Source organism: Mastigoproctus giganteus, chromosome 7, assembly GCF_048544385.1.
Source record: "Mastigoproctus giganteus isolate SK-2022 chromosome 7, ASM4854438v1, whole genome shotgun sequence".
Classification (NCBI taxonomy): Eukaryota; Metazoa; Arthropoda; class Arachnida; order Uropygi; family Thelyphonidae; genus Mastigoproctus; species Mastigoproctus giganteus.
Window position 1 is genome coordinate 207,010,974 of NC_143581.1, and position 72,089 is coordinate 207,083,062.

Genomic DNA, 72,089 nt, shown 5'->3' on the forward strand with positions numbered 1-72,089 from the left:
TATTATTATTATATATACAATCACCGGAGTTATATAAAGTTTTGTGTAGAAGAATGCAACGCAATGAAATTTTAATTAACAATAGTAGCAGTAATAGAGGCATGTGATGCAAGGAAGCAAGCGTATGAGCTTATGTATCATCAGCCAAAAAAAAAAAAAAAAAACAATTTCACACAACCATTCCCTCTAAACGTTTGTCCAGTTCCTCCTTAAATTTATTTAACCTATCAACTTCCACAACGACACAGGGAAGTTTGAACTAGCAATTAACCACCCGCTGGAAAAAAGCAAATTTCCGCACATCTATTCTACAACTGTCTTTCCTCAATTTGAATTTATGACCCCTCACTTTAGTAATCTGAGCAAGCAGAAGAATCCCATTAGAATTCAGCGTGCTCAACCCATTCAAGGCCTTATACATATCAATCAAATCACCTCGGAGGTGCTCAGTCTCCAGCCGCCGCATTTTGTAGAATTTAAGCCTCTCTTGGTAAGAGGACCCCCTTCGTTCACCTCACCAATCTTGTTGCCCTTCTCTATACACGTTCAAGCAAATCTATATCCTTCCTAAAATTAGGTCTCCATACCTGAACACATACTCAAGGCGCGGCCTGATCATTGCCTTATACAAAGGGATACTTCTTCCTTTTCCCTGCTAGCAAAATTCCAGTATATTATTGACAATACCCCCATGACCTGCTCTGGAAATCTGTCTACATTGCACAGAAAACTTCATATCTGACAACACAATCACTCGAAGGTTTTTTTAATTATCTAACACCGTAAGTGCAGTACCACACAGTTGGTACAATCCTCTGGGGTTACTTCTACCCATATGCAATACTTTTCATTTGTCAATGTTAAACTTCAGTTGGCACTTCTAAGCCCATCTAACCAGATTTTCTAGCTCCTGTTGCAGTAGTGTACTATCATTACTGTCATCAACAACCCTGCCAACCTTCGTATCGTCTGCAACTTAGACGTTAACTCTGATATACCTTCATCAATATCATTGATAAATACACAAAACAACAGTGGGTCCAATATCTAACCTTGTGGGACTCCACTAATAACATTCGAACACGAAGAACAGCGTCCATTGATTATCACTCTCTATCTTCTCCCACTCAACTAGTTTTATCCCTTGTAGCAACTTATCCTTAATACCATACTGCTCCAATTTGTAGAGTAATCTTTCCGGCGCAACAGTGTCAGAAGCTTTCCTGAAATCCAAGTATATGATAACAAAACTATTTTTTGCATCCAGTTCCTTTGTAACCACATAATAATATCCAATCTGATTTGTCATACAAGATTTTCCCTTAACAAACCCATGCCGTGTCTGAATTATTGCTGCAGTCTTGTCTAGATGATCCTACAATGCTTCTTTAACCAGTGATTCCATTATTTTACCCAGAATAGATGTCAAACTAACTGGACTGTAATTACTCATGTCACACTGTGATGGTAAGAAGTTCGAATAAATGATTTTTTTTTCCCCTGGCGAATGCTGGATTAGTTTACTTCCTCAGTTTATCATTTGTCAAAATACAAACCACTGTTAAAAATATTGCTCTTGTCTTAGAATTACACAAAATTTCATTTAATGTTATCATTAATCTACCAATAATTTTTGATGTACCTGGTTAGTACCGCCTTGCTATTTTCTGGACGTGAAGAGCTTACATTGTTACAGAGGCCCTTCACGCCTTTCTTCACGAATTTTGTTTAGTTGCTCTTTATTTATTTTTGGACCGAAATGTGTTCGGAAATTAAGAAATATATTACTGTATTTGAATTATTGGAGGCTACACCAGAGGTCAGTCGTCTGCGGTTTATTACATAGTGTAAGTCGGTGGGCGAGGTTGTATGCTTTGAGTTCTTGTGTGTTGTTATCTTCGCAATCTTTAAGCAGAAATGGCACCGGTAAAAGCAGTTTGTGTCTTACGCGGGGAAAGCGTGAACGGTGTTGTTCATTTTATACAGGAAGTAAGTATAACTTTACAGAAATATTGTGGTTAAAGGTAGCTTACTTCGAATAAGAAATAATTTGGAGTACACCGTTCATAATTACCGCCCCCCCCCCCCTTCACTACGGAAAACACCTTTTTAAAAATAAACGATGTTTATTGTAAGGTACAAATCGGATTCAGTTGCTATCTCATTTTCAATCATTTTTGAATGCGTGAAATTTTTTTCTTAATATGAGAAATATCAACTGATCATAAATATGTTCAATGTTTAAAGGGAGTTAATAGGTAGCTGCAATGAGGAAACCGAAGGAAGTTGTTGCCAGTCTTCCGCACGCACGTTCATCATCTTTTATTGAGTCGTACAAACAAGAAGTAAATACGTTTAAAACTATTTTTCAGACTTCCTTAAATTCGTTATTCTATTTAAAAAAAAATTGCATTATTAATCTTTTAAAATGGAGAAGTTATTTGCTGTATGATGTAAGTATCTAATGACCTTGGACTGTTGCCATCTCCCAGGGTAATTTTCAAACCGACTTTCCATTTTAATTGCATGCCATTAATTTCTGCATTATTGCAAATATAATGTGGAACTCAGGCGTAGCGAGGAAGTTTCATTTGATGGGATGTTAAATGTGTATTATTTTATCCCAGTTAATAGGGATGGTGTCCAGTGGAAATGGGATTGATTGAATCCCTCCTATAAAGATATTGCGTGCGTGTGTATATGTATATACAGTATATTAAACCTCGATACACGGACTTGCGATTTTCATTTGTTCTGAGCCGTCGAATTTGGAGTGCAAGTTAAATTCCAGTCTCGAATTTGGAAACTTCTGTTCAGCGTTAATAGTTATACATAATATCACCTTCAAGGGAAATTGAGTGTTATTGAAAAACTTCGGCATTTATGAAGTGGGTTTTCGATCATTTTTTTTTTAATAATGGCACCTTTAAGTAATTTATTTTATTTTGAGGCACCCCTACTCAATTTTCTGCCTGTTAGATTCGATTTTCTCTCTCTCTGTGATCATTGTATAATGTAAAACTATACAGCACTTTCCTTTTAATGTGACTATACATAATTAACTGTATATAAAATAGTTTGCATAAGTAATACTGTAACAAATGTGTAAAAAAATTTTTTGGCCTGCATCTCTCCACTGTAGTGGTATTAGAGGATAGTCACAGTTTACTAACCACTTCTCAGGAATGCAAAGTGTTTTAATTAGGAAATCGCATTACATATGTATGAAGATGGGTAATTTTTGAAATAATCTTTTGGAGAATATTTGCTACCCACAGTGCTTATGTATATGCACATATTGTGATAGAATCTGAGATAAGAAAATGTCTGCACAAAATATCTAACTAGTTGGCATCATTAAAATACCAGCACTGATCTACTCTGCTTGATGTCCCCAGAACAAGCATTAGTAGTTGTACTTGTTAGCTGCATGGGAGGTGTGGCCTCTCCTGCATGGCAAAATGTTTTGTGACATCCAAAAATAACCTGCAAGTTGTATAATAGGGAATTATGAATTATTGAATGAATTCTAATCATTGAGTTAATAATTAAACTTAATTTTCCTAATTTGAAGACCTCAGCCTGTGTATGTTGCTTCCTATAGACATGCTTAGTTATGTGATGCAAGTTGTTCTTATTTCCTTTTTTTATAAAACATGTAATATTTAAATGAAGAGGTCTTTCATTTAATTATTATCCATTTTATAAAAATGGATGGAAGTCCTAATATAGATATAAACTGTTATTTTGCAATCTGATTATATTTTGTTAGGTTATCTAAAATATATTTTAGGTAATCTAACATACATTAAACTTATGTACATTATAATATGAAATTTCTATTTGAGAACCTAATTTTTAAAACAACCTGACATGTTTGTATAATGTTACTTGATCATAATGTGGTTTCATAATTAAAGTATGGGCAGTAATATTAGAGGTTTAAATGATTAAGTACAAGTAACTTTTTCAGATGTATATTTTATACAGTAATTGGGAAAATACTTTATTTAATGTAGCACTTCATTAAGATTGTTGGATACAATTCCTGAATTACTTTTTAATGTTCTGCATTTGTGGGCAATTTTATGAACTAATTATTCTTTAGTACAGTGGTTCTTACATCTATGATGCAAGAAAGCAATCTTATAAAGCATCAAGAAAGAAAATATAAAAAAAAAAACCTCCCATATCACTGGTCCATTCCCTCCAATAATTAATATTCATCCTTTAATTTATTCAAACTGCCCACTTCCACAACAGTTGAAAGTTTTTGGTTAAGATTTAGTTGATGGTGCACCCTTCAAAATGGCGGCGAGGAGAAGAGGGGGGAAAGCAGTGATTGACGGATTGTGACTCCGCCCACTCACTCCGTTCCCGCTATTGTCCTCGGCAAACGGTACTAGGTGGCACAGCAACAAATACGGCGGCTGAAAACAGGATAAATCCAATAATTTCAAAATAATTTCAAGTTACAAAAATACGGTTTTTGTGGATCACAAAATATCACGTGACATTTGAATAAGTCGGATAGAACCGAAAAGAAAAAAAAAAGGAAAGGTAATTTTCGCGAAAGAAAAGGAACGGCAAATGAACAATTATTAAAAATAAAACAAACAAAAATGCACGTTTTTCTAAGCTATATTTTACAAGCATTAACAATGAGATTGGCTGAAAAGGAAAAAAAAATAAATAAAACAGTAATTTTTAAGGAAATTTAAATAGGGGATTATTTTTAGCACAAATAGGGTTTTTTTTTTTTTCTGGGGGCTCTGCCCAGACCCCCGTTTCTGTGGGGGCTTCTGCCCCCACACCCCCGATATACGTATTATTCAGCCTTTTCCAAAACCAAACAACTTTTCTTTTTTTTTTTGTTTGTTTAAAAAAAATTTGCACCACGTGCAACCCTTGCTTCTTCTTGCCTGTACATTACTAGACGGGATCCCGATCATGAAAAAACAAGTAATTAGTATTATTTGTAACAAAAATTAACACCACGTGCAACACTGAAAATTGCTGATGCCCGTCAACAGAAATGCTAAAAGGACAGAAATCACGCATCTTATCATTCGAATTATGTTTTCTAAACGATCCAACACTTTCGCACTAATATTTTGCAGGAATAAATCATCAGTTGAAGAGCAAGAAGGCAAAGCAAAAAATTAATCACAAGCAATCTAATAATCACTGATCTGAAATGTAAGAAAAAAAATTAACACCATGTGCAACACTGAAAAAAAAGTTAACACCATGGGCAACACTGAAAATTGCTGATGCCCAACAGAAATGCTAAAACGACAGAAAACCACTCACCTCATCAATCGAATTATATTTTCAAAACAACCCAACATTTTCGAACTAATATTTCTCAGGAAAAAAAATCGCCCAATACAACAGACACCCGTCTCAACCAAGGGAAACCAAGGAGTAAGTCATTAACAATTGAATACGCAAATAGGGGGATTTTTTTTTCTGGGGGAATCTGCCCCCCCCCCATTTCGGGGGTGTGGGGGGGCAGAGGCCCCCACACCCCCGATATACATATTATTCAGCCTTTTCCAAAACCAAACAACTTTTCTTTTTCTGTTTTATAATTACGCACCGATAAAATTAAATAATATGCTAATCAAGTAACACCACGTGACATTTCTAACAGTGAAATTCATAACACGGGTGACACGCACGGCGTGGCACGCGTGCCAGATGTTTCCGTATGTTCAGCAGAACATGTGACACTGGGTGGAGTCAGCACCCGTCAATCACTCCCATGTCGGCGAGTGTAGAGAGGGTGCACAGAGTACTAAATCTTAGCCGAAAGTTTATTCCAGCAATCAATTGCCTGCTGGCCAAAGGCAAACTTACACAGACCTATCCTGTAACCATCCTTCTCCAATTTGAATTTATGCCCCTTTGATGTGTATAGTCTGAGCAAGATGAAGAGTACCATCAGTATTGTTTGCTTGCTCAAATCCATACAAACCTTAAACACATCATGCAGGTGCCAAGTCTCCAGATGCTGCAATTTTCAAAAGTGAAGCTTGCCTTGGGAAGACCACCCTTTCATTCTCTGCACCCATTCTAGCACATCTAAATCCTTCCTGAAGTGAGGCCCCTGGACCTGTATGCAGTACTCAAGATTTGGCCTAATCATGGCTGTTGCTTTTGATCTGAATGCTAATCAAAAGCTGTAGCCACGGGACCTATTTGGCAGAAAGCCTCTTCATGTAATAAGTCATGAATAACATCCAACATGTCTGTAGTCTCAGCTATTTGTTTAGCAGAAATTCATCTATCAGATGGAATTTCTGCTCTCGGCGGCACTGCTGGCTTTCTAACAGACTGAACAGATGCAGATCTTTCCAATGAAGTTTGGACTTTGTCCGAAATTTAATTATATATATTTTATTTTTTATGTAATTTGATTATTTTTCAATTTGTTCATATCAATCTTTTTTTGGTCATGGCAGGTTTTTTCTCTCCCTGTACTTGGGCAAACAGCAGAGGGAGTATATAAGAGTACTGCTAAATTATGTGTAACGGACAGTGGGGTTGGCTGGGACAGCTTTAAGTGAAATATCAGATAGTATAATGGTGTGAATGGCATCACACCATGATACTGTCTCATTGATACGTTAATCTTGGATTACTGTTAACCATATGTAGCACCTTGCATTTATCAATGTTAAAACTTCAACAGCCATTTCTCAGCTTATCTGCCTAATTTTTTTATATCTTGTTACCACCCTGTCAACCTTGTCATCATCTGCAAACTTTGACATTAAGCCTGATATATCAGTATTATTAATAAATAAAGAAAACAGTGGGCTCAGCACTGAACCTTGGGGAACTCCACTAATAAACATTAGTCCAAGAAGAGCATTGTCTGTTAATAACCACTGTCTTCTCTTCAGCAATCCCTTTATCCATAGCGGTAATGTGCCCTTAGTGTGACACTGCTTCAATTTGTACAGTAGTCTTTTATGTGCTGGGGTATTAAATGTTTTTCTAGCACATCTGAAATCCAAGTATGTGATATCAGAATTATTTTTTGCATTACAATTAACACTATCCTGGAGTTGCATTACAATTAATACTATCCAGTCAGATTTGTCAGACAAGATTACCCCATAAATTCATGCTGTAACTGCAGTATAATTGCATTCCTGTCTAGATGGTTCTGCATTACTTTAACTAGACTTCATCATGGAACAGAAGTTAAGTTACCAGGTCTGTAATTACTCGTATCACCTTCTGATCTCCCTTTGCGAATTGGGATACATTTGCACATAGGACCTCTCCTGAATCCAAAGATGCTCTCATAATTTTTTTTTTTTTTTTTATGAAAACCCCAAACACGAAAGGTATCAAAACCTATAGTACTTAGTACCGTGCATGGGTTGAAGGAAAAGTATGGGGGGAGGGGGATGCCGGAAACTTTGCTCTAGAGACTAAACATGGGTTTCACCACTTCAAGCCTACAATAAGCAAAGTGGTGGTATTTCACCGGTTGATGAAAGTCTTTATGAAACAGTTTGCTTACCTCTTTTGCTGCCTCAATTAATATAATTGTATAGATCCCATCCACAACAGGTGCCATTTTTATGTTAAGCTTCAACAGTTTTTCTTCCATTTTCCTCTTGGTTATCACAGAATCATTCAGATCTCTTAGATTTTGATGACCTTCTGGAATTACACTTCCTAAATAAATTCTCATGTGTGAATGTAGGTGCAAAATACTTATTTGCCAGAAACCTGAGTGGGATCATCACAGTTAAACCATTGACATCAAATGGACCAAGGTGATTTGACCCCTTTCTTCTACTGTTAATATAAGTAAAGAAGTCTGTGCTGCTTTTCTTGGGTTTTCTTGCCAGAGATGTCTTGTAATCTGCCTTGGCTTGCCTAACCTCCTTTGTGACTTGATTGCAGACTAGTTTATATCTACCATAGGCTTCTCTACCACCTGCTAATTTATGTGCATCCCATGCACTTTTCTTCTCTGCCACATGTCTCAACAGTTCATCTGACATCCATTTATGTCTAAGCCTGGAATGGTATTTCTTAATTGGTATAAAAAGCCTAGTAGCATTCTATGATCACTGAATGCTTTTCATTTAGAATTTGCTGGTCTATACAGTGGGATGATATAGAATATAAAAACTGTCTGAGACCACTGTAGTCACACATTCTTATAAAGCAAAAGCCCTTCCCTTTACTCTTGACAATACTTGCGTATTTAAGTAAATCTGTCATCGGCAGACTGATCACTGCCACCCAGTGACCAGTGTGCTCTTTGAGGGGAAACCACTGGAGCTGCATTACAACTAACATTATCCAGTCAGATAAGATTGCCATGTAACAAATTCATGCTATAACTGCATTCCTGTCTAGATGGTTCTGCATTACTTCTTTAACTAGACTTCATTATTTTCCATGGCACAGAAGTTATCAGGTCCACCCAGTGGATCTTTTACCTGCAGTTTATTAATGCATGACGACTCATTACTGATAACCAGACCAAGATTGTTGCTTCTCTAACATGCTTCTGTAAAAAAAAAGTCATCCAATAAATTCACAAGTCTTGCTAGTATGCGAGTATCAGCTCAAGTTTCACTTGATATTTGGAAAGTTAAAATCCCCCATTATAAGAAATTCTGGCTTATTTGCCTACTCTCTCATTGTATAGTTTGTTATACTTATCACAGTCATTAATGCTCTCCTATTCTCATTTTTGTTTTCCTGTATACCAAACATTGCACTGGCCACCCATGTCAACTGGATGCAATATGCTTTTCTAAAAGAATAACCTCATTCCCCTCCCCTCCTCTCCTGTTATGTCTTCCTTTCTCTATTCAATTACAGAACAGTTTTCAGCTGTAAACAGTGCCCCCCCCTCTGCTGATGATCTCAGCATATTTTCTTAGTCCTGTAAACATGTCACTAAACTCCTGGAAGTGACTAATGGCTTCAGGTTCTTGCTTAAAAAAGACTGTTTTTGTCAGAAGTGTAATCTTTTCTCTGAATGTGAATTGAGGCTTGTACAAAATGTCATTCCAGTAGTACACAGAGATTAGATTTTTGGGGTTTGTATTTGATAGGAAGCTGTTCTTTCAATAACATCTATCAATTACATAAAGTGCACATAAGTATAATAAATGTTTTTAATTTCACATGTTGCTTTAGCAGTTCTAGTATTCTTTATTTTAAAAACTTATTCCATGCAAAGCAGTACAAGATTTATAGTTAAAACAGACACTTAAGTAATTTACTTTTTTCTCAGAGCAACTTTTAACTAACTTATTAGTTTCATCAGCTAACTTAGTTGAAAGAGGTTGTTTATACATTGGTACTGCTTTTCCATCATTTCTACTACCCAGGTAGTATGCATGCATTGTTTGATTATATATCATATTGTGAATACCTTCACAACAAGATGTCAAATTATTGCACTGCTTTGAATAAGTAATACTTCACCAGTGAAGATTGTTACTTATTTTCAGAGGATACCACCACCACCCAGATGGCACTGTTTCAACCTATTTCATACTCTTAGACTATAGTCAAGAAATATTTGTTAGATTAAACCATGCACACCATTAAGCATCTCTCATATTATGGACTATATGTTCAAAAATATAGTTTAAAAAAGCCAATGTCCTGAAAGAATAAGGTCTTTAGCACATTTGATAATTTTTTGACAAGTTATTTGATTAGATTTTTAATGGTGCATTGGCAACTTAGTCCATAATGCAACAAGTTGAGAACTGAGTATGCTAAAAGTTACGGACAACCTAAAAATAGGTTACTATGTCAATAAATACGTATATATACAGAAGATTAATAATTATCTAGAAAAACAACTAATGATGTATACGGTAAATAATAAAAATGATATATATATTTGTATAAGTTCATAGCAAGTAAAAATTGGAAAATTTCAATTTCTTTGTCAGATAGGCTCACTGTGTCAGTCAGAAAGCTAAAAGCATTAAAACAGTGTGCATTGATAAAATTGGGACTTTCAATAAAGACTTATGGTTGAAATAGTGTTGCAGTTCTCACACATAGGAGTATTATCAGTCCTGACAACAATGAATATGCAAGATGATTGTCCTATGCAGAGCAGAGCTAGTAAGACTTCACAGTTCATGCAGATTATATTGTGCAATGTTCAGTTATAGGTTTAATCTCATTTGTTTCAAGCTGCCTAACTTGCTGATAGTTTTATAGGAGACTGACAGGCAAGAGGTGGAATCATAGTTGATTTGGCTGCAGTGTCTGCTGAATCATTTCTCCTGACCTCAGTGTGACTGTGAATCCAGCAGAAATATAAAAATTGGATTCCAAAAGATAATTATAGCTGCTGCTAGATAGGACTTTATGAGGAATACCACTCATCATTAAGGCCTACAATGAAGTCAGAATTAGTATACATAATTCATTTTCAATGTTGGCATGTATGTGATCCAAGGCTAGCTCAATTGTTTGCAACTCTGCAGTGAATACACTTACATTCAGGGGGGTAATCTGGTCAGATGTCATAGAAGAAAGATGCAGATTTCACAGACAGTTCTGATAGTACCATATATGTAGACAGGCAACAAGTCAGAATACTCAGCTTGGTTGCTGAGTAGAGTTACAGGTAGACAGAAGGAATGCTGTCTTTTCTCTAGTTTTAAGAAGTTGCAGGCTGGAACATGAACATGCGAGGGTGGAGGGGATTGCCGTGGTGATAGGGCAATCCCCTGTGTACCACAGTATCTAAATCTGAGTAGCCCTTCGATACAAATGCCAAATGGACATTTGGCACTAGTGAATGTTTTACACATTTTTCCAGAATGAAAATGGTTGTCCACATGGGGTGGTCTGGCAGGGATTTTAGTTTTAAAGCATATTGTAGAGACAACAGATTCTGATGAAGTGATGACAATGGTTCATTTGCTTCAACTTGGGGACTCTGGACAGGAGATATTCAAAATGCTGCAAGATCATATTGCCACAGTGAACAGGATCCAGCCATTGGAGTATACCAAGACTAGAAGACACATACCTGGGACTTCTAATCTAATTTAGATCACAGAAGTGTATGACACAGGTATAGTAAAGTATCAGTTGGCACCCCAAAGGTTGCGGGTTTGAATCCCGCCTTCGATCAGAGTAGAAAATGCAAAAACCTTAGGTGCAATATGGCCAGATGCCAATGTGCCAACTAACAAAAAAAAAAAAAAAAAAAGTTGGCACGCCAAGAATTAGGAGATTGCATATATGATAATCAAACCTCTTGTGATTATAAAAAAAATCTTTGGTTTCCATATTGGTTTTAGGGAAAAAATGAGATTTTTCTTTGATATATTTTGCTTTCAGATAGGGCTCTGTCTGATTGCAGTTAAAGCCAGCCTGTTTCAGATTATTCAGAATTATCCAAAAACATTAAATTGATAAAACCTATACAAAATATAAATAAATTTAAATTAAGTGCTTAACTAATATGACCAAACAGATTTTTTTTTTTCTGCTGTTATCACTCTTTCAGTACACTGAGACACTGCAGTGATGTCTCCTTGCACTGAAACATAAACACTTTAACCTAAATACCAAAACCCCTAAATTTGAGTGTTTAGTATCAAATGGCACCAGGGGTTCCCCCATCTCCACATAGTATACATTGTGGGTGTGAAATGACACTGTCAATGCCAGAGGTTTAAAGGTGTATGGATTTTGTATGTGTAGTATAGTGTACCATTGTTCCCCTGGTCATTTAGCTGCTGGGCCCCAGTGGCTAAAAAAAATAACCCAATGCTATAGATAGGGGTCAGCTAAAAGTAGTACCAGTTATACGATTTGATGTTATTAAGTTTTTGGGTGTAGGGCTTAGACAATTGAGATGATTTGGTTGTAAGTTAGAAGGGGGGGACTCTGAAGGCTGGGAGAAAAGACAAGACATATGGTGTCCATAGAAAAGATGACCCCAAGTCAATGGACCAGGCCCAAGCTCCACCAGTGAAGGGGGAGGAGATCAGTCATCACCCCCTTCTCACACAGGCAGTGGAGGCAAAGGACCACACAAGGGAGTGTGACTAGGAAGGCCTAATAGCAGCTGAGCTGTGCTGGTGGAGTTGTCATACCTGGGATGAAGGTCCCATCCTGGCCAGTGTCAGCATCCCACACTATGCTGGCTAGGAACAGCAAACAGCATGGATGACCTTGGGGTCCATAAGGTTCCTGTGGCCACCAGTCTATCTGGTGAAGTGGCTGGAATAGAACATGCTATTTATATCATTGGTTTGCATACTTTTTTATATATTTTATAGTTTTTTTACTGTACATTTGAAAGGCAACATCTTATAGTTTTTACATTTTACAAGTTTTTTATACTTTTTTTTGTTCCATTCATTCATACCAGGGTGTAACCTGTCAATTTAAAACAAAGCAATAATTAAACAAGTAAATAATTTAAAGAGAGTTCACAGTAATTTAAATGACATGCAATAATCAAATTTAGGAGAATATCTAGATTTATCTAAATTTAAGAGTACTTAGGGTACTTTACATTGATCCATAATTGGGTGGAAATTGTAAATATGCATATGGTTGCTGTCCTTGGCATTCTGGATTGTTATACCAATCCTGCCTGAATAATGACAAAATTTTATTAATTTCACTTTTAGTTATTGATTTGTTTTATTAGTTTTGGTCTTTTTCAACTAAAAAAGACCTCCTACAAGGGGTGATCATTTAATTTGCGGACTGGTGTAAAATCTTATATTGTCATCTGAATCTTCTGTGGATTTCTTCTTGAAATACTCTTAACTTTGTACTTTTGCCACCATTGTACCCATGCATTAAATGCTTCTATGTACTCTTCTCGAAAGCCATTTTTCTAAACACTGAAGTGCTTCCATTATGGCTCTGGCGCCTCCGTAGCCAAGTGGGCAGGAGCAGCAGCAGTGCATCATAGCACACGCTTCTTGATTAGACTGGGGTTTGAGCCAGTGACCACCAAATACGGAGGATGTGGAAAGGTCAGGGGATGACCACCGCATATCCTTAGAACAATATGGCCTTAGTTGCTAATGCTTCTAAAAACCAAATAAACATTATGGCTCTGCAGTCATATGTGTGACACGAAACACTTGCTTTTCAAAACTTTATTCAGACATGGAAACACGTCTGAATAAGGGAGGGATGTGGCAGAACCTCTGCACTTAAGCCAGTGATCACTGGCTGCACAATATTAGCTGTATGGGGCCCTGGCATTGTCTTGATGGAGAAACCACTTCACACTGGAAAGTTCTTAGACATTTCTCACGAATAGCGCAGCACAGTTTGACTGAGAACCTCAGAATGTGTCCTTATTCATAGTTGTCCACGAGGCACAAAATGTGCAACAAGAATGCCTTTTATATGTCAGAAAACATAAGAACCATTTGTTTGTCAGCTGCACGAGAATCTCAATTTCTTAGGTCCTGGTGAATCAGAATGCTTTCACTTACTTGACTGTTGTTTTGGTCTCTGGATCATAGTGAAAAATCTAAGTTTCATCACAAGTCACTGTTTGATTTAAGAAGTTTTGACCCTATGTTTCAAAACAAACAAGCATTTTTTTTGCGCATCTATTCTTTGCTGTTTTTATTCTGGAGTTAAATTGTATGGAATCCAGCAGGCACAGATTTGCAATATTTCAGGTGATCTTTCACAATATTGTGAGCACTACCATATGAAATGAACATTCTAACAGTTAATCATAAAGTGTAATTGCCTGTCTTCATCCAAGATTTCCTTGGCCTTTGCAATTTGCTCAGCAACAACTCTTCAGGAGGAAGAATGACCAAGTCTTGGGTCATCTACAACTGACTCATGCCTTTGCTAAATAGCTTGTGACACTTAAATATGGCTGTTCTACCAAGATACTCAATACCATATGCTTCATTCATATCTTTTAACTGTTTCCGATGTATTGTGACACAATGAATCACATATTGCTGTTTAATCTGTATATCCGACATGATACTTGCTTCAAAACGATTGTCAGTGACGCGCGGCTAAAAAAAAACTCCCATGTAACACTCTTGACAAGTACTGGCATACGTGCACAGTCTGCTCAGTAGTGATCAGGGAGAGTGCCTCTAGTGAAAGTTATGAAAAGTTTGCATGGTAAACATTAAAATCTTGCACCAGTCCACAAATTAAATAATCACCTCTCATAATTCAATTACAGTAGAGCATCAATTATTCGGAATAATTGTCAAACCTCTTCTGGATAGCCAAATTTTTAGATAATCAGGCAGGGTTTCCCAAAGTGTGGTCTGGTACTGGTCTGCAAACAATTTATATGAAATATGCCTACATAAAACTAAGAATGTTTCCTTTCCTAAAATATTTCAGTTTTATGTATTTTTTATAATAAACAAAGAAATGAATTACCTATCTTTTATTTATATTTACTGATGTTAATAAATATCTACTTGTATTATTACTGGTATGTTAAATGTCCTAATGGTAGTGTCATTATTTCTTGAACCTAAGAATATAATTATTGAAAATACATTAATTTATAGCTATAGGTGGGCTGCAGAAAAAATCTGCAAATACTGGTCTGTGCTTGGAAAAGTTTTGGAAACCCTGTATTAAAGTAAAAGAAAAGCTTTAAATATTGTGAAAAAAACTTAATTTATTTAATTAAACAAAATAATAACCCTAGGGGCTCATATCTAGTGGGTATGGGCTTGGCACACCCAGAGTCCTGAGCTGCTGGATATCATCATTCTCTTCCTTGGTGATTTTCTCTCTCTCTCTCTCTCTCTCTCTCTCTCTCTCTCTCTCTCAGGGTAACTTGGGCTTCCCTCGGGCTTCCTTGCACCATATGGCTAATGATGATGATAATAACTTATACATAAAAATTCACATAGCTACATGTATTCGGATAGGTATTTTACTACAAATTTTATGGAAAAAAATTAATTTTTAAAATGTTCAATTGTTTTGTTTGTTGTGACTTTTTTTTGCTACTAAATCTAAAGTTCCTTAACAATATCACTTTGATTAGATCGCATTCTCCTTGTTTTTCTGTCCATTTTAGTGCTGTTTCTTTTTGTTGACATTTTATTGTAAAAAAAACGGAGAAAAACAATAAATTGTTCAGGATGATACTATATGTACCAAATCCTGAGCTAACATGACATGAAATGAAGAACACAAAATGCTGTGGAAAATTGGGTTCATGGAAGTGAATGACTAAACTTTATCACTGATGGTTCCTAATCCAACGTTTCACCTGATATACGAAGTAAAAAATCAGACAAATACTCTTGTAACATAAATTTGTCTCAAATATTTTCTTTAATAAAAAAAAAAAACCAGCCTTTCAAATTATTTCGGATAACTGATGTTCTACTGTACTTCAGTTAAATAGGTTGATTAATTAGTATTTCTAGTGGGGAAAAAAAATCAATTTTAATTGAATCACTTTGAATCACTAGCCAGATGGCAACATTGTTGACTTGCTAGTATAGCAAATAATCCAAACAGTTCATTTTAATCTTGCTGGAGTGAAAGTAGGAACAATGAGGTAATTAAATATAATTTTAAAATTAATCTACATTAATAATAAATATGCATATATGTAAACCTTTTTGTTTCTTTACCTCAGTTTATTGTAAATGTAATGTAGAAGTGAAAAAAATTAATTTGGCTGGTAGGCATTGTTATTCATATACAAAATCCACAACTTAATTTATTTGTAGATATGTACTAAAGAATATCAGTAAAACTGGATAAGGTTAACAGAAATGTATGTGCATAAAATATTTTTCAGTCTGATTGAATATTAAACCATTCAGAGCTTCAGTGACATGGTGAAAACTCATGTGGAATGAATAAAATTAGTAAATTGTTTTCCTCTTTCCTATCTTTGCTAATTCATTTGCATGTTTGTGGGCAGCATAAAGCTTCTAATGCAGGCACTGGTTATTTATCAGAGTGCAAACATTGCCTTAAATTGTAATACACTCTGTATTATATCAATATTAAGATATATTAAAAGTATTCAGGCTATTAAATTCCATTAAGATACACACAGAAGCAGTATTATACCTCCATGGTAAATTATAAACAGTATAAAGCAATATAATATTGCTTTATATCAGTGGTGTCCAACCGTTGAATGCTGTACTGAACTAAAGGAGAAACATTTCCAATGAATCGTTGACTTTTGTTATTACAGTTATTTTTTTGACAAGTTTGAAAGTAGATTTTCTGATATAAAATCCCATGAAAAAACAAGCTTTTGTTTGAGAACCCATTTAATTTCTATGGCTGAAAACTACAATCCCAGATTGAAACTTAAAATTATTGATCTTCAAGCCAAAATATGATTCAAAAATAAGTATAGAGACTGCAAAAATAAACTATTTGAATTCTACAAGGCCCATCTGAACATTTTCTGCCAATAAAAGAAAATGGATACTTTGTTCAGATCAACGTATGTTTGCAAGCAGATTTTTTCACTCGTGAAATCAAATATTTAAAACAACAGAATAACATGAGCATTTTAATTTTTTCTTAATGAAAACCCCAAACACGAGAGGTATTTAGAACCTATAATACCATGCATGGATTGGAGGTTGAGAAGATATTTGTTGACATTAGACTTGAACTTCTGTAGAATGTAATTTTTAGGAAATGTGTATGAAGGAAGGTTGTTCCAGAAAACAGCAGTTGAATGAATAAACAAGGAAGATGAAAAGTTTTTGGTTCTGTGAGTTTGAAGTTGGACAGTAAATGGATGTTGGCTGGTGGTGGTGGCATGTGTTTGAACTGTTCTGAAAGAGTGAGAATTATAGAAGTCAATTCAGAAGAACAGTGCCCATGGAAGTATCTGTAGAAAAGGCGTGCTGCCTTTTCTACAGATACTTCCATGGTGGATTTGCAATTTGTATAGAATGAACAGCTGTTTGTAAGAAAAGTAACGCCGAGAGCAAAAGTTTTGGAATCAGAGGAAGCAATATTTGTAATGTGCTTGTACCAAGAGGGATTAGAAGTCAGGGTAATCCCCAAAAGAGATTTATCATCTTGCTTAGAAATCGGAGTGTTGCCAAAGATAAGACAGGACTGAGTTTTAGAAGGATTGAAATCAACTAAGTTGTCTTTTCTCCACTGGAGAATTACCTGGAGATTGGCATTTATGGAATTGGTAGCGGATATTAGAGAAGTTTAAGCTGATTGAGCAGGGCAAGGTTTCTCAAAGTGGAATGCAATGTGCTATCGTCAGCAAAATTATGGATAGGATTTCTGGTCAATGAAAGAAGGTCATTAATATACAAGAGGAAAAGAATGGAGGGGAAGAACTGAACTTTGGGGGACATCAGCATTAGCAGTGAAGTTAAAGACGAGAGCCATCTACCATCACCCTCCGTGAGCAGTCAGAAAAAAACTGGATAACCAATTACAAAGAACAGTTGAAAAACCATAAGATGGAAGCTTGTTTAGAAGATCTCTATGCCAAACATGATAGAAACTCTTCGAAATGTCAAGAGCAACTGCTTGTTTCACCAAACTTTTCCATTTAATCTGTTCATAAATTGGTAACATAGGCCAGAATATCACCTGTGGATCAACACTGACGATCATTGATCAGATGGAAGGTTTCTAGATTGAGTTGACAGTTAAGTGATTTTTCCATTACTTTAGAAAGAATAGAAGTAATTGGATGGGAGGGATTTGTCACCCTTTTTAGGAACTGGCTGGATATGAGCAAATTTCCAAGCAGAAGGAAAAATGCCTTTTGGAATAAGAAAGTGAATAAAGATGGCATAGAACTGGAGTAAGTTCAGGAGTGCAGGTTTTGAGAACAAGTGGAGAAATACCATCAGGACCTGGAGCTCCATTGAGAAATACCATCAGGACATAATCTTCATTATGTATCGAGATTGGTGTCACAAATTTGCAACCAAATTTTGAACAGTTATTTAAAAATATCCAGCCTTAGTCATCTCATTAAATGTTAAGTTTTGTCTGGTAAATGTTATTTTGTATTGTACTTTATAAAATTTTCAAATATTTCAATTTTAGGTTTATCATTATTTATTCACCTTAATATTGAAAAGCAGTGATCCGTTTCAGGTTATAAATTTTCTAAAAGGAGCATTTAAAACCAAAAGTAAAGTATTTTTTTTAAAACAAAAGTATTTCAAACAAACTAAAGTATTAAAAAAAAAACAAAAGTAAGTCATAATTTTAATAAAATCTCAAAAATAAATCACTGACAGATTTGTTGCACATAAAAGTACTGGGAATTTGCATTTTTTTTATACAGCTTGAAAAGAAAAAAATGATAATGTGAAAATAGAAACTTTTACGAGTAACAAGATATGGAAAATGTGGCACAATTTTTTTTTTTTTTTCTCGAATTGCTGTGTGGCCCGAAAAATAAATTAACTTTGAATACGGTCCCTGTAATGGGAAAGTTTGGACACCACTGCTTTATATTGTTTATAATTGTAAAGAAATGGCCTTAGGACTACCTTTTTTAACATAACTTTGGTATTTCAGTATCAATCGTACATATCAGAATTAAACAATTCAGTGATCACTGAATTGTGACCACCCATCTAATGCCATGTTGGGCCACTATTCACCTAGGCATTGACATCCACAAGATGTTTGTAGGGATCCATGCTACCTGCTGCAAGGCTTTCCGGAGTGCCGAAATTGATGATGGATGCTTATCAATACACCTCGCTTCCCATTCAGAAACATCCCATACTGTTTAATTGGATTGAGGTTAGACAGATTTGGAGGCTAATCGGGATGGGTGATACTATTACTGTGTTCATTGCGGCACTTGTGCACATTGTAGGCCTGATGACAATGCATTATCTTCTCGTAAGATCCCATTTTTGTCTTGGAAAAATGCAACATGGCGGGGGTGCAAGTGGTCTCCTAAGAGCCGCTGGCAAACCTCACCAGTGAAATGGTCCACGTGCACCAGAGATCGTAGTTCTTGCCAGCAAAATAAGTCCTGTATTTAAGCAACCACTGCCACCTGTCTGGCTAGCATGCACGATGGGGGCCATGGACTCGTGTTGCACCAGGTATTTGGACCCGTCCAACCTGCACACTCATTTCCAGTTCTCCAGTGTCCAACATAGCACGTTGACATAACAGCATTCACTGTCAGTGGTGATGGTCAGTGAGGAGCAGGTGAGCCATGAGTTGTCTGTTGTGGAACCCATATATCTGAGTGTGCAACACATTGCCGTTTGGGATATTGTTCTTGCATTTCCCATATTGTATTGCAATTAACTGTTGCACTGACCTGCTGTTGAACCCCCTACAACATGCTGCACCCTTTGCTCACCACAAACATCCACCTTGTATAATCTTTACAGTTCTGTTGGCAGAAGATGGTTGGTTTGACTCATTCAACATCATTCTTTGTACACCTTTACCACAGTGTGCCATGAGCAACCCACAAAATGTGTCATTTCCAATCTGGAAGTGCCCAATGCATGATCTCCCACAATCATACTTTTTGAAACTTTGATATCTTTACTACATTTCATAATTGCTCCTTTATTACTTTAACTTGCATAACCAGATGCAAATTACCACTGCTGTGTTGCATAAAGCTGTTTGGCTTCTTATACTGTGAGCTGTGCAGCATACTCCATTACAGATGGGGTGGTCATAATGACTGAATGTATATTTGAAGGTTGTTTCATATGTCTAGAAATAGACCTAAATAGTAAATTCACCATTCAGGTAAATGCTGCCATATCTTATGTATTTCAGAGTAATTATAGATAATTTATAATATATGTTGGCCAGAAAAATAGCTTTGAAGAATAGAATAAAAGCTGCACTTAGTTTTTATAATGAGAAATTAATATTTAAATCTTCCCTACTATAGAATATTATTTCCACATGTAAGGTGGTGCTCCTAAACAATCCAAATAAGAGCAGTCAGGTTAATTAATGATCCATCTATTACAAACTCTGTTCCCTATCACACGGGTGTTTAGTTCTGTTATGTGCCTTGTCAACAGATTTTCACGAGTTATTGTTCTTCTGAACTGGTATCTGTAATTGCATCAGTATTTAAAACTGCAACCTGTCTCTCAGTTACTCAATGTTCAATTACTGTTCAACTCCAAGCTCACAGGCTTAGCTTTTCCATTTCTTTATCTATTCTTTCTGTTTCATGGAACAATTCTTTAAAATGTATTTCCCAAAAAATAGTTTACAGAAATTCAAGGCCATTATCAGCAAGTATGTCTTCTCAACCTTCAACCATATATTGTACTAAAATCTATTGTTTGGACCCCCCCCCCCCCAATTTGTTTCAGTGAATAGTGGTATAGAAAAGGTTAATGTGACAATGAAAACCTCCATTTTTAAAGTAAATTCTTGTATACACGTGTTTATCACTGAATTATAAATACCTGCATAACGTACTAGACCTTGACACTCCATGGCATGGACTATAGAGATAAAAACAATACCTAAGGTATGGCTTACTAAGTTCTAATACTTTGGGTGGCAGCCCTTGACTCTAGGTAGCCATTCTCATGTATTTCCTTCCTACACAAGGAAATATTTATTCTCCCCCACATACAACTGGCACAGAATACATCTAATTTATAGACAATATATTGATCCTTTCATGGCCCTAGTTACCTTTTACTTTAGCAACCCAGTCAATGAATTTTAAGTGGCTGTGAATTGTGATTTTAAAATGATTATTTATAGGAAAGATTTTAATTAATTAAAGCTGTTAATAAGATATCTAACTGAATGAATGTTTCCTAATTTAATCCATTTACAGACTCCTGATGCCCCAGTTTCTATCAGTGGTGATATAAATGGGCTAAACAAAGGGCTGCATGGATTTCATGTTCATGAGTTTGGAGATAATACTAATGGTATGTATAAACTGTTAAGCTGCATAGACATTAAATCAGAATTTTTGAAGAATTTAGCAATGTTTGTTGGATAAAACCTATAAAATTTTAAATTGCTCTGATTATAGCATTGTTTTTAAAAGAATCTAATTCCTAGAATCTTCCAATTTCTTGAATATTAAATCAGCATTTTGCATTTGGTTTGGGTTTTAGTAGGTCTCTAATGAATTGTTTTAAGCCAGTGGTGCTGAAATTAATTTATATTGCTACTTGTAATAAATAAGACTTTGTAAAGCTGAGAAACTGATTTTTAGGTGTGAGATTCTAAATTTCACACTTGATACCTTATTTTTTGTTGCAAAGAGATTGATAGGTCTCAAATTAACTGCTATTTTTGCGGCACTTTTTAATTGCACTTGTTCTGTCACTTTTCTATTGCACAGACTTTTTTTCACAACCAGCATTGGCTCAAAGAATTATTTGCTCTGAAATTGCGATGACCAGTATAAATTGCTAGAGAAACTGACGTCCAGTTTACGTTACCTTGTAACCTCTAACAGTTGCCATTGTGGATTCTGTTGATATCGGTCCATGTTTATATCACTCATCTACTGACAGTTATGAAAAAGTGTTCTGAAAAACTGCAGTTGAGTTTCCTTTATTCCAGTTTTTCCCACATTTTATTAGAAACTTTATTCTTGTAAGGTCTTGTAACTAAGTTTTCATCTTGTCTTGTTTTGGTCCATTTGCTCATCAGCTATTTGTTGATGGATGGCTCTTTTTCTTAAACTTGGTTAATGTCAAACCCTCTCAGAATGCTATTTTCTTATAATTACAGGCAGTTCCTGCTTTAAGAGTTCCTGGGTTTGAGTTTTTTTTTTTTAAGTATCAACAAAATCAAATATTAATTGCAATAAATAAATGCTAAACATTCATAAATACAGCATTTCAAGCCACTTGCGTAGCTATACAATAGTACAGTACTTAATATTCTATAGCTACATGTAGTACTGTAAGTTTTTGTTCAGGCAGATGAGAGCATCTCACTGACTTGCATAACATAAAGCAGTTACCACACTGACGTTAGTGTTGCTCATTTTCACTGTCTTGCTTATTTCAAATTTATCCAACTTATTATTAATACTGTACAGTATGCCTAAACAAGGTAATACTACAGAGAGATTTTAATAATAAAAAAAACAGTGAAGAGGAATAACATTGGAAACAAAATGATCATAAGCAAACATGATCTCATTCTTCATTGACCGATGATGAAGAATAAACGTTCTTTAACATTTGTATGACAAAAATAATTTATAATTTGCTTGATTTTGTAGCTATGTTCATTTCTTTGGATAAATCATTGTTTAAGCATAAACTATTGTTTTGTTAACCTTTATTTAACATTACTATGGTCAAATTTTATTGTTGAGAATATAACAGTGTTTAGAACATTACGTCTATGTATGGGAAACGAATTCTTGCTTTACGACACATTAGGAGTGAATTAACTTGTCAAGTCGAACTACCTGTATACAAGGTTGAGTTTCTCATTGCCAAAGAAGAAAAAAGGTTTTCAATTTCACTTTTAATATCTTCTTACAACTAAGGTTACAGAATTTATTGGGTATTCAGAAACTATCACCTTGTTATAGTTTAACTTTTTCTCAACATCACATCACTTTGAATTAATCTCTTATGCAGGAATTGTTAATTCCTTTCATGTATAACAATGTCCCTTTTAGTCAGTTAAAAAGATAATTGCCCTATGATTTCATTAACCTTGGTCCCTAGTCTTGTTCTATCCATATATATATATAATTTTTTTTTTTCTCTGAAATTGAGTCACTCAGAATTAAACATCTTGTTTATAGTGACTTTTGTCCCTGATACTTTTCACTTGCATCCATATGCAAGTGAAAAGGCTCCAAAATAGTTTCAGTATTTGATGAGCTTCCTCTAATTTAATTTCTTCCAGGTCCCTTTTCTTCAGGGTATCAATCTCATCCAATTGAGTTTATGCTTAATTTTTTGCTCTCCCTGCATCTAGGACACACACACAAGGAATCATCAAAGATACTATTGCCCTTCTGGAGATACCCTCAAACCTAGATATAGCCTCCTTGAGCAGTAATGCACTTTGCATAACTGTAGCAAAAGATTCTTATTGGTATAATTGCTGGCTAGCAGATCTGGTACACCTGGTTGGACTGCATGGAGATCATCTGGAGTTCTCTTTTCTGTGAAAGGCAACCTTATAGTGTTGGTTCATTTTTGGGAAAAGGAAAAAGCATGAGAGATCAGAATGTGTTTTAGTGAGCTCTGGTTGCAGGAAAATGAACTATGTGCAGGTGTTGTGCAACAATGTTGCCTTTTGACACCCACTGTGCTGGATGTGTGACTGAATTGCCTCTTGCAGCTTGGTGCAACATCTGTGTTCTTTATTCTCCGGTAACTTTGAGGAATAAATTACAGTGGTACCTTGGATTGCGAGTAACTTGGTCTGTGAGTGTTTTGCAAGACGAGCCAAAATTTTTAATAAATTTGATAAATAGCACCTTGTATAACACATGTTTACACTACACGAATTCGATCATACACGATTTATAAATAGGGGAAGTTATCTTATATAACACGAACCGAATTCACTTATGCATGATTTACCTTTGTGTTTTCAAGAAATGGCAGTCAAACGCAGAATCACCCCAACCGGATGCAACATGATAGGAATGAAGAGAAGATTCTGAAATTTATTTGTTTTTTATATCAGTGAAGGGGAAACAATTTCACCATAATAACATAAAAACCAACAATTCCAGCTATTGGTATAATCACAAATGCAATTAGATTGGGTTTACTACCAGTTTATAACATATTCCACTAGCAGGAATGCAACTGGAAATTGTTTTATGGTAGTAACCCCTAGAAATGTGCTTTAGTAAAATGTTGAGGTGTTAATAATGTGTCTCTGCCTTTACGGTGTTTATTCAGTTGCTACACACGAGCAGCTTTGTTTATGTGTATCAAAGGTGCCTCCTCATTTTCTAATTGTGCTTTATTCCCTAAAAATTGTCTGCCGAGTGTCACGTGATCACATGCTGATCAGGATTGTGGGTAATCGTCTCGCATGATCGGTCTCAGTCGGCATACCTCATTTGTATACAGTCAACATTTGTGCTAGCATTGTGACCACGTGTATGTGCGTAAAACATCTTTTTTATTTTGTGTTCAAATATAGTGACTGTTCTTTATTAACTGTACACTATAAAAATGGCCCCAATGAAAAAAAGGGTTGAAAAGGAAGGTGGTAAGGAGATAATTACGGTAGAAATTAAGAAGGAAATCATCAGGAAGCACGAACAAGGTATGAAAGTGGCTGCCATCGCAAGATTTTATAAGAAGTCTACGTCAACGATTTGCACAATATTAAAGAAGAAAACTAAGGGGACTAGATGTAGCAAAAGGGGTCACGAGAATATCAAAGCAACGGCCATCTTTTCTGGAAGATGTAGAAAAGTTGCTTTTGGTGTGAATAAACAAAAAGCAACTAGCAGGTGATACTGTGACCGAGAACTTGATCTGTGAGAAGGGAAAGGCCTTGTATGCCGACCTTGTAAGTAAACTGCCAGGTACGTCTACAGAAAACGAAGAAGGCTTCAAGGCGAGCAGGGGATGGTTTGATAACTTTAAGAGAAGTGGTGGCATCCATAGTGTTGTGAGGCACGGAGAGGCTGCAAGTTCGGACGCTGAGGCGTTCGTTGCAGAGTTCCAGAAGCTCATGGTTTCTGAGTGTTACCTGCCGCAGCAAGTTTTTAATTGCAACGAGATGGGGCTTTTTTGGAAAAAGATGCCAAAGAGGACCTACATTACAGCAGAAGAGAATGCAATGCTCGGTCACAAGCCCATGAAAGATCGTCTCACCCTCTTGCTGTGTGCTAATGCAAGCAGTGATTTCGAAGTCAAGCCCCTGCTCATGTATCATTCTGAGAATCCACAAGCCTTCAAGAAATGCGAAGTGCAGAAGAGCCAGTTAAACGTTATGTGGAGGTCCAACAGCAAGGCTTGGGTCACTCGTGTCTTGTTCGTTGAGTGGATCAACGAGGTCTTCAGTCCTACAGTGAAGAAATACCTTTTAGAAAAAAAACTGCCACTCAAAGTCTTGCTGGTTATGGATAATGCTCCTGCTCATCCTCCAGGCCTTGGACGACTTACTGGAAGAATTAGAGTTCATTAAGGTCAAGTTCCTTCCTCCCAACATTACTCCAGCCCATGGATCAGCAGGTCATTTCGAACTTTAAAAAGCTTTACGTCAAGGCACTGTTTCAGCGATGCTTCGAGGTGACAGAAGGAACTAACCTTACCCTCTGAGAGTTTTGGAAAAATCATTTCCATATCGTAAACAGCCTCAGGATCATTGATAAAGCCTGGGATGGGGTCACCAAGAGAACCCTCAATTCTGCTTAGAGAAAACTGTGGTCTGATTGTGTTGAGGGGTTTGCTCATGAACAGGAGCTGCTGATGAAATTGTCCTTGGGGATGACCATGGGACTGGAGGTGAATAAGGACGACATTCAAGAGCTGGTGGAGGAACATGGCCAGGAGTTTACAACCGACAAACTGATGGATTTGCATCACGAGCAACAGCAAGTGGTTATGGAGATCTTGTCAGAGGAGGAGAAAAAAATGGAGACATCCCTCTCTCCAAATGAGATTAAGGTGTGCAAAATGTGGGAATCAGTGCAAAATTTTGTCTGAAAGACAAAATTTTGCACTGATTCCCACATTTTGCACACCTTAAAATTACTACAGACAATTGGCAGTGCAAGCAATGAATCTGTTTAACGACAATGCAATGTCATATTTCCGTGAAATCCTCAAAAGGAGGCAAAAGCAAGTGTCATTGGATAGGTTCCTTGTTAAAGTCGCACAAAAAGAAAGTCAACAGATAGCAGTGATTCCGTTAGTGACAGTGAAAGTCTTCCTACCCAATAATTAATAAATTCATTGCTTTATGTATATTAAATTTAAATATTAAAAATATAAAAAGGTATGTATTTTGTATTAATCGTTTTTACAGTATATGAATATTTTTGAGCTTTGGGTTTCCATTATTTCTTATGGGGAAATCCGCTTTGATATAAGAGTGCTTTGGATTACGAGCACGTTTCCGGAACGAATTATGCTCGCAAACCCAGATACCACTGTATTAGTGCACAATACCATAATGGTTTAAAGAAAAACTTAATGTTGCTCCCTTTTGTCTTATCTTGCTGATTTTTTTTTTTTTTTTTTCTCTTGATCATAGCAAATGAGGCAGTTTTGAAGTTGATGCATGTTTTTGTGGGCTATAGAGAAAGTCTCTTCCCCCACTGATGATACTCAAGGAACAACAGTTTGCTATCAGATGCTTTGAGGCTGGTACAAATTTATCTGCTTTGTTGGTAAACATCTGAGGCACCTCACTGGGTTAACTAAATGCATGTTCAAATAATTGCTTAAAATACCATGACAGCTGTGTGAAATGTTTTTGCAAGTTTTTATCAATAGCCATACAGCAGATTGTCCAGTTCCAATTTTTTCAGGTGTACAACAGTTAAAGTTCTTCCAACACAGCAGTCTGTTGAATTATCTTTTCACTCTTTGAAGCTACTACCAAAAATAGTAGTACATGATAGAGAATCATTTCTCTAAACCTGACATTTTCAGTTTGTTTGCAAAATATGATACTTGTATTATGGAACAAATTTTGACATTTTTCACTCAAACTGATAAAATAAAGTAATTTCAAATACATTCAACAATGAAACGTGCTCAGTGATTAACTTGGAAAGTTCTGTGCAGGCATCCACTATATGGGATCTGATGGGTCCCTCTTGAAAAGCACATGTGCTTTTAATCATTAATTAATATGCAGTCTCCATAGCCAGGTTGGAAGGAGCAGCAGTGCATAGCACATGCTTCTTGATTAGACTGGAGCTCAAGCCTGTCACCACCAAATACGGAGGATGTGGAAAGGTCAGGGAATGACCACCGCATATTCCCGGAGCAATATGGCCTTAGTTGCTAATGCTCCTTAAAAAAAAAAAATTAAAAATCTGAATTTTTCATTCCCAAACCTTTGGGAGTGAAAAATTGTTTACTTGGAATTATGCATGTGAAGAACTTGTCAGATCCCAGGCAGCTATTTACCATTTTTCCTTTTGTTTCAACATGCTGAGTTCATTTTTAGCATCTCATAAACATGTTCCTCAAAGGTGTTATTCAAAATTGGCATATTGGCTGACGTGGTTGAGGAATTTGCCACAGAAAGTAGTTCCTCTTTGTTTTATGTTTAATTGTTATGTAAAATGTGTTTTACTCAGTTTTATTATTGATGTAAAATTGTTAAAGCAAGAAACCATTATCTGTTTATTCCTTTGATGAAATGTGGGCAAGTTTTAAATTGCTCCCTCTTATGGTACTGTGATTGGAAAATGGAAGTTTCTATTAGTTCTCTTTATTCTCAAGCACCCAAATATCCATTAGGTATTTGGGTGGTTGAGAGGAGTTGTTGGGCAAAAATTGTGTGATGCTTTGCAGCTTAATATTCAAATCAACTGCAGTTCCTAGTATTTTCCTTCAAAGGGTGTTTAACAATTTCAATTGACTTTTACTGATACTGTAAATAACAAGAAAATGGCTCAGTTGGCAGCCAAATTGGAAATGCTGCAAAACATTTCCAATTTATGGCAAGGAGAAAGCTGTCTTCATTTTTAAATTTTAAGGGAAAAAAGCTTTCTCCAGAAATTATTTTTAGTGTTCATCAATAATTTACATGTCTGCTATTTTTTTTGTAGCTGTTTGTACTGCACACATTTCTTGTGTCCATGGCTCTAAAATGCTATAGTCATTCAGTGGCAGACTGGGTCTAAAAATATTGGTTGCCAGGCGACAAGGGGCCCACCCACAACTATATTTTCAAGCTACTAAAAGGTCATTAACATTTTTAACGTTGTCTAATGTTATTGCAAGGGGGCCTAATTGTTTCAGGCAAGCTGACACCCTGACCAGTCTGCCACTGGTCATTCAGTATTATAGATGGAAAAAGTAGTCACTGCACCATTTCTTATACAAAAATATAAACTTTATACATCCTGCCCAGCATTGTTATTGATAATGGAGTGCCTGCTCAGGGGTTCAAATTAGCTGAAGTTTATTGAAGTGTTTAAAGAAATTTTCTTTGGAACTGTTTCCTGATGGAGTTGCTTTGAGCAGCACAGTGCTCAGCAATGCTGTTTTCAATTTAGTTTTGATTTATATGCATTCTGTGTCCAAATGATTGATTTTAGCTTACTATGTAGGTAGTTGCAACTTTTTTAAAATGGTCTTAAAGAGATCAAGTGAGTCAGCTAGCGCTAATCTTTTGTATTTAGTTAAGGATATAACTAATTTAACATTGTGACCATTACAGTATAGTGTAACTTGAAGTGTAAAGTATAACTTAACTAGATAACATAATACATATCACTGCATTAGCTTAATATAGTATTGTATAGTCAATTAATCAATTAAATTTATTAACCTCAATTTTCATTGTTAATTAAATCATATATGGAAATCATGCCCCAGACTAGAGCAGCAAATAAACTTGCACCACATCACTCCTGCTTCAGTTCTCAGGGGAGAACTGAAGGGGCAATTCTCAAATGCATCACAGTCAAAAAAAAAAAAAAAACAACTTGTGGAATATTTTCAGATCTTTCTGGAACAGGACATGATCTAGCCAAGGAGGATGTCTGTGTGTCTTAGGTGCAGTGTCAAGAAATTAGGTGCCAACTCAGCATTCTGATGAGTGTCTAGGGAGAGTTTGAAGAGTAAGGTAAATGCAGTCAAAGGAATTAAAATGGGGGGCTATCAAGCTCTCAGCTGCCCAGCTCAACCTCAGAGCTTACTGTTGTGCATCTGGCAACACAGCAGCAATCTTCAGGGCAGAATGTGCTGGCCCAATGGAAGCTAGTTATTGGTGACTATTTTCATTTTGGGAGATAGGAGATTGTCAAAAAGGACAGGTGGACTAGGACTAGGGTATGTATAGCAGGGACAAAAGGTTGGTATGGTTGTTAATGACAGTAAGGATGGTACTGCAACATGATCTGGAAAAGTTGAGCAGATGGGCTGAGAAGTGGCAACTGAAGTTGAACATTGACAAATGCAAAGTGCTGCATATGGGTAGCAGTAACCCCAGAATAACATACCAACTGTGCAGTACTACACTTAGGGTAGTAGAGAATGAAAAAGACCAGAGGGTAATTGTGCAGTCAGATATGAAGTTTTCTGAGCAGTCTACAAGAGTAGATCATGGTCTTGTCAATGATATACAGGAACGTTTCTAGCAGGGATAAGGAGGTGATTATCTGTTGAAGTTGATAGCTTAAATAAATTCAATTCAAGGCTGAACTATTCACTTTTGGAATGAATGGACAGGTGAAATGGGAAGGTGCATTTTTTGGCTGATGCTGTATAAGCTTGCTTTCTTGTATCATATGCCTTAGTTTTCTGATCAGTGCAGCAGTCTACAAGAGTAGCTTGTGATCTTATCAATGATATACAGTAATACCCCGACTTACACGAACTTGGAGTTACGCGGTTCTTGATTTTTTTCGTTTGGCAACACTGCCGCCCACTATCTTCAAGGTCGTTTTTCACATGCTATCGATATACGGTGCAATGGCAGAGAGTGAGAGCGAAAGATGAACAAAATTCAACTTTGCTGCCGCATGAGCTGCACACATACAAGAATTTGCATTCCAACTGTCATATTTATGTGTGCATTCGAATTCGTGCTCAACTTTTGTCGGAAATTACATCATTTTCACGAATAAAAAAACTTTCCAGGCTTTAAGGTTTCCAAAGACCGATTGACAATGATGGTCGGTGGGAATGCAGCTGGCGAGTGCAAGTTAAAACCTCTCTTAATTTATCGCTCCAAAAACCCAAGAGTTTTAAAAAATATATCTAAAATTAGCTTACCAGTGATTTGGAAGTCAAATCAAGCTTGGGTGACAGCTTCTGTTTTTGAGGACTGGTTTGGTCACCACTTCATACTCTAAGTCGAACGTTATTGCAAGTCTAAATAGATTCCATTTAAATTGATCCTTCTTATTAACAATGCACCCGGTCACCCTCCTGCCACCCTAATTAATTTCGACCGATGTGTGAAAGTTGTTTTTGCCTCCAAACACAACCAGCTTGCTTCAACCGATGGACCAGGGAGTCATCAAAACATTCAAGGCCTACTACACGAGGCATTCATTTGCACGTCTGAATGAAGCTATGAGACAAAATAGTGAGATATCTGTTAAAGACTTTTGGAAACAATTCAATGTTTTAGATGCCGTAAGAATCATTGAAGAATCTTGGGATGAAATTCACAAAAAAAACATTGAATGGTGTCTGAAAGAAACTGATCATGTCGCTCATATGATAGAAGTTGTTAATCTTGCCAGGCAATTAGATTTGGAAGTCAATGGTGATGTCAACGAGCTGTTGGATTCACATAGTGAGGAACTGACAATGAATGAGCTCATAGAGATGTGTGAGCAAAACGTCACTGAATTATCTGACACTTCAGACCCAGTTCCACCAGAAAAGCACATGACAATTGCAAGCTTGACAGGTCTCAGCTCAACTGAAAAGGGCTTAAAAATTTTAGAAAACATGCTCAAACAAAGAACGCGTTATAGCTACAAAGCAAGGAATAAAAAATTATTAGCTTGCTACGAAGAAATTCTGCGTGAAAAAAGAAGGCACTGTGTCGTCAGACGAATTTGTTAGATTTTATGAAGCCATCAACGTCGAAATAACTTTTTTACGTAATTTCTTTTTTTAATACATAATTTGTATTAATATGTATAAATAACTTCAATTTTAAATATTTTTCTTTTAAACTAGTGTTTTTGTTAGTCCTTGGTCCCAATTAAACAAAATTTATATGCAAAGTTTACCCCGACTTACGCGAATTCAACTTAAGCAATTTTCGTCGGACCCACCTATCGCATAAGTTCGGGCCCTTTCGTCGGACCCACATATCACCTAATTTTAAGGTGTGCAAAATGTATTACTGTACATGAATTTTTCTAGCAGGGATACGGAGGTGATTATCTCCTTGTATGAGGCAGTGGTCAGGCCACACCTTAAGTACTGCTATAAATCTGGAGGGCTTATTTTAGGGAAGATGTAGAGCTCCTTGAGTGAATACAGAGAAGGACAACAAGATTAGTGAGTGGAACAAAGGAGTGCTGTTACCAAGAATGGATTACATTCTGCAAATTGCAGAGTCTGGAGACTACGCACCTGCAAGGTGATCTGATTGAGGTGTATAAAGCCTTGAATGGTTTGAGCAAGCTCGATGCTGATGGGATTCTTTCTCTTGCTCAGATTATGCACCTGAGGGGGCATAAATTGTTATTGAGGAAAGGCAGTTGTAGAATAGATGTGTGGAAATTTGCTTTTAGCCAGTGGGTGGTTGACTGCCTGGAACTGGATGGTTGACTGCTTCCATCTTTTGTTGAAGTTGACAGCTTAAATAAATTTAAGGTTGAACTTGATACTTTTGGAGTGAAGGGATGGGTGAAATGGGAAGGTGTATTTTTTGGCTGATGCTATATAAGCTTGTTTTTTGTATCATATGTCTGCTAATGTGAAGGTATCAAACTTTGATATTCTGAAAAGTCTGGATTTGGGAAGTGCTAGATTTGAACTGCATTTAGTACTTTTGGGTGATTTGAAAGTCCAAGTTATTGCAAGCTGTTATTGTAAATAATGCAAATACAGTATACATACAAGGTTCTGTGATTTTCAAATATTCTTTCTTGCATTTTATTGAACATACAGTATTGTATTTGTTTCATTGTATAATTTTTTTAAAGTTTTTTTTATATTTAAAGCTTTAAATTTTTCTGCTGCACATATGTAGAGAAATGGGGTTTTCAAATTAGTCAGACACTGATTACCCAAACCAGTTAGAATTATTTCCATTATATTTATGGATAAATCATCCCTGCTTAAGGTGGATTCACTTAGTGCTCTGTTTTTATGGCTCTAATTAAGAGTGGGGAGGGTGCCTGTACATAGAGGATATTACTAAATCAAAAAAGGTAACTTGTTTAAAATTCTGATTAATTTCTGACATTAATATCCATTTAATCTTGTTCAACCAAGATGAAATAAGACCAGTTGGATAGTTTAATACTGAAAAGTATTTATGTACAAAGTGTTCACTTTACAAAGGTTCAGAATTCCAAGAGACTCCATAGAGCACGTTTCATACTTTCCCTAGCCCATGTGCATTCTCAATTCTTACACGAAAAGGGGTTAAGATCTGAGTTGGAGATTCCCCTTGGATTGTGACAGCAATATAGCTGCTTGTAATTGATCTTTATTTTGCATGTGACCAAAAGCATTGGGAAAGGCATTTTAATGTTACTGCAAAATAAATGTATTTATTATGGTGCAATATTGTAAGTTTTTCTAGTCTGTTATAAAGATTAAATAACATTTAATTTGTGTTGTCATGTATATTGCTGTATGATAAGCTTTTTAAATTGTAGGTTGTACTAGTGCCGGGGCTCATTTTAATCCACATGGCAAAGAACATGGTGGTCCAGAAGATGAAAACCGGTATGCATTTTTGTATTTAATAATTGTAGAAGTTTATATTGATCTCTTAGTTATAGTGAAATGTTATTTTCTTTAAAAGATTGTGTGCAAGATTGAGAACTGGAAAAGTAACACTTCACTGCACTGGTTAAAATGACTTAATTTAGAATTCTTAAAACAGGGATTGGAATTTTAAATACTTTGTGGTTTTTGAATTAAGAAATGAAATGAATACTTTCACTTATGAGGGCTGCTTTGAAAACTTATGGCATTAGTCCATAACTTCCAAAAAAATGTATGGCACTAGCCCATAAATTTTTTATATTAATGATATCAACATACTATATAACTCATTTTCAGCCACTGTCAATCTGCTGCAGGATGAAGGCCTCAATGTTTCCAACAACTGTGGTCCTGTGCTTTGTTGGCATTGTACACCAGCAAATTTCACAATTTCATTGATGCACCTCATCTTTGGCCTTTTTCCTGAGCATTTAGTCAGTCAAGTGGTATCCATTCCAAAATTCATTTAGTCCATCCATTGTCAGTTCTTCTCGATATCTGACCTGCCCACTTCCTTTTTTTAAGCACTTTATTCTTTCAATGATGTTGCAACCTTGGTTTGTTAGCAAATCCATTCACGTTTTCAGTCTCTTTTGGTCATGCTGTATGAAGAAATGAAATTTTTGGATATAGCGTACACATGGTAGGAATATACCCAGATCGTCTGCAAACTTGGACATTAATCTTGATATACCATCATCAATATTATTTATAAATACAGAAAACAACAATGGACCCAACACTGAACTCTGAGGGACTCCACTAATAACATTAGTCCATGATGAGCAGTGTCCATTAATTACCACTGTCTTCTGCCACTCAACCATCCCTTTATCCATAGCAATAATTTGCCACCAATGCCACACTGCTCCAATTTGTGCAGCAGTCTTCCTTGTGCAACAGTATCAAAAGCCTTTCTAAGATCCAAATATATAACATCAGAGTTATTCCCTGCATCCAATTCTTTTGTGACTGCATCATAGTATCCAATCAAATTGGTCAGGCAAAACTTTTCCTTAACAAAACCATGCTGTGTATGAGATATAACTGATATCTTGTCTATATGATCCTGCAGTGCTTCTTTAACCAGTGCCTCCATTAATTTTCCTGAACAGAAGTTAAACTAACAGGTCTATAATTACTTGTGTTGCCCCTTGATCCTCCTTTGTGAATTGGGGTCACATTTGCGCATCTCCAGTCCATGGGTACCTCCCCTGAGTCCAAAGAAGCTCTCATAATTATGGCTAAGGGTTTGCTTACTTCCTTTGCTGCCTCCTTTACTATAACTGGATAGATCCCATCCACCCTGGGTGCCTTTTTTATGCTTATCCTCAACAATTTCTCCTCCACTTTGCTCTCAGTTATTACAAAATCATCTAGCTCACTACCAAAGTTTACTTCACTTCTGGCATTCCCCTTCCTGAATAACTCCATGTGTGAATGTAAATGCAAAATACTCATTTAGATTGATGACCCTGCTCTGTTAGCCACCTGAGCAGGGTCATCAACAGTTGAACCCTTAATATCCAGTGGACCAATCTGATTCATCCCTTTCCTTCTAGAGTTTTCATAGGTAAAGAACTCTTTTCTGTTTTTCTTTGCATCCTTTGCCAAGGATTTCTCATAATCTGCCTTTGTCTGCCTAATCTCTTTTGTGACTTGGTTACAGATCAGCTTATATCTATCATAGGCTTCAATGTCACCCATTAATTTATATGTACCTCATGCATTTTTTCCTCTGCCATATGTCTCATTAGTTCATCTGACATCCATTTAGGCCTAAACCTTGAACAATATTTCTTAGTTGGTATGTAAAGCCTAGTAGCATTCCAAGATAATGCTTTGAATGCTTCCCATTTTGAATTTGCTGTTGGTAACATTAGTTGGTCCCACTGTATAGTTTAAATACTGTCTCGGACCATCAGTTGCCTTTACAAAAGCAAAAACCTTTCCTTTACCCCTGATGGTAGTTACCTCTTTGAGTAAATCCCACTTCAGCACACTGTGATTGCTGCCACCTAGTGGTTCCTTTATCTGTAGATTCTTAATGCATGAAGAATCACTACTGATAATCAGAACAAGAATACTACTCCCTCTAGTTGCCTCCCGAACATGCTGATGTAGAAAACAATCATCCAATAAATCCCCAAAACCCTTTCTAGTGTGTGTGAGTGACCAACCCACAAATTCCAGTCAATATCTGAGAAATTCAAATCCCCCATTATAGGACTGATTTACTGGCCCACTGGATTTCCCTGTACAGTTTCTTGTTATACTCATCAGAGCCATTAGGACTATAGCACACTTCTACTCTCAATTTTGATCTCCCAGTGCTTATGTCACACCAAACTGACTTGACACTGCACTGTCCAGTGATGTCGACTGGCTTCACTTCCTTGGATTTAGTTTCTTAACTAATAGCATTACCCTTCCTATCCTTTCTGTACACATTGTACTCCCCAAATTCCAGTTCTGCATTCCTTATATCTGTGTGACATGTCTCTGATATTCCAACAATATCTGCTTTTGATGTTTTGAGCATTACCTTAAATTTATTTACCAAACTCCTAGCATTGGTGTACATGCAACTATACATGCACCTGTTCCTATTCTTAGCTACCCTAACACAACCCATGTGTTTACTTGTACCGCAATGACTCCCAGCAGTCTCTGAAATATCCTGCATCTTGTTTTCCAGGCTGCTGCTCATTCCAATAGAAGCAGTGCAAGAATCACTTTCACCTCTGCCAGTGGCTACTGTTAATCTATTAGTCCTTGTATCCCCCCAAGCTAGCAGTTTTCCAACCACCTAACACTGCCTCGATAGCATCAGCAAATATTCTTGCACCCTTTCTATTTAAGTGTATCCCATCCCTGCAGAAGCAGTCTCTCCTGTTAACAAGTACACACAGTGTACTTGTTAACAACTCTGGGTTGTTAACAAGTACACTGTGTATAAGTACACAGAGCAGAATGTAAAAAAATTCTACCCCTTGAGCCTTGCACAATCTTTCCAGGGCCGAATTGATAGACAAGGCTCTCGCCATATACTCCCTCCTATTGTCTGGGCAGAATTGCAGAATCAACCCTAATTCATGGCTCTTTTTCAACAGTGACCTGTACTTAAGTAATTCCGCCAGTCTCCTACTCTTAATATCATTAATGCCAATGTGTACAATAATATCACCCTTTGTGCCCTTACAAGAATATATCTGCTCTATATCATCAACCTTTGCCCCCTGGCAGACATACCCTGGTCCTGTTCCACCTATCCTTTTTTACATACCATGTTCCCCTGACAATAGTCACCAAGGTGACATTAGGTAGAATGTGCTGGTATGGCACCAGCACATTCTACCTTTGCGGTTTCTGCTGTGTTGCATTAATGATCAAGTGCCAACTCTGACGTTGATGTGGGCAGCTGAGAGCTTGATGGGCCTCTCAATTTAGATCCTTCAAGGGCATCCACCCTGTCCTTCAAACTCTCATATAGGCCCATAACAATGCTGAGCTGTCGCCTGATTTCCTTACATCGCGTGCACGCACACAAAGACATACTCCATGGCAATATCATGTCCCGTATTCGATTGTTCCACAGACATCAAGTAAGCAGTGCATTTTAGAAGGCTGATTCAGAGGGCAACTCTGCCCCCCCCCCCCCCCAGTTCTCCCCTGAGCCACAGCACTCCCATTAGCTTGAACCTTTTGCTTTGCTGCTCTGGTCTGATTCAATTTCAGTACAAAATTATAACCCTAAACTTGTATTCCAACACAGTTATAACACTATCTATTTATATATTTTTTTTCAGTATCGAGTATTATCTAAGAGTTCCATTTATATAACTTGCGTATCAAGTTATGTATTAATTATGTTACGTTTGTAAAATCTAAGTCATATTTATTTAGTTAAAAAGTATAATTTAATTGACAATGAAGTTTTTAACAAGATTAATAGATTTTACTGATTAATTGACAGTATTATATAATATACTATCTAGTTCAGGATATAACGTATTTTATAACAATGGCGGCAAGTTACTTACAGTAAATCTACAGACACTTAAATACTAAATTAAATTCCAAAGTCTTTCTGTCTCAATTCAGAATAAACCAAGGATCTTGACTAGGTCTATAAGCTACTTATAGAAAATAATTTAATATAATAATTGGTCAATAAAGCAGTTAAATATGGCTAAAAAACATTCCGTTCAGTGGAGCTGCAAAACTTGTTACACGAGGATTATATACCCTTACCGATACTAAGTAATAACCTACAAAATCTATTTAAGTTAAACTTTAAACTAAGTATTGTAAATTGGAATATAAAGCTACTCTAGAAAATAAGTTAATATGCCAATTTAAGCTAATAAAACAGAAAACTATTTCCAGGAGCAGTAAAAACTTCGCCTGCACAAGGTTTTTCTTTTTCCAAAAAGAGAAAAAAAAAAAAAGATTATACACTAGGTGACCCAGCAGCCTCCTAAAAAGTTACCAACAAGTTTGGTCTGGTGTACTAACTAGCAGCCAGCCTGCAAACACCGTTTTAGAGCTGTACCCTCCTTGTAAGGAAGCTTGGATCTTGCTGTGATGTCCATGATAACCTCAAGTTATACTGCATGATGGAAGAGATGGGGGAAGGGTTGACTGGAACTTAGCTCATTTAGGTCTAATCTTTGAACAGTTTCTTCATTGATATGAAAAGCCTAGTAGCTTCTTTGATTACGTGCCATTTAGAATTTGCTGTTGGTAACATCAGTTGGTCACACTGCACAATTTAAACTGTATGAGACCACTGTAGTCACCTTTACAAAGGCAAAAGCCTTTCTCTTTATCCTTGGCAATAGTTGTCTTTAATTAAATTCTTAGTACAGTGATTGCTGCCACCCTGTGGACTTTTAACCTGCAGATTCTTAATGCATGAAGAATCACTCTTGATAACCAGATCAAGAACTTCCTCTTCTTGCCTCTAACATGCTGCTGCTGTAGAAAAATCATCCAAGAAATCCACAAAAGTCTTGATAGTGTGTGAGTGACCAACCCACAAATTCCAGTCAACATCTGGAAAGTTAAAATCCACCATTATGAGACATTCTGATTTGCTGACCCACTATTTCTGTTTCATTATTTGGTATACTCATTACAGTCATTAGGTCTATAAACACTCCTACTCAATTTTGTTTTCCCAGTGCTTATATCACACGACTGACTTGTCTACTGGATGCACTGCTCTAGATTTGTGCTTCTTAACTAAGTGCAAGACAACTACTCTTGGCACCTACATAGCCAGGTGGGAAGGAGCAGCAGTGTGTAGCACACGCATCTTGATTAGACTGGGGTTTGAGCCCGTCACCACCAAATACAGAGGATGCGGATAGGTCCGGGAATGACCACTGCATATCCCCGAGCAATATGGCCTTAGTTGCTAATGTTCCTTAAAAAAAAAACCCAAATAACAATAATAAATAACTCCTCTTGTCCTGTCTGTATACATTGTATTCCCATATTCAGAATCATCTATATCTGAGTGTCACTATGCTTCCACTATACCTACATCTGCATTTGATGACTTTAATCAATATTTCAAATTTATTTACAATGCTCCTAGCATTAGTACACATGCACATGTTCTTACTCTTAGTTATCACCCTGGTACTGTCCATGTATTTATTTGTTCCATGATGATCCACGGCTGGGCCTAAAGTTGCAGGCACCTTGCTTTCCAGGCTGCTGAAAGTACCAATATGAATGTGCGTGCACACACATGCTCATATACATATGGTATCCCATAAGTTTCACATCATAGGTGAGAATCTAATAATAATAAATAACGATTACACAATTTTTCTTAAAGCAACAATTGCTTTGAGGAAGCAAGCCAGTTTGATTTTTGTTTGAAGTTTCTTTTACCTATCATGGACTTGTGGCCTGGATAACTATTACTACATTTTAATTGAAATAATTTCTAAAATTAGTGCAGGTGTCTATAAAACATTAATCATTTTAATTTATTCATCTTCCACATACTTTACTTGTTTCTTGATTTCATAGATGTTTCCTTTCATTTTTAGGGTCAGTAGTCTAACGAAGGACCATTATGTTACTCTGTTGTCTATCTCTCCGTCGCAGCATTGAATCTCCGGAGCCACTTGAGCTATTGACTTGAAACTTTGCACAGGCTTGTACATCGTGTGGGCCAACATAATGCCATATTGATAGTTATTGACAGTTTCTCTGAGAAATGAGGGGGGGGGGGGACAAATGTTATTGACAACCTATAGCTTATTATACACCATTAGAAAGAGCTCAACAAGTAGGTTTAAAATATAATCTTTAAATATTTTTAAAATTAAAAATGGCAGCACCAGACAGAAAATGTGAGTAATTTGTCTTCCCCCTTCTATTTCTGTCGCTAATGGAGCTAAAAATTTTAATCACATTAGCTATGTGTTATTCAATGCTTATCAAGGGAAAACTATTCTGATTGCAATCTATCATTTACTTTGTGTTAAAATTTAAAAAAAATTATTGTACTTCGATGGTGCACTTATTTGTACTAAGTAATTCTCCTTTTGGTGACAAAAAAGGTTGCTAAATAGTTAATAATTTTAAAGATCATTTATAAATTTTGCAATGAAAAGTATTTTTTAACAATTTTCAAAGCTGGAGTTGTCCCGGCAAAGAGGTGCCGGTGGTGGGGAGGTGCAGAGTCTTGAATGGGCCTCACCTTCCAGTTGCTTCTCCCACCCTTGTCATTCACAACTGGAAAGACTGAAATAGACAGTTTCCGTTAGTTCCTCAGTTTTAGACCAAGTCGGGGTACTAGAAACTTTCAGTTACATCAATCTCTATTTGAGATACTATACTAATGACCATTTGTGACTACAGACCCTTCATCCTGAGTGCCTGGCACTCAGTAGTTGACAGATTTATTTATTTTTATATTGCTTTTATTTTCTTCAGACATGCAGGGGACCTGGGAAATGTTGAAGTTGGAAGTAGTGGAATTGCAAGTGTGAAAATATCGGATAAAATGATTTCCCTTGTTGGCCCTCTTTCTATTATTGGCCGCTCCATGGTTGTAAGTAATGAGATTTTGTTTACCTTTTATTTGTTTCTGTAATAAATATCCATCATGATATTGTTTTATTAGTACAGCCACTCACTGATTAATGTAAGGGTTGCATTCTGTGGAACACTACGTAAGTCAGAATTTCCCTAAATAAGCATTTAGGGAAATTCTGCATTCGCAACTATGCACACTGAATTTGATAGAAGCAAAAAAACAAATGTTTGATGAAGATATAAATAGAATTATTCAATTTTTTTATCTCATGCACAGGAAAAATTACAAAAATTTTAAAATTATAAAAAGAGGAGACAGGCATAACATCAGCAAGTTTTACCTTTCGAGCATCATTTCCAGAATTAACTCTCCAGCTGATAAGCATGCCACTGTGGAAGTTGAGGGCTGTGGAGATTTAGAAGGGATTTTTTCCAACACATTGCAATTTCTCTGCAGCTGCAGAATCGGTACTGGCAACTTCACCACATACTTTAATGTTTTGGAAGCTAGTGTGATGCTTGAACCTATTGAACCACCTGTTGCTTGTCGTGCTTGGGGTTTGCCATACTTATCATTATCTTCATAAATACTTATTACTTGAATGGCCGTTAGATTCAGGGGCACTTGCTTCTGAATATGATTTTCCATATTATTAATAGCTTTCCATCTTTGATATAGCACCTGAACACTTTTGTGATCACTGTTGAGGTGGACTGGCTCCTGTCTGAAATATGTTGATCCTTTGAGCTGTTCTTTTATATGCACTGTCCCTTAAAATAGTATTTACTGTTGAAGCAGTGAGACGTAATTCTGTGCAATAGAGGACAAACTTTGTCCTGCTTCATTAATTAATCATTTCTAAATCAATTTTGTTTCATTTCCTAGCAATGCCAGCACTTGCACTTTCTGTTGGAAAAAATCATCAGCATGCAAAATAGGAATGAAGAGAAGATTCTGAAAATTTATTTGTTTTTTATGATTGAATATCTCATCGAAGGGGGAACACATTTCACCATAATAACATAAAAACCCACACAAGCAAACAATTTTATTGCAAATGCAATAAGATAGTTTACTACCCGTTTATAATAGATTGTGCTAACAGAAAAGCCCAATAAACCAGAAATTGCAAATTGGTTTTGGTAGTGACCTCCAGAAATGTATTTTATAAAAATATCGCAAAGGCATTCAAAATTGATTCTTATAATGGAACATATGATAATGATGAAAGTGTAGCGCAATTTCCATTATAAAAATGACCTTTTAGAGATAAATAGATTATTTATATAGAAAATTTTAACTTCTGAGGTCTTGGAACAAATTACCAAAAAAAAAAACCCAATGTGTTATTGGGCTTACATTACGATATTTTCACAATACTTTCATTTATTCCTATGGGATGCAAAATACATTTCCACAAATTTAAGTTTGCACTGGTTGGCAACAATTTGCATAGTCAAATTTCTGTAAGTCGGGGAGTGACTGTACTGTTTTAATACTTATATTTAAAGCTTACATTGGTGACATTTTTAAAAGACCTTATGTTCCCTGAAAGAGCCACTTCAGAGCCTGCTGCTAGCAGAAAACTCACTGCCATGAAGCTGCACACTTTCAAATTCATTACTGAAAGGGTTAAGACCTAGTGGGATGAACATTTGGGAATTTATAGCCATTTGTGCAGAGCAGGGATTATTGAACTGGAGATGGAATATAGTATGCCATTATTAGCAAAACTATTAATGACACCCCCCCTTATTGAGGGGAGGAGGGTCATTAATATAAAGGAGAAAAGTGGTGAAAGAACAGAACTTCAGGGAATCTAGCATTAAATGGAAGATAGACCATAAGACAAAAGCTTGTTTAGAAGGCCAAACGTGATTGAAATCCTTAAATGTTGAAAGCTGAGTTTCTCTGGAATTTTCCCAAAGATGATTTATTTAAGTCATAACACCAGAGGGGCGCCTCCATAGCCAGGTGGGAAGGAGCAGCAGCAGTGCGTAGCACACGCTTCTTGATTAGACCGGGGTTCGAGCCCATCACCACCAAATACGGAGGATGCGGAAAGGTCAGGGAATGACCACTGCATATCCTGGAGCAATATGGCCTTAGTTGCTAATGCTCCTAAAAACCAAATAACAAACAAACACACACACCAGAGGATTGATACCTATTGAATCCAGTGGCAATTATTAATCAGCTAGAAGGTGAAGACAATGTAAGGATTTCCATTGATGGATATTTCCATTACTCTCCTAAGATTGAGGTAAGTGCAGTAGGACAATAATTGGGTGGGATTTCATCTCTTTTAGGAATTGGCTAGATATGAGAAAGTTTTTCTGTGCAGAAGAAAAAACACCACTGAAATGACAGTAAAAAGGTGATACCTAAATAGGAGTTATTTCTCAAGTACAAGAGCAAGCAAAGAAATGTAATTGGGACCTGGAGACTTCATCCACAATATGGTCTGTCATGCTTTAAGTACCATAAATGATTTATATTTCATCCTAGACAAATGAATATTTCTTCATTTGACGGATTTAAAAAATCTTTAAGAAAAGTTTATAGATCCAATTTCATAAAAAAAACCCATTGTTTATAACATTACTAATTAATCAGTGCTTTTATGGCTTGGTTTTTATTCCAGTATGCTTCAAATTAAAGTCCATTACTTTTTAATTAACAACCATAGTAAACTAACTAGGTGATATGTGAGATAGTTATTTGGGTATAAAATCTTTTTAAAAGATACATGGTTTCTGTATATGGACTACATAGGTGCATTTGTGTATACACATGTATAATGCACTTATTGTTTTCGCAATGTATATAATGAGATTTCATGAAATTGTGTTTATCAATCTTGGAAAGATTTGCTGGGCCATCCCAAATTTCATTTAAAAACAGTAGTTTATTTTTTTCATACATATTATCGGCAATATCGTGGATTTGCAGAAATGATTATTCTTGGCTCGTGCATAAAAGTTGCTGCTTTTTGAGGAGCTTGTTTTTTTATCAATTTACTAAATATAAGTCATGAATTATTTCTATTATATTAATCACCATATAAACATTTCAGTTAAAGTCCAGGAAGAAATAAGTAAAGTACATTACCAGAATGAACACATACTATAATCTGAGGTATATGTTGCTATTTGTTTAATTTGCTAAATCAATGTTTGAAATGCATTACATTACAATTTGTGTTAAAATCCAAAAGGATACAAGTAATGTATTATAAGTTTGAATGAAAACTACATTGAGGTATGCACAGTGAAGTGAAAACAACTTTATTTACTAGTTGATTAATTAATAATTAACTGGCACCAAGTTAATAATTATTTACTAACCCATTAATTGCAGACAATAAATTATAAAATAGAATGCAGCTGTGAAATGTAATGACTGTTAACATTACCTAACTTCTTTCTATCTTTTTAAAGATAGATAAGGGAGCTTTAACTTCAGCTATATAAGAAATCAGAAGATATATTAAAATAGTTTTTTGCAGCTGCTTCAGTCCTTCCCATGCATTTCATTATGAGTTGGCAATAAGAGATGGTGAGATAGAGAGAAAAAAAAATTCTGTACCAGGTACATGTGTCTTGCTGCTAGCATATTTGTTTTACATTTAAGCGTCATCGGCATGTGTTAATGATTTTCATTTTATTAATAATTACATATTAGTTACTGAAAGTATTGGTCTGTGATGTTTAAAGTAGGATATAATTTTTACCTTGATTTTAGTTCACGACTAAATACACCATCTATAGTTGTTCCATTAAGTGTAGTATTTATTGAGAGATCTGATGACATGTCCTAGTTGAAGAATGCTTTCTTAAATGTGCAGAACTCTTTTCCAGCCTCAGAGTGGTTAATTGTAAAGAAAATGACATTCAATCTGAAAACACCAGGTGTCTTGAAACCAGATGTGTTTTTGAATTAATGCATTTCCCATTTTTTTTTTTTTTTTTTTTTTTTTTTTTTGTATCTTAAAACCTTAATATTTCTTTCTAAATTCCTTAGCTTTCCAATGATATGTCCACATTATCCTGTTTATTATGTGAGAATTTCCTTGATCACATGTTCATATTTTTACTATCTAGGAAAAACTACTGCAATTTTCAGAGGTTTGAAAGTTTTTCCTCTAGTATAGAGCTAAGATGAAGCTCTGTGCCTAACTTTGTTAAATTTGGTTGTGTAGAAGATAAATTATTGCCATCATACAAATATGATACAAGTTACAGTAATTCACTTCTGGGGAAGCTGACGTCACTTCTGTAATGCATTTTGCACAACGGTTTTTGTTCCAAAATTTTTGGATTAATGCCAGTAAAAACATTAATGTCAAAAAAAGTTTCTTGATTGAAATAAAGGCTTTTTAAGCTTTCCAATGTGGTGTTGAAATTTAACTACCCAATTTTGCTTTGAATTTTATCAAACTCCACTATGGCAGACAAATCATTTCAATGATTTTTAGCATGCTAGTGGCCAAGCTTTGCAGTGACATCTCCATATGAACATCTGTTAACTCCTTTCACCAATCTGTTGCCCCTCTTTGAATTCTCTTGAAATGTAGCCTCCAGGCCTGAACATATTTTAATTGAAGTCTATCAGCTTATAAAGGGACAGTGACATCCTTTTCACTATTAGCATAGGCATATGATGCAAGAAAGCACACTTACACAGCTTACAACTTGGACATTAGCCCTGATATACTTTCATCAGCATTGTTGATAAACACAGAAAATAACAATGGGCCCAACACCAAACCCTGAGTGACTCCACTAATAACAGTCTTTGAAGAGCAGTGTCCATTTATTACCACTCTGTCTTCTCCCACTCAGACATCCCTTAATGCCATAGTTCCAATTTGTACAGCAGTCTTCCATGTGCAACAGTATCAAAAGCTTTCCTGAAATCCAAGTACAGTAGACAGACTTTCCGGGATAGGCGGTAAAAAGCAAATCGTGGATAATAGATTTCCTGGTTAATCCAAAAATACAGAAATCCTCGACATAAGTAAACGTAAGACGTAACTTCTTACTTCGTCAAGTTTTTTATGTAACTTGAATGACTAATAACATATTGCAACTATATTATTATTGACAAATCTGAATTCAGCGCAATACTTGTTGATCTTTGACCATTTTCATACATTCTTAGTTTAATTTTCTGATCCAAATCGATCACTTTCCCTTTCTTGGTAGATTTATTAGTACTGCTGTCACTTATTCTCTTAGTCAGCACCATGATAATGGTCAAAGTGAAAGTTCTGTAAAGAACTTCATAGGGTTAAGGCAAACTCACTGTTATCACCCCATGCGAGCTCACATTTTACTAGAGCACATTTCTGGAGGTCACTGCCATAAAACAAAAACAATTTGCACTTTGTTTTAATGGGCTTTTCTGTTAGTGCATTTATTGTAAACTGGCAGTAAACTTGATCTTATTGCATTTGTGAAAATACAGATAGCTGGAATTCTGAGGGTTTTTGTTATCACGGTGAAATGTGTCCTCTTCACTGAAATCTTCAGTCATAAAAAAACCCACAAATTGTAAAAATCTTATTTCCTATTTTTTGCTTGTTACTCTGTATCTCACTTGTGCAAGTGCAATTTGTGTGTGCTGTGATCGTTGCTATTGATTGCTTATTATTATTTTTTTAAATTTTACAATCCTAAAAAAAATTTACGTAAATCTGTAGTTGCATAAGTTGGGGACTTACTGTATCAAAGAATGTTCAGTAACCATACTTAAAAATATGGCGATAGATGAAAAACGAAAAAGTTTTCCATGTTACTACTTGCGTGTCAAATACAATGCTTTCCTTTATTTTTTGCGATGTTGATTTTAAGTCTTAGCTTTCCTTTATTTTTAATGATGTTGCATATGATTTGGTCACTCACCAACATAATGTTTAATCGAAGATTTAATGGATGCACTAATTTCAAACTTTTGAATAATTTCAAGTTTCTGTTTAACTGAAAGCGCAACTCTTTTGCATTTACCAATCATTTTCATGATTTCGAAACAAATATATACTAAAAAAAATTGACATCCCTGACATAAATAACAAAATGTCTTTTTGTGGTGCGACGCACTGAAACATTTGGGGATTTTTTGAGTGGTGGGTGTGAAGACAGTGGGGTGCAAGATAATAGGTACATTAATCTCCCAATGACTACTTATAACGCCTCTTGTCACTGATTTAAGACTTGCAAAAAAACACCCGTTTATACCTGTTCTAGTTATTACTTGAATTTTATTATTTTTGGTTTTTTTTTATTTGGAATCTTGAAGTGTCCCAGCTAATCTGATCCCAGTAAATCAAGAGTCTGCTGTATATGATATCGAAATTATTTTTTGCATCCAGTTCTTTTGTGACCATATCGTGGTATCCAATCAAATTTGGTCAAGTCATCCCCTTAAACCCATGCTGTGCCTGACCTATAATGGCAATCTTGTCTACATGATCCTGACCTATTGGTGAAGGTCCTATCTATTAAGACTGAATACTGTCTTCAGGGCCCACTTTGTTTCCATTGCATGGAAAATTGTCTAATTGAATCAAAAGGTCTTCCCTATGCACTAGACTCAACATCTGCCTGCTCTCTGTATGACTTGGGGTACAGACTTATCACTTTCAGATTTTTTTTTTTTTGATAAGCATATGCCTTCCTCTATTTCTCCTGAACATGCCATACTGATGCTTCATCATCTCTCTCTGACTGTCTCTCTCTGACTGTCTCTCTCTGACTGTCTCTCTCTGACTGTCTCTCTCTGACTGTCTCTCTCTCTGACTGTCTCTCTCTCTGACTGTCTCTCTCTCTGACTGTCTCTCTCTCTGACTGTCTCTCTCTCTGACTGTCTCTCTCTCTGACTGTCTCTCTCTCTGACTGTCTCTCTCTCTGACTGTCTCTCTCTCTCTCTCTCTGACTGTCTCTCTCTCTCTCTCTCTGACTGTCTCTCTCTCTCTCTCTCTGACTGTCTCTCTCTCTCTCTCTCTGACTGTCTCTCTCTCTCTCTCTCTGACTGTCTCTCTCTCTCTCTCTCTGACTGTCTCTCTCTCTCTCTCTCTCTGACTGTCTCTCTCTCTCTCTGACTGTCTCTCTCTCTCTCTCTGACTGTCTCTCTCTCTCTCTCTCTGACTGTCTCTCTCTCTCTCTCTCTCTCTGACTGTCTCTCTGACTGTCTCTGTTAGTCCTATGCTATCAGCATTGGTTGACCTAATCAAAAGCTCTAATTTATTTGCAAAACTCCTAGCATTACTATGCTGACAAATTAAGTTGGCTTTTTATAACCCTGATTTGTCCCTTATAGCTGCTCCATTGGTATGTAACTGCTGGTGATTTTTGCACCTATTCAGCATTTTTTTTTTTTTTTTGTACATAAGGTATTAAGTCAGTATTTCTTACTTGTATCTGCCTGAGTAGGAACCTGTTAAGTGTTGAAGTTTTGTACAAAAATGTAGACCAACTGTTCCACCTTAATGAGGTTTATTGGGATTTTCTTTTAGTGTGTTTAAAAGAAAAAAAGTAAAATGTTAACTGTTTTTTAAAACAAACATCTTGTCTATATAATGCCTCCTATACAAAAACTTACTTAGTGTTTATGATTTAAAATTTGTATACATTACCAATTCCCCCTTCATTAATATGAAAGAAAGCATTAATGGTAGTTAGTAACATTTTTGGTAGAAGACAGAAAACCTGGTTCTATTAATAGCTGCTTGTACAAATGAAGTAATATTTTATAGGAAATTATTATTAGCTATATGGTGCAAGGAAGCCTGAGGCTTATGCTGCACCAGCCAAAAAAAAATATTCCAGAGAGAGATCTGGCTCAGGACCCTGGGTGTGCCACCCCACACTCACCAGATGTGAGCCCCCGGGGTGATTATCTCCTTGTTCTTTAAACTTTATGCATGCATATATGCAGTTGATGCTTAGGTTTGTTTCTTGAACAAATTGCTAAAAGTTAGTGAAACCCTTGACTTTCTGTCCTTCAACCATTTCATAGCAAACTTCTGTTTCTTTGAACTGCCTGATACATGTGAACATGAAAACACATAAAATTTTGATTAAAGTGTACAGCAAATGATCTGTTTGACTCTTAAAAGTTAGAGCATTCACTGACTTACAAGAGCTGGTTAATTGAAAGTCAGCCAACACCTTGAATGCATAATGAACTTATCCAGAATTTTGTTTGCATCTGATATATCACAGTTGTATACCTATCAACATATGCATAGCAGTGTAATCCAGTACCTACCCAAGTTATACATGAGATGCACAAAATAAATGTACCAGGTAAAACACTACTTATTCTTGACAGCATTAGGATAACCCAGTGGTTTTCAACCTTTTTTTTTAATAACGGCACCCCTAAGTAATTTATTTTATTTGGTGGTACCCCTACTCAATTTTCTGCCTGTTAGGTGTGTGTGTGTACATAATATTAAAAAAAAATGTTATGATATTTATTATAATATAATTATAAAAATTACCGTATTTCCCCATGAATAAGACACCTTAATTTTGAGGCCCGAAATTTGAAAAAAAAAAAAAAAAAGTATTACACAAGTTATTGAACTAGTTTTATTCATCATAAAATTCATACAACTCATCACTGTCAAAACTCCCATCCATTAGCTTGTTCTCATCTGTGTCTGATGACAAATCACTGTCTTCATATATTGCCTTATCCTCAGTTCCATCTATGGCATTTGAAATGCCACACTTCTTAAATGACTTGACAAAGATCTCAATCTTGATATTATCCCAGGATCTTTTCACCCAGGTACAAACTTCTCCTATAGTTGGTTTCTTCACTCTTCCTGCTGGTGTCAAACTGTCCCCAGAAGACTTCATCCATTGGTTCCATTTGTCTCTCATGTCAGCTTTGAAGGGTGTGTTAATGCTGACATAGTGGTTGGAGCTGGGATGTCAAGGTATGATGGCAAGTATTGTTTTTTGCTCTGCAGCAATCTTTGTATTTTTTGTTATGTGTGCCCTGAACTGATCAAACACCAATAGGGCAGGTTTGTGTACGAGCCCACCTGGTCTCCTGCTCCAAACTTTCTCAAACCAGATCTTCATTCCATTCTGATCCATCCAACCCTTGTCATGAACGGGACAATCACTCCTCGAGGAATGTCTTTTGGCATTGTTTTGCGTTTCAAAATCAGCATAGGAGGTAGCTTGGTTCCGTCGGCACAGTTAGTTTTCACCCCCTTCTTATCAACAGTTCTGTTACTTGGGACATCAAATTGAAGGGGGACTTTACAAATATGGACAATCTGTCCCAACTCAAACTGTCTTCCAACATTGAATGACAAAACGATGAAATTCAAGGACCTTCTGCTCATAGCTTTCAGGCATCTTTTGGGCAAGTCTGGTGCATGTACGCATGCTTAGTCCATTCTGTTTCATGAACCTGAAGCACCAATTGTCCTCCTTTGAAATCAGTAACTTCTTTTTCATCAGCAATTCTTCTTGCCTCATTCTGAACCATCTTTGTGGACACAGCAATTCCAATTGCCCTTTGCTCCTCAATCCATATCTTCAATTCCCTCTCTAAATCAGGCCATTTTGCTGACTTGCCTCTAATGGCCTTCTGCTGTGGCATTTTCAGTAGGGTTTCTTCTTCCCATAGTCAGTCTCGGATTGTTTTCTCAGTTGGAGGAGGACCAAACTTACATGCAGCAGCACGATTTCCATTCACTTTTGCAAACTGGATCACTTTTAACTTGAATTCAGCACTGCATGAAAATCATTTCTGGGCAGAATGTGGCCAAACGTAACTTAATATACCGGTAACAAGTGTGAAACAATGAGCGCAAAAAAGCGGGAAATGCAAGTAAAAAAAAAAAAAAAAAAAAAAAAAATCTACATCCACTGTATAAGACATACCCAGTTTTCAAACCCCAAATTTTTTGAAAAAACGTGCGTCTTATACTTTTTTTTTATAAATGTAAACCCCAAACAAGAGAGGTGTTAGAACCTATAGTACTTAGTACCCTGCTTGGGTTGGAGGTTGAGAAGATGAAAGAAGATATTTGTTGACATTAGACTTTAACTTCTGTAGACTGTAATTTTCAGGAAATACGTAGGAAGGAAGGTTGTTCCAGAAAACAGCAGTTGAATGAATAATTGAGGAAGATGAAAAGTTGGTTCTGTGGGTTTGAAGTTGGACAGTAAATGGATGTTGGCGGCACGTGTTCGGACTGTTTTGAAAGAGAGCGGGAATTGTAAAGCCAATTCAGAAGAACAGTGCCCATGGAAGTATCTGTAGAAGAGGCATGCAGCAGAAACAGTACGTCTATGAGAAAGCAAGTGGACAGACTCTGTTAGAGATGAATCATTAATAAACCTAACTGTCCTCTTCTGAATGGAATCAAGAAGCCTGAGAGAGGTTTTGGGGGGCAATACCCCAGATGTGGGAACAATATTCCATGGCAGGGCAGATTTGCAATTTATACAGTGAGCAGCTGTTTGGAAGAAAAGTAATGCTGAGAGCAAAAACCAAGTTTTTTAGATGCAGAGGAAGCAATATTTGTAATGTGCTTGTGCCAAGAGATTAGAAGTCAGGGTAATCCCAAAAAGGGATATCATTTTGCCTAGAAATCGGAGTGTCACTTAAGATAAGCATAGGAGCAGAAGAATCCTTTTTGCAAGATATAAGACGACTGAGTTTTAGAATGGTTGAAATCAACTAAGTTGTCTTTCTCCCACTGGAGAATTATCTGAAGATCGGCATTTAAAGAATTGGTAGCAGATTTTCGAGAAGTTGAAGCTGATTGAGCAGGACAAGGTTTCTCAAAATGGAAAGTGGAATGCAATGTGCTATCATCGGCAAAACTATGGATAGGATTTCCAGTCAATGGAAGGTCATTAACATACAAGAGGAAAAGAGTGGGGGAAAGAACTGAACCTTGGGGGACAGCAGCATTAGTGGAGAAGTTAGAAGACAGAGAGCCATCTACCATCACTCTTAGTGAGCGATCAGAGAGAAAACTGTTACTAAAACCAATTACTAAAAACAGTTGGCAAACCATAAGATGGAAGCTTGTTTAGAAGACCTTTATGCCAAACACAATCAAAAGCCTTTGAGATGTCAAGAGCAACTACTTGTGTTTCACCGAACCTTTCCATTGAATTAGTCCATAAATGGGTAACATAAGCCAGAATATCACCAGTGGATCGACACTGATGGAATCCATACTCCAATTGTTGATCAGATGGAAGGTTTTAAGCCAGAGAAGATCAAAGAGAGGAGATTTCAAATTGCCATGTCTCTGAGGAATATCAGAACGGACATATGCACAAGTACCACCTTTGTGGCAAAAAGAATCATACAGCGAATAATTTGGGCATCTGAGATGAGCAGTAGTTGAATCAACCGATAACTGAGATTCTGTCAGAAAAAGTACATGGGGTTTGGTAGACTGCAAGTGGAAATGGACATCGTTGAGATTAGAATTGAGACCACGTATATTTGTTAAATGAATTAGGAAGTGCTTGGGAGGTTTAGATCTTTTTGCAGATAGGCTTGATCTATTAGTTTGACAATTCGTGGTGCATTCAATAGTAAGAAAAAGTGGGTGGGTCATGCTGTATGAAGTAATGAAATTTTTGGATATGGCGTACATGTGGTAAGAATATACCCAGATCCTTGATATGTGGCCTCGACAATGCTCCCCGCATACACAATACTCGGACTCCCTCCAGTCACTATCTGGCAGAGTAGAGGTAGCAAGATTATACACTAGCTGATCCGGAAGCCGCCTAGAGTTACCAATAGGTTCAGTCCAGTGTACTAACTAGTGGCCAGCCTGCGAACACAGATTTAGAGCTGTACCCTCGAAATATAAGAAATATTGGATCTCGCCACGACGTTCATCATAACCTAAAGTCATCAATCGTACTGCATGATGGAAGAGATAGGGAAAGGTTGACCAGAACTTAGCTCTAGAGACTAAACATGGGTTCCACCACTTCAAGTCTCCAATAAGCAAAGTGGTGGTATTTCACTGGTTGATGAGTCATCTACCACCTAGTACTGCCTGGTAACAGAGGTGCGGCATTCCTGCATGTGGTGTGGGTGCCACACCTCGATCCCTGCTTACGTTGGTTCACACCTGGGTGTTCACCCACCATGTACTTGTGCATGGAGGTTATACCCAGGATTACTAACAGTCCCACCATCGTGAAGTTGCAAGCAGAGGATTTGGCTGTCACAGCCAAATACGGTACATTTCATAATACAAATTTTATATATATATATATATATATATATATACAGTGAAACTTCCCTTTAACGGACAGCCATAGGGAATGAAAATCTGTCTGTTAGAGAGAAGTGTCTGCTAACAAGAAGTCTGAGGGAGAAAAAAAAAAAGAAAGAAAAATTGTTAAATGTTTAATGTAAAATTAAATTAAAATATATACAGATTTTGCACAATATTTTTGTAAATAATATACATACAATTGTGCTATGCATATTATAACTTTATCTTAAGAAAAATGCATACAGTAATCACTTATTTTCTTCTGCACCTTCTTCTGGCTGATAATTTTGTTTTCAACATTTGTTTGGAGTGAAGAAACCATCGAAAGTCCTTCAGTATCTTCTTCAGTGGCGAAAAACATTTTTAAACGATTGATTTGTATGTAAAGTGCAGCCATTATCAACCCACTGCAGGATGGAAGCCTCCTCAACAATTCATGCTGAGGGAAATGGACCATAATCTGCCACACTGGTTCAGTGCGAGTTGGCAGATCAACCGTATTCAGCAGTCAGGGGCTTGAACCCTGGTCTACTCAAAGAGCGTGTGCTACTGCACTCCCACTCCTGCCCACTTGGCTACGGAGGCCGTATGAGCACTTCTATTTTCATCGGTGGTTCGTCGTTAATGTTCTTCGACAGAATGACCTTCCATTTCTTCATCCTCATGAGGAACTTCTTGAAAAACATCGATGATAATGTCATTGATATCTAGAGCACCATCTTCTGTAGTGAGGTTTGAGTCTATATCTTTGTAGCCAGGGTTACTTGTAGCAGAAGTATTGTACATTATCAATAGATGTTGAAGTTCTTGTTCTTCTTGGTGCTCCACATTGCTGTTTATAACTTCAATTTTTGCATTTGAGAAGCCAGACTTTACAAAACAGTTCACGACAGTTTGTTTTCTAATTGCATTTACTGAAGAGGAAATCCATTGAATCGCATCTAGGATGCTGATTTTCTTTGCAAGGTCACTCGCACATGTTACATCGTTCATGTTTGCAATGAGATGTCTTAAAACACGTTATCTGTAGTGAAGTTTAAAATGTTTTATTATCCCTTGATCCAAGGGCTGACACTCTGCAGATGTGTTTGGTGGCAGAAAAATGATTTGAATGTTGGACAATTTAATGTGCGGGTGAGATGCAGCATTATCCATGAAAAGAATAATTTTTCTGTTTTGACAAATCATGTTTTGGTTAAAGTGACATCCATTCGCTCATGATATCTCGTGTCATCCACGCTTTTTTTATTAGACTTCCAGTCAACATCCAAAAGATTCAACTTTATGCCCTTGAAACAATGAGGATTTTGTGGGTTTTGTATAACAAGAGGTTGTTCAAAGTCTCCCAGCATATTTGTACACAATAGTACAGTCAAGCGTTCCTTAGAAATTTTTCTGACCTGGCACTTTGTTTTTTACTCATTGTTTTTTCAGGAAGAGCTTTAAAAAACAACCCTGTTTCGTCACAGTTGTAAATATCCTTAGCTTCAAAATCATGACATAAATCTTCCAATTTGACGGTCCACTCTGTTACAACCCCAATATCAACAGATCCACCTTCACCACATGGTTTTCCAAGAAATTTTATGCCGAGTTTTGAACTTGTCTAGCCATCCCACAGAAGCTTTGAACTCATTTACTCCCCTTTTCCCTAATAATAGTCCCATTAATGGGAATTTTTTTTAGCACGTTCGCGACAAAACCACTCATACGTAACATTGTCAATTTGAAGTCCAACAGTTTTTGGGAATGATTTTTGAACCTGATCATTTCCATGTTGCCAAAATTGTTTGAGCGGTTCATTTTTTTTCCTTTTGGATGTCGCTTACCTGTTGCTTCCTGATTTTGAATTTTGAAGCGAGATTGCGAACACTTTTTTTTTTTTTGCCGATCATACGCATTAATGAGTTAGACTCATTTTTAAAGTTAAATGTTTACGAGAAGACATTGTGCACTTCACACAATACTGAACAAAACTGAAACTGAAAAGATGAAAGGCCGATCATATTCCCCCCCCCCCCCCGCACACACTGAATTCATCAGAAGTTTTACACGTGCCTTAAAATTCTTGAAAAAGGGTTTAGAACTGCGACGTAAACCTTGATAAAATTCAGAGAATCAGAAATAGAAAATACACACAATTGAGGCAATACGTGGAAGAAACGTTCCTAGAAAAAGGGCCATGAGCTCACCTGCTGTCCGTTATGGGGAGATCAAATTAAGTGCTAATCTAAACGAAACAGTGCAGATTGCCTGTCTGCGTCTGTTACAGAGAATGTCCACTAGACAGAAGCTGCAAACACGTTAAAACCAATGGAGGTGAGCTGGGAATTTGAAAATGTCCATTGTAGAGAGATGTCTGTTAACGAGAGGTGTCCGTTAGAAGTTTCACTGTGTGTGTGTGTGTGTCCAATTTTTTAAATTTAATAAAATATAACATAGGCCAGTAGTATGGTAAAAACTGTAGAGCGAAAATTAACATAAAATAACCCAAATAAACAATCGAACGAAAAAAGAAATAGATATAATTATTAGCCCAGAAACCCTTATATAATTTCGATCTTTAAATCCAATTAACAAAAACTATACAAAATTTAGGATAATGCCAATTATTTATTAATTTAGCGGTACCCCCCTGAAAGGTACCAGTTCCAAAAGGCGTGAAATATCACCAAAAGAGGGTTAAAGGAACTACCAAACGATAACAAAATCAAAATAAATTAAAATAAGGTAGACTGACCATCGTGCCCCATCTCGGCAGAGGACCACGAGGCCAATAATGGTCATGGAATCGCTGCATTTCAATCGCTATACAAATCATTGCCATGGTGAAAAGATCGAAGTACCAATTCACCCTCCCTCCAATCGATCCACCAATGCAGAGGATTTGCACGGCGGTGGTCCTTATGCAGCGAAAAATAAAATATAGAACAGACAGCACTCTAGAGCAAAGCCTTAGGATTTATTTATTTCATTATAATTTATCTTTATTTAATATAATTCAATGGTAGTATATATTTCGGCTTCATATGGAGGAATTGCAAGTTGCTGCCTCTAATGAATGCTTAATTAATTAATTATTTATTTTAATATAATTTAACTTTCATTAATATTCAATAGTAACCGGTCGATATGCTAATTTAGCAAAGCCTGTGTTGCCATCTATTTTCCTTTTTCTTTTATATAAGCTGATTCAGCTTACAGTATGTCAGTGGTGTGGCTTTGCTCTAGAGTGCTGTCTGTTCTATATTTTATTTTTCGCTGCATAAGGACCACCGCCGTGCAAATCCTCTGCATTGGTGGATCGATCGGAGGGAGGGTGAATTGGTACTTCGATCTTTTCACCATGGCGATGATTTGTATAGCGATTGAAATGCAGCGATTCCATGACCATTATTGGCCTCGTGGTCTTCTGTCGATATGGGGCATGATGGTCAGTCTACCTTATTTTAATTTATTTTGATTTTGTTATCGTTTGGTAGTTCCTTTAACCCTCTTTTGGTGATATTTCATGCCTTTTGGAACTGGTACCTTTCAGGGGGGTACCGCTAAATTAATAAATAATTGGCATTATCCTAAATTTTGTATAGTTTTTGTTAATTGGATTTAAAGATCGAAATTATATAAGGGTTTCTGGGCTACTAATTATATCTATTTCTTTTTTCGTTCGATTGTTTATTTGGGTTATTTTATGTTAATTTTCGCTCTACAGTTTTTACCATACTACTGGCCTATGTTATATTTTATTAAATTTTAAAAAATTGGATGTATTTAAGCTTCATATGGAGGAATTGCACGTCGCTGCCTCTAATGAACGCTTAGGATTTATTTCATTATAATTTAACTTTATTTAATATAATTCAATGATAGTGTGTGTGTGTGTGTGTGTGTGTATATATATATACACATACATACATACATACATACAATTTTATTCTTTATATAGAGGCACTAAATAAACATCAATTATAGATCACCACAAAATTGAAGATACTGTACACCTTTTTATAATAAAATAAACATAAATTAAAAAATAAGTTTAAGTAACTTAAACCCAAATTATGTGGCACCCCTGGAATGTTGTTGCAGCACCCCAATTGAAAACCACTGGGATAACCAGTTATCCTAACTGGGCGCAGTTAATGTTTTGAACAGAAATATATTAACCATGGTACCAAATCATGGTATAAAAATTACGAATTAGAATAGAAATACCAGAAAGTGTCATTGCTAAATTTACTTTAATTCTCTACCACCACAAAGTGGTTCATTCCTGCTGCTATTCTTTGACTAAGGGACGACGACTTATTGAATTTAGTGATTGTTTGTTATTAGGTACTAACTTAATGATGGCTATTTCAAGTGCAAAGTTTCTTGATTGGGGGTGTATTCTTCATAATGTCTTTTGGTCTCAGCTGTCTAGAGAATAAACAAATTTATAAGTCCTCTTCATCACTAATAACAGATTTAGATTTGGAGTGTTGTAATACCTGCCATAGTTTGGAGAAGCTAAATGAAAGCCGAAGCTATCAGTTTAACAGATTTTTGTAACTCAGTTATAGAAATACTACTACTGCCTGCTTCTATAAAAACTACCCACACAACTGGGTAAATGTATTAATGGCTTTTGAGAATGTTTTTCTACTATACATCTTGGCCTACTTTCATTTTTTTTCTCATGTACAATTTCATTTTTTTCATTCAGTAAAAAATGTCTTATTTTAAACATACATTAACATGGTTTTTGGTAATTGATAGTATTATCCAGGAAAATTTTTACATAGTTTTAAAATATGTAAAAAGTTCTATTCCCCATAGTTTACAATGTAAATTTTCCAGGTGCATGCTGACCAAGATGATCTTGGAAAAGGTGGACACGAATTGAGCAAAACTACAGGAAATGCTGGTGGGAGACTTGCTTGTGGAGTTATTGGAATTGCTAAATAATTCTTGTTATTAATCAAAACTATTATAATACAACATTTAAGTTGTAATCAAGATGTTTATACTCATGAGCTAGATGCAAACATGTAAAAAAAAATAAATAAAAGATTTAAATTTTATTTTGCAAGCTTTTGTTTTATAACATAAGAGACATGCAATTTGCTGGTATCCATTCAGATATGTTACTAGAAAATTTTAAAATTAGCTGCATTCCTTAATAATAAACAATTGTAATATAATTGGAAAAGGATATTGGTTTCTACCCATACAGCAAAATTTATGCTATATACAGGGTGTCTCAAAAACATTGGTACAAACGTTTAGGGGAGGTAGGTAACATCTAAAGGAATGTGAATTGCATAATAACCCATAACCGGAAACATAAGTCGGTAGCCTGCGCTGTTCATCAGTTCACGAGAAGGAAATTCTGGTTTACTCATTCAAGCAGTAGTCGCTGCACGAAGAGCATGCACCGTTGCCTCTGCCTCAGGAGTGTCTTGTTGCAGTGTACTGGCACGATGATTCCTTACACTCCTTTCATCTCCAAAGGGTTCAGTTACTGCTCCCCCAAGATCATCCTGCACGTGTGGCTTTTGTGCAGTGGTTTCTCCAAGAAAGTTAGTGTTTGAGACCTGAATTTTCCAGCCTATGATTTGTTCACAGATGAGGCTTATTTCACTTGGGAAGGCTTGTTCAATCAGCACAAAGCTCATGTGTGGGCTCACGACAACCCACACGGTGTGCACCCCCATGCGGAACAACATTGCTTCGCAATAAATGTGTGGGCAGATATGGTCGGTGACTGCTTAGTCAGCCCATACTTGTTATCATCCCACATGAACTCTGCTAAATATTGGATCTTTCTTGAACAAGTTCTACCAGGGTTACTTGATGTTCCAGCAAATGTGAGACGCAACATTTGGTTTCAACATGACAGGGGGGAGGGGTGCCTGCCCATTATGGAAGATGTGTTTGTGACCATTTGAACAGGTGTTTTGGGCATTTGATGGATTGGCAGTGGTGGGCCCATTGCCTGGCCCCCATGCTCACCTGATTTATCGAGCCTTGATTTCTTTTTGTGGGGGCCCTCAAATAGTGCATGAATTGCCTGTTGAGACGGAAATGGATCTCGTGGCAAGATTTGTCTGCGCTGCTGCTACTGTCAAAGAAAAATGCACCAGAAAGTGAAAATCAAATTCATTTTTATTCAATACAATGGTTTTTAGTTTTACATAATAAAATTAGTGTAAATTATCTTAATCATTAGTTCCCCCTGCAAATTTACTGTTTTGGATTATTTAAAGTAGTTGAAAGGATTGTAATTGTATAATAGTAACCAAATACAATGGAAGTAATGCAAGTGTGAACAGGCATACAGTACAGGGTTCTTGTAGAAAAAAATGCTTATACAAAAAATGTTGGCACTCTTGTGCTGAAAAGAATGGTCATATAAATAAAAGATGGCCTAATCTGGTGTACCAACAGGTGCGATTTACCTTTTGATAAATGTTTGAAAAGTCCACTGTATATAAAACAGTATTTGAGAATGTAGAATACATATTACAAATGTTAAGTTGGAGCTATTACACATTTAGTATACTTCTACAATATGTAGAAGTAGTCATTTTATCTTTACATAGGTTATCACATAATCCACCAGATTATGTGATAAACTTGGTTGTTAGGAATATGCCACAAATACATCAAATACTTATTTTTGTATTTAAAAATTCCCATTAAATTTTAGTTAAGATCATACACTTTAAGGGGTTGCTGATAAATTCTCAGCCTATAATAGAAAGAAACATAATCCAATTATATACATAGTTTATTCAGTATATTCATCTTGCAACTCCACACTTTCTACAATCATATTCCAGTATTTGTTAACTTGTCATATAGAAATTGAAAGTTTGCTCCCCAAACCAGGCTTCTGTTTCTTGTATAATATCATTGATTGATTGATGCAAATGCAAATTTGATACCCTTTAAATGTTATTTAGGAAGAGGTAGCAGTAATCAAAGATCTGGCGAATATCGGGGATGACGAAGAAATATGACAGAAGCCTAGTTCAGCCAATTTGGCATGTCTTTATGCTGTGTGTGTATTGGAGCATTGTCACTGCAAAAACAGATACTTCTCAGGTGAGCTTTCCTCTTCATGGAAGCTTCCACATTTCCAAATGTCATGAATGCCATATCCAACAAGTTCCCTGTAAGTGCCTAGTCTGCTATATTTAGCAGAAATTTGTCTATCAGATAGTATCATGATGTTAATGGTATCAACATTTCAGGCACTTTGCATAAACTGGTCTTGCTGTCCTCTCTATATCCTCGCTGTCCTCTCTCTATTGTCAAAAACCAATTTTAATTTTTATAACCCAGTATGGATGGTTGAACAGTATGGATGCTATTCTAATGTTGCTAGCACAACAGGGTGAATTTCCTTTAGTGTTTTCCCCTGTAGAAACAGGTATTTCTCAACTGCTGCACCTTCAGTTTTGCTGAAAGTGACATGTTGGCTAACAGCCTTTCTTCAAACTGTAAAAAATAAAAATGGACATTTAAGGTTTTTTGAGGCAAATGGGCTGTTCAGCATAAAAAGATGTGCTCTTTCATAATGGAGGGGGGCTTACAATTTATCAGCACTCCCTTGCATTCCTAGTTGGGCCTTTTAGAATAATATATAGCTTTGTAAATGCAAAACTCGCCAATATTATCAACATTCATAAATAGTTTTGATAATGGATGTTAGATTATCTGTGTTCATCTTTCTGGAATTTAAATTATAAATTTAGTACACTATCAAAAACTATCTTATGGAATAATTGTAATTATAGTAGCTATTCTTATTTTTCTTACTTCCTTAGACTAATTGATCTCCACTGAGTTCAAAACAGTCTAAAACTGGCACAAACTGTTGGTTATGTCAGTACTGTATTTCAGTAAGCTAAATTATTTGCCCTAAAATTACATGGAATGCAGTGCTCCAGCTTTAACTTAATATTTATTTAATAATTCTCAATTTCACATGAGGGTGGTTCAATAAAGAATCACTTTCACATATTGCAGAGTCATATTTTGTGTAGCATCATACATATCTCTGTACTAAAGGTGTAAAATTTCAGCCCTGTGTCAATTTGTTTTTCTCTTACAGAGCTGAATGTGTGACAAAGTAGCATCATGGACAAAGTTGAAGCCAGAGCTGTAATCCAGTATCTGTTCTTGAAGGGGGAAGTCTAAAGAAATCCACGAGAAGATGACTGCTGTATATAAGGATGAAGCCCCATCCTATGGCATTGTGAAGCACTGGCATAGGCAGTTTAGGTGTGCTTGAACATAGGTAGAATCTGAGCCCATTCCAGGTCATCCCTATTCAGCCATTGATGACAGCACGATCAGAAAAGTGGAGTTGTTAATCATGGAAGATCACTGGATATCTGTGTGTGAATTTTCCCAGGCGGTGAAGATTAGTGTGGGCTCTGAAACAGTCCTTCATGACCAACTCTATTTATATAAATAGAGTGCAAGATGGATTCTGATTGACTGGTTTCCAGAAGGCTGATAGACAACAGAAATAACAAGAGGAGTTAGCCCTGTGCCAAGAAAATGAGGAATTTTTCTCTCGTCTAATCACTTGGGATGAAAGTTGGATACACCATTTCAACCCTGAAAGTAAAAAGCAGTCCATGGAGTGGAGACATCATGATTCTCCACCCCCCAAGAAGGCAAGGGTCCAAGCATCAGCAGGAAAGGTCTTGCTGACAGTGTTTTGGGATGAGAAAAAAGCCAATGCGCCAACAACTACCAAAAAAAAGATTGATTACCTGCCGAAAGGTAGAACAATTAGATGCCTATTATGCCAACTTACTCACAAAATTACAGGATAAAATCAAAACATGTAGGTGTGTGTGGAAGGCTGTCCAAAAGTGTAAGAATGCTTCAAGACAATGCCCCAGTTCACACTTCTGTAATTGCAACAACACAAGCAGCCACTTGTGGGTATGAAATACTGCCCCATGCAGCCTACTCACCCGATCTTGCACCATCGGACTTTTTCTTGTTTCCTTCCCTAAAATCATTTCTTTGGGGGATCCACTTCCCTGATGACAAGACACTCATTTCTGCAACAGAGTCATGGTTCAAAGACCAACCTCACCACTTTCTACAAACTGTATCCATTGATGGGAAAAATGTGTAAATCTGCAGGATGCAGATTTACACATTTACCTGTGCAGCTAGGTCAGGGCAATTCTTTATTGAACCACCCTCGTATATCCTTCTCCCAAGAAGTTAAATGGTGAAATATGTTGGTAAAATTAAAAAGTATTAACTGTATTTTAAAGTATAACTACTGTTAGTTCATGAATCACTCTTGTATTTCAATTAGAATTAGAACAAATAGAGGAATGATCTTTTACTTTGGCCATATTATTTAATATTACAATTCTGACATTAAATAAATAATAAATTTCAAAACAATGCACAATTTTATAGAAAGAATACATTAAAAGTTGTTTGGCACTAAACATGCTATTCTTTCCAGAATTTTCTATGTTAGAAGTTGACTTAGTTGCTTTTTCAGCATGCAGTTTTCCCATAAGCATGTTATGTTGACAGTTTTGTCTATTGCTAGCTATACATAACTGTCAGTTATGTTTTGGTGAAGTTATAAACTGGGGGAAGGGAGGTGTAGGCTAAAAGGGGATGCCAGGATCCAATATCTGCACTAATATCTAAGACAAATCATAAAAAAAAATTAAATCAAGGCAGCATAACAAAATTCTTCATTCAATTCAATATTTAGGATTTGTTGATCTTGAAAAAGTATACAAAGTATCCAGAAATCCATTCTTTCAAATTTCAGAAGAATATAGCAAGAATTTCTAAGAAAATGGCAAATCTACAGTGGTGATTTAGGGAAGTATTGGAAAATAGCTTAAATCAGCTGCTGTTTCAAGAATTCTAAACAGGTTCGTTTACACCAGTGGGTGGGTAACGGAACAAAGTTGCTATCTGGCTGTGCTTTTGTTGACTTGGTTAAAAACTAGGATCAACACACCCTTCCTACCCTCTCTAGATCATCAAAAGGACAAAGTATGGATAGGCAATGCAGAGCTGGATGCAATGCGGTGGAGTTGCTTGCCCACATAGCACAAAGGTGTCAGAACACTGTATTAGAGTAAAAAGAGATTACACTATTGTCAACCTGGTAGAAAATAGATTGCACCAGAAGGGCTGGGAAGTCAAAAAGGAAGCTCTGTTTCAAACTGATGAAAGGATTAGGAAAAGTGACCTTTGTGCTCGAGATCGCTCCATTTACCTTTTGGACGTCCAGATTGTAAGCACTATGCTTGGACTTCAAGCATATATTTAAAAAAAAAATTTTTTTTAAAAAAACAAATTCCCTTTATTAAGTAAAAGGTTAAACTCTAAAACAATATTACATACAAGGGAATCATCAGCTATTCTAGGTCATTCACTGATGAACCCTCCCAGCAGCACCAAGATTTTTCAGTCAGAAGCCGTCAAACTCATGCAAAGATGCAGAAGGCACCAGGACTCCTCTGTATGAGATTGCCACAGATGATACAATAGGACTTATGATACTCCATTTCTATTTACCTTTTGAGGCTCACATTAGAACAGATTCTGGGAGATGATTTTAATCAAAAAGAACTCTTTACTTTCCTAAATCGTATAGGAATATATCATAAAATATAGTCATCACAATTAAGCTAATATTCCATATTCACCATTAGAAAGACAATATGGCCCTAGCAGCCTATGTGTTGTTAAAAACAACATCACATTAGAATTATACAGTCTGTCCTTGTATAGCACGATAGTTGTGTTCCTAGAAACCCTCGTGCAATATAAACAACAGGCCCTATGGGAAAAGTGGGGTTAGGTGCCGACCACCCAAGATTGAACACACATTTGGAACCAAAACATTACCAAACACAATAAATAATCGGGTAATTTTAATCGTTATAAAATACTTAAGTATTATATAACGATTTATACGTATTTTATAACGATCAATATACGTAATAAAAATATATTTCTTTATTTTTATTATAATAAATAAAAATTATTATATTAAATAAAATAGTCGTAATAAAATACTTAAGTATTTTATAATACGTAAGTCGTAATAAAATGCTTACGTATTTTATTACGTAATAAAATATTGCTAATGCTTTTGCTTCTATCGTAAGCAAACTTGTTTTTTGTTTGATTTTCTATCCAAACAGATGACAGCATTCCATCTCTTCCAGTTCTTTGTGTCTTAATCTAATGGATTTTAATTACACTGTGTTGTTCCCGCTATGAAAGTTGTTTTTTTTCTCTGCATTCTTTCTAATTCTCGGCGTTGCCTCATTTCGGTCTGTAGCACGTGCAATATCACATGGCCTTTCATTTTGCTCAAAGCGTTTCACAATTTCATATTTTTTCTCAATCGACAGAGGCGGACAGCCATAAGCCTTACCCGGGACATCCCGGTGGGCCAGAGGCCGGTGTGATTTTGGCCATAAACCGTAGTATGAGGCCACTATAAATTTTCCCGGGTAAGAATTTTTGATCCAGTCCGCCTCTGTTTATCGATATTGCTTTTTTTTTTCTCTCTCTCTGAATCTGCAGTGTCTTTGCCAGTGTCTTTTCCTTTTCACACCTTTTAAGTATTTTACTAATTTTTAGGGAATAAAGCACAATTACAAAACGAGGAGGCACGCTTGATACACATAAACAAAGCTGCGCCCGTGTATCAACTGAATAAACAACACCGTAAAGGCCGAGATACACTATTAACACCCCACATTTTACTAAAGCACATTTCTGGGGGTTACTACCATAAAACAATTTCCAGTTGCGTTTTTGCTAGTGGAATCTGTTATAAACTGGTAGTAAACTCCATCTAATTGCATTTGCGATTATATCGATAGCTGGAATTGTGTTGGTTTTTACATTATTATGGTGAAATGTGTTTCCCCTTCACTGATAAAAAACAAATACATTTTCAGAATATTCTCTTCATTCCAATTGTGTTGCGTTCGGTTGGGGTGATTCTGCGTTCGACTGCCATTTCTTGTAAACACAAAGGCGAATCGTGTTATATAAGATATCGTTCCCCTATTTATAAATCGTGTATGATCGAATTCGTGTAATGTAAACACGTGTTATACGAGGACCGACTGTAGTCTGATTTTATATGGTGAACATTATTTTTATTATTATTAGCTGTATGGTGCAAGGAAGCCTGAAGCTTATGCTGCACCAGCCAAAAAAAAAAAATTTTTTTGAATTACCCTTAGAGAGAGAGTCAGAAGTAGAAAGTAGGAGGGAATCACTAAGAAAGAGAGGAATGATGATATCCAGCTCAGGACCCTGGGTGAGTATGGGCTTGGCACACCCAGGGTCCTGTGAGCTGGATATCATCATTCTTCTTTCTTGGTGATTCCCTTCTACTTCTGACTCTCTCTAAGGGTAATTCAATTTTTTTTGGGCTAGTGCAGCATAAGCTTCCTTGCACCATACAGCTAATAATAATGTTCACCATATAAAATCAGACTATAATTATAATGTTGAGCCTCAAAAGATAAATAGAAATGGAGTATCATAAGTCTTATTGTATCGTCAGTGACAATCTAATACTGAGGAGTCTGGTGCCTTCTGCATCTTTGCATGAGATTGATGGCTTCTGACTGAAAAATCTTTTTTTAAAAGAATTAAACTTTGAGAGAATCACCCTCATTGCCATTTAATAAAATGGTTCATGAAAATTGGGTTTTTAACTCACTTTAAAAACAACTACTTATCCATGAGTTGGTTACTATTACTAACAAAGCAAATCTGTTACACTGTTGTGGCTGGTTTCAGAGCTAACTGCCTTTTCATCAGATGGATGACTGTTAACTTGCCTCAGTTAGCATTTTAATACCTTTCACATACTTCTTGGTTGCTTTTAGATTTAATTCATTTATTCACCATTCATTACAGGGTTGCTGATGGAGCTAGATAGCTCTGAAACTGGTAACAACAGTGTTTAAGTTTTTAAAAAAATAAACTGATCCTTTATGCTATTTGATTAATATAATTTTTTATGTTAGCCTAGTCATTTCTAAAGTGAGCATAAGCTACAATAGTGTCTCAAGATACTAACATAATGGAGAGTAGCATTGTTTTTATCAAATCACTTTGTATGGAATTGTTAATTTGTAGAGTAACAGCCTCTTTTATCATTATATACAATGAAATTCATTTTAGTTGTGAAATACTGACTGACTGTTTCTTTAAAGCAGTGTTAGTGTTTTTTTCAATTACTTTTTATACAACTTTCTATATTAGTTATGCCAGTACTCTGAATTTTTAGTGGCTCATAAAATTTAACCCTTTCATTTGTTACTGAAAGAAAAATATTTTAATTTAAATTTGGAAAAAACCAATTTAATAGAAATGAGGACTTTTTATTGCATCTTTGGCTTTCTAATTAAAAGTAATTTCAATATTTTTTAAATACTTTTATTAAACAAGTCCAGACATCATAAAGTTATGCACAGTTGTTCAGTGTCATTTACAGGTTAAAAATTTAATATCAAGCACAAATTCATATACTTAAAAGTAGCAAATAAATGCAATAATTTAAAAAACAGATTGGTATTCAAATATGCTTCATTCTTATTTTCTTTAAATGCTATGACATGTTTCAACAAGTACTACACACCCAAATGTTTTGCATCATCAGCATAACTGGATTTTTCTTCATATTCATTCAGCTAGAAATCAAAGTTAAGAAATATCTCAAATATAAAACTTCTAAAAACATTTTGATTACTGGTTTAAAAGGGCACTTAAATGCTACTGTGGAATATTTGATTTTTTTGTTTAATAATTTCAAACATACACAACTATCATTAATATAATTGTAAATAAATATAGTTTAAAACCATATTGAAATTTAAATCATGACAAAGGGTACTAAATTATTTCTGCAGATAGGCATGACTAATAAGCAGTTTTCTTTCACATTCTTTGTCTTGTGAATACCATGAAGGGTATTTAAAAACAAAAGTTCCAAAACGACAGTTATATTTTTCACTTCCAAGTTATAGAATTGGTAATAAATGAAACTATTACGGCACCCCCCTCAACTTTTAGGTAAAAAGATAATAAATTTAAAAATGGTTTATTTGAATATCCCAAATCTATAACAATCCAGCAGTATAATGTAATTTATGAAAGATAATAATACACTGTTAATAGCAAAAATTATTTTCCTATTTTGAATTTCCATAATCTAAAACTGAAATTGTATACAATATATTTTTATTTAAAATTAGTTTTAAGGATTGGATTTGTACTTTTTGCTCATTTATACTTGTGCTTACATAGACCAAATTTTGAAGTCCTTGATACTCAAGTAGTGATGACCCTCGATTTTGTATACTAATGGGGGGGATGTCCGAAAAACAAGAGTCTGAATTTTCTGAATGAATATTTAATGAAACACTTAACTGTATAGTACCTATAGTAAACAGGATTAATATAATAGGTAGTGTACACACAATGCACATACATTAATTATAATTAATGTAAGTAGTACAATATGTAAAAACATACTAAAATAAATAATAAAACAAAAACTATAATCTCTTACCTTGATGGAGAGAATTCTAATCTCAACAATGTCCATTTCCACTTGCAGTCTGCCAAACCCCATGTACTTTTTCTGACAGAATCTCAGTTATCAGTTGATTTAACTACTGCTCATCTCAGTTGCCCAAATTATTCGCTGTATGATTCCTTTCGCCTCAAAGGTGTGCATATGTCTGTTCCGACAGTCCTTGTCAGACTTGGTAATTTGGAATCTCCTCTTTTTAATCTTCTCTGGCTTAAATTCTCTCAACCATATTGTGTCAAATTCATCTGTTGTCTCTACTGTTCTCCCAACTCCACTAATCACTTGGAGCTCTTTGACTTCCTCCAGTCCAACTTTCCTAACAGTGAGGTAATTTTCCTTGGTGATTTTAATGTTCACAACTCCAGCTGGCTTCCGTTTTTTAGTCACATCGACCCAGCTGGTCGAGATGCTCAGGCTTACCTCACACAGACTGTTCATTTACCTACTAGACAATCCTAACCGTACAGCCAACATGCTTGTTCTTTTTCTCACAAACAACCCTTCTAAGTACACAGTTGAAGTGAGTGGTCCTTTAGGCGCCTCACATCACAACTTGGTGATTGTCTCTTCTTCAACGGAGCCTTTATCTCATGGCTATCCCCAACCTCGTATTGTTTGGCATTACAACAATTGCTCAAGTGAAATTATTCTTGCAGGAATGGAATCCTTTATCCCACACTCCACTTTAAAATCTCATCCTTTATCTAAACCTTTGTTTTCCAATAAATGTGCTAAGGCTCTTCAACAGAAGACATATCGTAATTTTCCAAAGACTGCAACAATTGTAAAGCAGTTATTAATCAGTCCAAACTAGAGTTTGTACAGGCTAAGAGTAGAAAACTTGCTTCCTGCCCTAATGGTAGCCGAGCATTCTGGTCTCTTGCCAAAACTATTGGCTTCAACTTTATCCCATGTTTTCTCCCACCGCTGTCCAAACCAGATGGTTCTGTTGTCACTTCAGCCAAGAATAAAGCTGACCTGCTAGTATCCCATTTTTCCTCCAACTCTTGTATTAATCCGTCAAAAGGATTTTGACAAATCTTGATGCTCCAGGTCCTGATGGTATTTCTCCACTTGTTCTCAAAACCTGTGCTGTTGAACTTACCCCTGTTCTCTGCTGTCTTTTTTCACTTTCTTATTCCAAAGGTGTTTTTCCTTCTGCTTGGAAATTTGCTCATATCCAGCCAGTTCCTAAAGAGGGTGACAAATCCCTCCCACCCAATTACTTCTGCTCTTTCTAAAGTAATGGAGAAATCAATTAACCAAAAAATCTTAAACTACCTAGAAACCTTCCGTCTGATCAACGATCGCCAATATGGATTCCGTCAGTGTCAATCCACTGGTGATATTCTGGCTTATGTTACCCATTTATGGACTAATTCAATGGAAAAGTTCAGTGAAACAAGCAGTTGCTCTTGACATCTCAAAGGCTTTCAATCATGTTTGGCATAAAGGTCTTCTAAACAAGCTTCCATCTTATGGTTTGCCAACTGTTTTTTGTAATTGGTTATCCTGTTTTCTCACTGAGGGTGATGGTAGATGGCCTACCAGTTCCTTAAATGCCAATCTCCAGGTAATTCTCCAGTGGGACAAAGACAATTTAGTTAATTTCAATCCTTCTAAAACTCAGTCTTGTCTTACATCTCGCAAAAAGGATTCTTCTGCTCCTCTGCTTATCTTTGGTGACACTCCGATTTCTAGGCAAAATGTATCTCTTTTGGGGATTACCCTGATTTTTAATCTCTCTTGGCACAAGCATTACACATATTGCTTCCTCTGCATCTAAAAAACTTGGTTTTCTCTTTTGCTCTCGGCATTACTTTTCTTCCAAACAGCTGTTCACTCTGTACAAATCGCAAATCCACCTTACCATGGAATATTGTTCCCACATCTGGGGTGGTGGTGCTTCTTGATTCCGTTCAAAAGAGGGCAGTTAGGTTAATTAATGATTCATCTCTAACAGTCTCTCCACTTGCTGTCTCATAGATGTACTGTTTCTGCTGGATGCCTTTTCTACAGATATTTCCATGGGCACTTCTGAATTGGCTTCTATAATTCCCTCTCTTTCTTTCAAAACAGTCCAAACAAGTGCCACCACCAGCCAACATCTATTTACTGTCCAACTTCAAACTCACAGAACCAACTTTTCATCTTCCTCGTTTATTCATTCAACTGCTGTTTTCTGGAACAACCTTCCTTCCTACATATTTCCTGAAAATTAGTCTACAGAAATTCAAGTCCAATGTCAACAAATATCTTCTTTCATCTTCTCAACCTCCAACCAAAGCACAGTAGTAAGTACTATAGATTCCAATACCCCTTATATCCTCCACTGTAACATCTCTTTCCCACATGGCGTAGCATTTGGTGGAAGTTGGCAGGCTCAAACCTTTCAAAATCAATGTCAGAGTCACTGTTAAAAAGCAACTTCTTCCAGCCCTGAGCTAGTGTGGTGGTTTTTACGTCATTCCAAGAGTCAAGTCAGTAGTACGCTGGTCTCATGTCTTCAGTTAAGTCTTCTTCCTCCTCGATGATGACCAAAATTTCAGGTACTGTTGCTGGTAGAGACTCTTGCATGAAACTGACTCCTTGATTCGTGGGTTGTATCAGGAGGGAGAAACATGCCATGACTGCTCACTAATTTCTCAGCAACTGGGTGAGCAGGAGCATTATCTAATGAACGAAGAACCTTTAAATTATTGGGAGCTACCTTTAAGACCTCTTGCTGATATTGACGTACATCAGGGACAAAATACTTAAAAAAACCAGTCAGAAAATATGCTGGCATTAAACCATGTCATTCTTTGAATGGTAGTAGATAACAAGCAACTACATCATGTAATCTTTTAAAACACTGTGTGCTCATTTTCCCACAACAGCCAGCTTCAGGTGATGGAAACAGCACTTGCACAGTATAAAGCTGAAAAAAGCTCCTTGTTCATTTTCTTTCCAGGAGTTTTGTCTTCGTTTCTGAAGGCCTGAGTATTAGGGACAGCCAGAATAACCCATTCTCGTCTCCATTATACACCTGGGATAAGAGTGGCCCTCCTTTATCATTTCATTGCGGTGGAGTCTGAAAGGCTCACTGAATGTGTTGCAGCAGACCCAGCTTCGCTGTGCTCTTTGTTACACATGCCATGGCAGTTTCTAAAATGTCCCAGCCACCCATCACTAGCTTTGAAATTGTTAATGCCCATATGTTTAGCCAGTTTCTCAGCTGCAGTGCATAAGGTAACACCAGTAACATTCACTCTGCATGATTGCTCCTGAACGTGCAAAGCTTTGGAGCTTTCCTTTGGCCTTGCGAATATCAGAAAGTTTGCTTTTTAACTCCATACTGCTCATAAACACTGGCTACCGAGGCACAACCTCAAGATTGACACTCAAATGTACATTATTTTAAAACTTGTTTTGTTTGAAGCCATTGCTTCAAACAAAAATGATTTGAAATAATACTAACAATGTTGATACAAAGTGCACTGTCCTCACACACAAGCACAACAAAAACAATACTGCTGCTGTGTGCTAACTGGCGGATGTCCTGTGAATTATGATTATCCAGGAAATGAAGTCTGCAAAATCGAGGGGAAACAGTATATTTTTTACTGCACCTAGATCAGAGAAAGTACAAACTGGAGAGGCACGTGTTGCATAATTTGTACTACATACTTTTAAGATGAATAGGGAAATAGTGTTAGAGACAAAAAAAAAAAAAAAAAAGCAAATGCTATTTGGCCTCTTCGAAATTATGAAAAGCAGTAATAGTAGTGCTGCAACTTTTAAATAAATGGCAAATTTAAACTTTATGCATTGCCATTTGTTTAAAACTAATTTAGAACTGAGGCAAAATTTGTTCTACTTTGAAACATTAAGAGCTGACCATCATGAGCAAGAGATGTGGGTATAGCAAGAGTTGGTGATTCTACTGTCAGAGAAAAGGAATATTATTGCAGAACAATTATCTTTGAAGGGGCACAAAATAGCTGTTTTTCTGTATGTTGGTATTAAGCTGAGGCTTTACTTAAGACGTGAAGTAGTGGGAGAAAGTTGTAAATATTCATTTTCAACACTCTTCACCTTAATTCCCCACACACACAAACAAACTTGTCGGTCAGCAATGAACAATGAGAAAGATTTCAGTGGGATATTTCGAGGGTTTAGTGTCAAATGTTAACTACAAAATTGCATTTTTCTTTTGAGACAACTTGAAGTTTACTTTATACAAATAATGCATATCATGTCATAGAACTGTATCTCTCTAGTACTTTACAAGTTAGCTTGGGCTATAAGCACATTTCTGGTAAACCAATAATGTCAAATGACTTTTCTTGGTTAATTACAAAATGATTTTGTAGTTAGTTGTTTGACACTAAACCTTCGGTTTATTGTACAGAAAAGTGGCACGAAGGCAAATGGAGTCTGAACTTGGTTGCTGATTATTGCTGGACACTTATGAGTAAAGCCAGGAAGGGGCAACATAAAAGTGGAAATTGCGCCTCAAAACATTTTATGTTATGTTAAATGATTTGTAAATAAACTAGTATCCTGTGACAGTATATTGGTTTTGCCACTTGTTTAGAGAGTTCTGGGTTTGATTCCTACTGCCAAATGGAGACATTTCTGAAGTTGTCTTCAACCAAGGCTGGCTGCAGTTAGCTGATCCTAGGGTGGGGGAGTAAGGCCTCCCATAAGTTATTCCAGGTTGCTCAGCCCTTGAACACACTTGTACAGACATGATATACAATGGTGCAATTATGGTCTAACTTGCTGATGTGCCCAACTTTTACTAGTTAGTAAAAGAAAAATGTTGTCTCGAAAACCAGATGTGATACAAAAGTTTAATATCATATTCATGTTCAGCACTATGAAATATATAGGGATCACATCATATTGAGAATAAACAAAATTTAACTCTGTTGGCCAGAGTTATTAGACGGAATAGAAAAATAGTGTATAAAGTTTTTTTTTTTTTTTTTCTTTTTGTGTGTGGCTAATACTACGTAAGCTTATTTCTTTGCATTATTTTGCTAACATTAATACTAATTGCATTCACCAAGCTGTTTGTTTGTTATTTGGTTTTTAGGAGCATTAGCAACTAAGGCCATATTGCTCTATGGATATGCAGTGGTCATTCCGACCTTTCTGCATCCTCTGTATTGTGGTCACGGGCTCCAACTCCGGTCTAATCAAGAAGCGTGTGCTACACACACTGCTCCTGGCTACGGAGGCACCATTCACTAAGCAGTTTAAATCCTGTGACCAAAGAAAACATAAGAGGAGAGGATATTCAACTGCTAATTCATACTGTTGATTGTCCTCTTTGAGAAAGAGACTGAAAAATAAAGCAATATTAATTATTAATTGGGAGCTTTATAAGTAATGCAGAAATAGAAAATCTTGCAAGTAAATCATAATTAGGATATTCAGGTATGATAGGATTTGCAAGTACACTTCCTATATTTTGCCTCTAAGTGATATAAAGTTGTTTATGGGCACCTTTCTGTTTCTACT

General features: G+C 36.3%; 1 protein-coding gene across 1 annotated transcript; it reads left to right on the forward strand.

Annotated features, from left to right (window-relative positions):
* Nucleotides 1-1,822: 1,822 nt before the first annotated feature.
* Sod1 (Superoxide dismutase 1) lies at nucleotides 1,823-57,015 on the forward strand. Its single transcript, XM_090377388.1, has 5 exons — nucleotides 1,823-1,989; nucleotides 20,825-20,921; nucleotides 32,489-32,558; nucleotides 39,561-39,678; nucleotides 56,792-57,015. Exons 1-5 carry the CDS (start codon nucleotides 1,918-1,920, stop codon nucleotides 56,897-56,899), a joined length of 465 nt encoding a protein of 154 aa, XP_090233514.1. The 5' UTR covers nucleotides 1,823-1,917; the 3' UTR covers nucleotides 56,900-57,015.
* The last annotated feature ends 15,074 nt before the right edge of the window (nucleotides 57,016-72,089 follow it).

Bases quoted from the DNA above. Each gene is read 5' to 3' on its own strand.
- Sod1 (XM_090377388.1), top strand. From the start codon at position 1,918: ATGGCACCGGTAAAAGCAGTTTGTGTCTTACGCGGGGAAAGCGTGAAC. The intron at 20,922-32,488 runs GTATGTATAAAC...TTTAAATTGTAG, and splicing joins GTTTGGAGATAATACTAATG to GTTGTACTAGTGCCGGGGCT. The intron at 39,679-56,791 runs GTAAGTAATGAG...TAAATTTTCCAG, and splicing joins TTATTGGCCGCTCCATGGTT to GTGCATGCTGACCAAGATGA.